This window comes from Nomascus leucogenys, chromosome 24 (genome assembly GCF_006542625.1).
Source record: "Nomascus leucogenys isolate Asia chromosome 24, Asia_NLE_v1, whole genome shotgun sequence".
Lineage (NCBI taxonomy): Eukaryota > Metazoa > Chordata > Mammalia > Primates > Hylobatidae > Nomascus > Nomascus leucogenys.
This window is the reverse complement of record NC_044404.1, coordinates 17,008,626-17,069,573: the sequence shown is the minus strand read 5'-3', so window position 1 is coordinate 17,069,573 and position 60,948 is coordinate 17,008,626. Positions and strand designations below refer to the sequence as shown.

The 60,948-nt window shown below is 42.1% G+C and overlaps 1 protein-coding gene across 1 annotated transcript; it reads right to left on the bottom strand.

Moving 5' to 3' along the window:
• Positions 1–1,823: 1,823 nt before the first annotated feature.
• SDHB (succinate dehydrogenase complex iron sulfur subunit B) lies at positions 1,824–38,924 on the bottom strand. Its single transcript, XM_004093245.3, has 8 exons — positions 38,687–38,924; positions 29,521–29,648; positions 16,934–17,019; positions 12,310–12,446; positions 11,460–11,576; positions 7,061–7,162; positions 5,680–5,802; positions 1,824–2,052 (listed from the first exon to the last, which is right to left on the bottom strand). Exons 1-8 carry the CDS (start codon positions 38,756–38,758, stop codon positions 1,975–1,977), a joined length of 843 nt encoding a protein of 280 aa, XP_004093293.2. The 5' UTR covers positions 38,759–38,924; the 3' UTR covers positions 1,824–1,974.
• Between the last annotated feature and the right edge of the window lie 22,024 nt (positions 38,925–60,948).

Genomic DNA, 60,948 nt, shown 5'->3' with positions numbered 1-60,948 from the left:
CATCCTGGCTAACATGGTGAAACCCTGTCTCTACTAAAAATACAAAAAAATTAGCCGGGCATAGTGGCGGGCGCCTGTAGGCCCAGCTACTTGGGAGGCTGAGGCAGGAGAATGGCGTGAACCCGGAAGGCGGAATGCAGCTTTTTGTTTTGGACTCTGTCTCAAAAAAAAAAAAAAAAAAAGAGGCCGGGCGCAGTGGCTCAAGATTGTAATCCCAGCACTTTGGGAGGCCGAGGCGGGCGAATCACGAGGTCAGGAGATCGAGACCACGGTGAAACCCCGTCTCCACTAAAAATACAAAAAATTAGCCGGGCGTCGTGGTGGGCGCCTGTAGTCCCAGCTACTCGGAGAGGCTGAGGCAGGAGAATGGCGTGAATCCGGGAGGCGGAGCTTGCAGTGAGCCGAGATTGCGCCACTGCACTCCAGCCTGGGTGACAGAGTGAGACTCCGTCTCAAAAAAAAAAAAAAAAAAAAGAAAGCTGCTGGCAGACTATACGGTCCCCCTTTTTTAAAAAAATCTTTTTTGGTATGTTAAAAAAAAAAGAGACAGGGTCTCACTATGTTGGCCAGGTTGATCTTGAAGTCCTGGCCTCAAGCAATCCTCCCACCTTGGCCTCCCAAAGTGCTAGAAGCCACTGTTCCAGGCTTTTTTTCTTTTTTTTAAAGCAATGGGGTCTCACTATGTTGCCCAGGTTGGAGTGCAGTAACTATTCACAGGCGCAATCATGGCAAACCATAGCCCTGACCTCTTGGGCTCACGTGATGCTCCCGCCCCAAGCTCCTGAGTAGCTGGATTAGGGGCACACGCCACAGCTCCTGGCTCTACAGTACCTTACTTTTGAAGGGAGAAAGTTTTATATATGCTGCATAACTGTAATAACGTAGAGTGTTGAAGGAAATGTCTAAGCTGTCAACAGGGGATGAGTTTGGAGGAGCTTCCACTTTTACTTTCCCCCTTTCCCCTTTTTTGCATTGCTTTTTTGTTTTGTGGAGACAGGGTCTCACTCTGTTGCTCAGACTGGAGTGCAGCAGTGTGATCTCGGTCACCGCAACCTCCATCTCCCAGGCTCAAGTGATTCTCCTGCCTCAGCCTCCCAAGTAGCTGGGATTACAGGCATGCGCTGGCTAATTTTTGTATTTTTAGTAGAGATGGGGTTTCACCACGTTGGCCAGGCTGGTCTTCAACTCCTCACCTCAAATGATCCTCCCGCCTCAGCCTCCCAAAGTGCTGGGATTACAGGCGTGAGCCACCACGCCTGGCTGTGCAGTGAGCACGCCAGCCAAGGCAGCAGTGCTGTGGAGTTGATGTTTGCAGTGAGAGGCCCCACAAGTTCATTTGTGGAACTAACTGGATTCACAACTGACCAGGGTCATTGCTCTGTGCTGGAGGAATCTCAAACCTGGCCTCACCGACGTATCCAAAGACTTACCAAGATTTGGTTTTCAGTAATTCTGGTACTGAAAGCTATAGAAACTGGGATGATACAGAACACTAACACTGAGTGTTAAGAATAAGTGCCAGGCATTCTTATACCAGATGAATGAAGTAGGCACAATTATGGATCCCATCTTACAGATGGGCGAATGGAGCAGCAAAGAGGTGAACGAACTTGTCCAAGGTTGTCTAGCTGGTGAGCGGCAAAGCTGGGAACAAGCTGCAGGCCCTGCCTGATGTCAGTTCCAGGGCTCATCACTTCCTTCCAGCTAGGGTACCTCCACCCCCGCTCAGCTCTGAAGCCCTGTCCATCTCTCCAAGGACAAGGACTCCTGGCACCTTCACATTCCCCTGCAGCAAGCAAAGGAACAGGTTCTTTTTTTTGTTGTTGTTAATAAAGTAGAATAACATTTATTTCTTAAAATTTTTATTATACATGCTGTATTCATGGAAAACCAAGATCTTTAAAGGAACTCAAATTAGATATAAATTATGTTCAGCTCTGAGCTGGTTATAAATCATGTTTAGCATGGAAACAGTTAAACTGAAGCTTTCTTCTCCTTATAGGTTGCCATCATTTTCTTGATCTCCGCAATAGCTTTCCCTGGATTCAGACCCTTGAAAAAGAGAAGAGAATCAATAACAAATGATAACTGAAACTGAAAGGGAAAACCCACGATCTTGGGTGAAACTACTTCCTCAGCTGGTTCAGCGCCCAAGCAAGGTGAATGCAAATCAAGTCCCTCAAAACCACAGGGGTTGGGCTAAGGGCTCTCTTCCGTCTACCTTTTTTAACATTTGAAGATGGTCAGCTCCCTCTGGCAAGAGCTCTGCCACGTTGAATTCCTTCTTGTGTGGTTCACTCTAACAGGTAAACAGGCCCAGGGCAGAGCTGCACTCTCTGACTGCTCAAAGACACTCAGGATAGTGTCTATTCTAGGACTACAGGCCAATGTCAAAATCAGCCAGACATCTCTACATCTTTTACATCATCATTATTAAATAGGCAGCAGCAGAAATCAGGATATACAAGCTCTCAAAAGTATGTGGAAGAAACTACCCTCTCTATTAACCCTTTATAAAACCATGATGATTTCAACTGGCCAATACCATTGGTATTAGCTGCAGTTTGCCCCTACAGCTGTTAACATCTGCTTTGCAGGAGGCACAATCATTAAACCCACTGAATGCCAGCTTCATTGAAGTAGAAAGGGAAACAAGCAAGTACTTGGTAAAATAAGACAAGGACTCATCTGACGTTAGTGAAGGTTCCCCTCATTTTAGAAGGATAAGTCTACCCCCCTAAAAAAGTGTTGTGGAAAGAAAGAAGAAAAGGAAAGAAAGAAAAGAGATCTTGAGAGAAGAAGAGAAAGAAAAGATATATATATTTTTGACAGGGTCTTGCTCTGTCATCCAGGCTGAAGTGTGATCATAGTTCATTGTGGCCTGGAACACCTGGCTCAAGTGATCCTCCAGCCTCAGCCTCCCAAGTAACTGAAACTACTAATTAGCCACCACACCTGGCTAATTAAAAAAATTTTTTTTTGTACAGATGGGATCTCACTATGTTGTCCAGGCTGGTCAAAAAGACACTCTTCATATACCAACATGGGATAATCTCCAAAATATAGTGGGTGAAAAAATACAGATAAATGTGATATAAAAAAGACAGAAGAGGACACATATGCATTTGTGTGCAGCATAAAACACCTCTGAAGTTCACACAAGAATCTGACTTCTAGGGAGGTGGCTGGGTGGAGTGGGAGGGAGACTTTTCACTGTATATCCTTCTGAATCTGGACCCACCTGTGTATTTCCGTTCCCCACAGGGTCAGTAAGGGTGTTTAGACTTAGAAGGTTGGCACATACCCAATCCGTGCAGGAAGAAAGAGCACTGGATGGGGAGGCAGACGGCCTAACTCTAGTCCTACCTTCCCACTGACCTGACAGTGATCTTGGGCGAGTCATTCCCCTCCCCACCTGGGGCTCAATTTCCCCATCTGTACAAGGGGATTAAACTTGATGGTTTTCAAGTCCTTTCCAGTTTCATGATCGGCTTATCTCTATGTCTCAGTCCCAATTTCCAGCCCTGTTTTACAGAAGGGAGGGCAAGGCACAGAGAACCTGTCCTTGGCTGTCTCAGTTGTCTGCTGCACTCATCCCCTCCATGCACAGGTTTGTGACCAGGAGTACACCTTAGAGTCACTCGCAGAGCTTCTGAAGAAACAACACAGCCAGGCCCCACCACTGAAGATGCTATCTCTGTCTCAAACAAGCCCAGTACTCATGTTATTTTAAAAAATAACATAAGGTGACATTTATTGAGTACTTACTATATGCCAGGCACTGTTCCAAGCACTTTTATAGCATAACTTGCCTCAGAGGTCAGTAGCTACTCACAGGCACAATCATGGTAAACCACAGTCCTGGGGACAGGACCCAGATGGAAGCCCAGGCAATAGGGTGCTGAAGCCTGTGGGCTCCCCCAGCGAGGCCACTGGAAACACAGAGGGTTTCCAGGCAAAAAATAAGTGAATTCTACAGCTTGGATTTCGTGTTTTCAAATACACAGTGTAATCTTTTTTTACGGCCAACTGGCCACCCTACAGTTTTCCACCTTGCCACCCACTGACTCACTGCAACTTTTAAGTGAAATCACCCATAGTCTTTGCTCAGAGGGCAGCCGTGTTCTGAACCACACAGCCCTAGCCCTTCCCTGCCCACTGGGCAAGGCTGACTGGACCAGGGCTGACACCTGCTATGGTTTGAATGTGTCCCTGAAAGCTCATGTGTTGAAAACCTAATCCCCAATCCAACAGTATTGAGAGGTGGGACCTTTAAGAAGTGTTTAGGTTATGAAGGCTCTGCCCTCACAAATGGATTGCCATTATCATAGGAGTAAGTTCCTGATAAAAGGATGAGTTTGGATTAGTCAGGTGTGGTGGTGTGTGCCTGTAGTCCCACCTACTCAGGAGGTAGGAGGATCACTTAAGGTCAGCAGTTCCAGGCTGCAGCGAGCTATGATTTCGCCACTGCACCCCAGCTTGGGCAACTGAGTGAAACGCTGTCTTTTAAAAAAAAAAAACAGATGAGAAGGGCCGGGCACAGTGGCTCACGCCTGTAATCCCGGCACTTTGGGAGGCCAAGGTGGGCGGATCACCTGAGGTCGGGAGTTCGAGACCAGCCTGACCAACATAGAGAAACCCTATCTCTACTAAAAATACAAAATTAGCCGGGTGTGAGTGGTGCATGCCTGTAACCCCAGCTACGCGGGAGGCTAAGGCAGGAGAATCGCTTGAACTCGGGAGGCGGAGGTTGTGGTGAGCTGAGATCGATCGTGCCATTGCACTCCAGCCTGGGCAACAAGAGCAAAACCCTGTCTCAAAAAAAAAAAAAAAAAGGATGAGCTTGGGCTCCCTTTCTCTTGCCCTTCTGCCTTTTGCCATGGGGTCATACAGCATGAAGGTTCTTATTAGATGCCAGCACCAGCCTCTAGAGCTGTGCGTCAAATAAACTTCTTTATAAAATTACCCAGTCTGAAATTCTGTGATAGTACCACAAAACAGACTGAGACAGAACCTGGCCAAAGGGCAGCCAGTCTGTAGCCAGCTGCGGCCTCTGATGTGCAGGCATGAGAAGGTGAGCTGGGCCAATGCGACACCCTCTCAGGAACCTGTGCTGAGAAGTGCTGGGAGGTAGGTGGGTGGCTGAAGCTGGAAGTGTGCTGGGACGCAAAATCCAGGCCAGAGTGAGCCAAAAGCAGCAGCAAATGCAGGCAGGAAGAGGAACGAAAGCCAGAGCTTTGAGTCGAAAAAACCTCCACAGAGCTGAAGGAAAGAACAGGCTGCTAGAGAGCAGAGCAGATTAGCAGCTGACATCGCGAGAAAGATGGAGAAGAAATGAAGTCCTCACAGCTGCCCACGTTCCGACGGCTTTCGGTTTCTGTTTCCTAGGAAGGTTGAACGCAGGTACCTGCTCATGGGTTCCTGTGCATCCTTAACTCCCACAATGTACCTGTGTAGCCTACAAATAAAGCCTGCTCCTGAGGTGGCCCGAGTCAGTCTACTCCTTGCAACTAAGAGCCAAACTAGCCCCTAGGCTCACACTGAAAGGACAGGCATATGCTGGTCCCTTTCCTTCTCAAATGACTAGGGTTGCTCTCTGCCAATCACCTCTTTGTGAGCACATGCTACTTCTGGCGTGTCAGCTCTGAGGCAGAGCTGAGGGTCACCAGCCCCATGTACCTTAGGACAGGTCCTTGTGCAGTTCATGATGGTGTGGCAGCGGTATAGAGAGAATGGGTCCTGCAGCTTGGCCAGGCGCTCCTCTGTGAAGTCGTCTCTGGAGTCAATCATCCAGCGATAGGCCTGGAAAACCAGGGACTGATTAGCTGAGCTGCCAATCAACAGGCCAGAGCGGCACCCTGGCTCAACTCAAAGCTCTGGGAGTGCAGAGGAAAGGGAATTCACTCAGCTTAGATGCCTCATCTCCACACTCTTTAATTCTTGTCCATCTTTCAAGGAAAGGTTCCCAACACTTGTAGCTTCACTTGATTAATGGTGCCTGCAAACCTTTGATCCATACTGCACCTGGTACCCAGGTGCTTAATTATACACACTGGGTATCATCTCCTAATTACTTCATGTTGCTCAATAGCTTCCTACCCAGCTTATAATTTGATGAAGGCAGGGACTGTATCATATAAGTCTCTTATCTGTCTTCATGGCACTACCCATGCTGGACTTGCTGTCTCTGAGTAAAGGAATGATTTAACAGGCCTGTCTACTGATAGTATTTGTCCCACTTAATGATTCTTTGAATTCACACAGCCCTCTCAGCAGCCTGAGATCAGCAGGCTGAAACGAATTAATCACATGACCATAGGCCTGCTCTAGCAGTTACTTAGAGGACCTCTACATCCCCAACTCAGAGCAGCTGGTAAAAGTGACAAGTATGAGTGTACTTCATTATTCAATCTTTACGTGGCTGGGAATCAATATTGCTCATGTGGTCACACAAACCTGCAACTTCTCTTTTTGTGGGGAAAATGAGAAACAGAAGTTGGTTTTTGAGTTGCTTAGAGTCTATGAAAAGCACATATCCAAAAAAGCACAAGCTTTCTGGGAACAAAGACAGTGACTTTCTTTGCAGTGAACACCAATACTATTTTCTTTCTAAGCAACCCCTAAATCCAGGCTTTCATTAGCTGGGAAACAGCTTCCAATCTCATAGCTAGGCAGCTGCCCTTCAAAGACATTGCTTTAAACCCTGCTTGCTCACTACAAATCTTATGTTACAAATCCTATGAGAGGGACGGCGCGGGGGGCGGGGGGGGGAGCCTCTGACCACCAGGCAAACGGAAATACATTTTAAACATCTGCAAGGCATGGTTTGCTCCCCCTTGGGGTGACCCTCATTGCAGTGAAACAAAGGCAATTTGCAGACAAGGCCCCAGATTTACCGAAAACAAGTGAATACAACGCAACCAATTACCCTGTTTGGACTGGATGGCAATGAAGGAAACCAGGCCCCTCAGAATGGCTGGCTTACAGCAGTCTATTGTCCTCTTGGACTTCTGGATGCTTGAGTTTCAATTTCTCTTAAAGCAATTAAGGAGCACCTCACCTGCATAAGAACTGCAGGCCCCAGATATTTGTCTCCGTTCCACCAGTAGCTGGGGCAGCTGGTGCTACAGCAGGCACAGAGAATGCACTCGTAGAGCCCGTCCTGTATGGGGAGAAAGGAGAGGCAGGAGCTTGTGAAAGGAGAGACTCTGCTATGTCTTCAGCTGATTAAATGTGACCTTTGGGGTCAGTGCATGAACAAAGTGCCTACTTGCATGTGAATTTTCTTAGCAAAATCCAAGGGGTGATTTGCAGATATTTAGCAGATTAATAAAGATCTTGTGATCTTTATTACAGTGAAATGTAAACATCTGCCCATGGTTCTTAAATCCACATATAGTGCACTTTCCCTTTAATAAACAAGAACCTCTCACTTGTCTAAAAAAGAAATAGAAAACAAGAGCACAAAAACAACTCCCATAAATTCCAGCTTCCTGGAATGTGGTCAAGAGGGGAGAGATTCAAAAGCCTGGGGGCTAAAGCAGCAGGAGTCTGTAGCTGCTTCTGCCCTGGGCTCAGCAGAAGGGCCCTCAGGTTTTCACTGGGAACATCAACATCGTCCCCAGTGACTGCCACTGCCAATCCTGACGGAGGCCCTGCGCCTTACACGCTTTCCTTAACTGATCATCACAGTAATCCTGTGAGGTGACTCCAGCAAGTTCCACTTACAGGTAAGGAACCAAGGCGCGGAGAGTTAGGCCACGTGCCCAGGGATGTGCCACTATAGGCAGCAGAACCAGGATGTGGCCCCGGCAGTTGGCTCTGGCTTCCTGCACTTTCACACCTGCCACACTGGTCAATCTGCCCAACAAGTCCGAAACACAAACCGGACTTTCTGAGTTTGGAAACAACAGAAATGGATTAAAAACAGCAAAACGAAAGGGGCCCACTGACACCTGAAGTGACAGTTGAGAACAGATGAGACAGAACCGATGGTTGTGACTGAACCATGAGTCTTCAACCAAATCTATGTTATGTCCAGACGGCTGGTGGGAGTGTCAACTGGCGGCACTGGTCTAGAAGGCATAAGGTCACAGGATTAAGAGCCTTAAGAATAGTCATATTCTTTAACCCACTCCTAGAAAAATCTGTAATAAGAAATTAGAATGTTTTGGGCAGAACTTGAAGGATAAAGATGTTCATCTAGCCTTATTTCTAACAGTAAAAAATTGGAAACAATTTCATTGTCCAGCAATAGTGAAATGGTTTTATGGCGCATGGTGCATACATCTGAAGCAGTAGAAAGCAAAGTGTAAGTTAATGCTTATGAAGAATTTTAAGAACATGAAGAAAATGCTCACAACAACATAAGTGAAAAAAGCAGGATATAAAAGCATATTTACATTTTGATCCCAGCTACATAAAAATATAATGTAATAGGCAAAAAACAAAGGAAACTATAAATATTAACAGAGATTATGTTTTGGTGGTGGAATTATAAATTCTTTTTTTTTTTTTTGAGACAGGGTCTTGCTGTGTGCCCCTGGCTGGAGTGCAGTGGCACAATCACAGTTCACTGCAGCCTGGAACTCTTGTGCTCAAGCAATCCTCCCATCTCAGCCTCTTGAGTAGTTGGGACTATAGGTGCACACCACCATGCCTGGCTAAGTTTTAAAGTTTTTGTAGAGACAGGGTCACCCTATGTTCCCCAGGCTGAAAATTATAGCTTATTTAAAAAATGATGGAGCCTCTCTGAACCTATTTTGGTTTGGGGGCTGCCCAGTCAAAAATAAATACATACGTAAATTTCTCCACATTTTCCAATTATGTATTAAGTTCAGCATACTAATTTAAGGCAGCCAAAAAATGTTAAATGTTTGGTATGTAAATGAGTAAATGAGTAAATTTCTATTACAGGTTGGGCATCTCAAATCTGAAAATCTGAAATCCAAAATGTTCCAAAATCTGAAACTTTTTGAGCACCAATATGCTGCCCAAAGGAAATGTTCACTGGAGCATGGATTTCAGATTTCGGATTTGGGGTGCTCAACTAGTAAGTGTAAGGCAAATATTCCAAAATCTGAAAACATCTGAAACCCCAAACACTGAAACCCAAGCATTTAGGATAAGGAATACTCAACTTGTATCTAGAAAACCAAACATGCTCGGGGGAACTCTTCAATCCCTATTAATACCACATCAAGGAGATGTTCACTAGGTACGCACCAGCCTTGCCTAGGAATGCAAGAGGACTCGTTGGGCCAGAGGACCCGGTTCAGCCTGGACTCTGGGATGCACGAGACTCTGGGAGGTAGAAACTGAGGAGCAGAGCTGCAGTCTGAGAAGAGCAGCTCTGAAGTCTCGTCCCAGGCTTACTCTGACTTGCAGGCCACTGTGCTGACCCTCACTATCTTGATGGTGACAGACTGGGCACACTTACTAGGACTCCCTTTTCTTTTTTTTTTTTTGAGACGGAGTCTTGCTCTGTTGCCCAGGCTGAAGTGCAGTGGCACAGTCTTGGCTCACTGAGGCTCACCTCCCAGGCTCAAGAGATTCTCCTGCCTTGGCCTCCTGAGTAGCTGGAATTATAGGTGTGAGCCACCATACTCAGCTAATTTTTGTATTTTCAGTAAAGATGGGGTTTTATCACGTTGGCCAGGCTGGTCTCGAACTCCTGACCTCAAGTGATCTGCCCACCTTGGTCTCCCTAAGTGCTGGGATTACAGATGAGCCACTGCACCTGGCCGGACTCCCCTTTCTTAACGTTTTATGGGCAACAGGAGAGGATGCTAAATATTTACCAAGTCTTTTTTTTTTTTTTTTTTTTTTTTTGAGACAGAGTCTCACTCTGTCGCCCAGGCTGGAATGCAGTGGCGTGATCTCTGCTCACTGCAAGCTCCGCCTCCCGGGTTCACGCCATTCTCCTGCCTCAGCCTCCCGAGTAGCTGGGACTACAGGCGCCCGCCACCGCGCCCGGCTAATTTTTTGTATTTTTAATAGAGACGGGGTTTCACTGTGCTAGCCAGGATGGTCTCGATCTCCTGACCTCGTGATCCACCCGCCTTGGCCTCCCAAAGTGCTGGGATTACAGGCGTGAGCCACCGCACCCGGCCTTACCAAGTCTTAAAAGGTAGAATTCATTTATTCATTCATACAACTGATACTTTTCTTTTCTTTTTTTTTTTTTTTTTTTTTAGACGGATTCTCCCTCTGTCACCCAGGCTGGAGTGCAGTGGCGCGATATCGGCTCACTGCAAGCTCCACCTCCCGAGTTCACGCCATTCTTCTGCCTCAGCCTCCCCAGTAGCTGGGACTACAGGCACCCGCCACCACGCCCGGCTAATTTTTTTTGTATTTTTAGTAGAGACAGGGTTTCACTGTGTTAGCCAGGATGGTCTCGATCTCCTGACCTCATGATCCGCCTGCCTCAGCCTCCCAAAGTGCTGGGATTACAGGCGTGAGCCACCGTGCCCGGCGATACTTTTCATATATTCATATATATATGTATATGTTTTAGAGACAAAGTCTCGCTATGTTGCCCAGGTTGGCCTCAAACTCTCAAACTCTCAAACTCCTGGGCTCAGGTGATCCTCCTACCTCAGCCTCCTGAGTAGCTGGGACTATCAGCATGCGCCCCTGCATCTGGCCTTTTTAAAAATCTATATATATTTTTACAGTATTTACATAACTAATATTTATTGATAAAATAATATGCGCCAGGGCCTAGGGATCCAGAAAGGAAGAAGACACAGCCATTGCCCTTAGCCCTGTGCAGGTCTGCAGGTGGGGCTCTGTCTCCATTTGGTCCCCTTTCTACCTCATGTCCACAAGTATGCAGGGAGTATGCAAATCAGAGAAGACTTCTTCGCAGAGGAGTAAAAGTAGTGTAAAAGAAAGACTGAAAACTTGATAATGATGCCTCTGCTTTAAGATTTTATAGCTTGTACACAGGAATGGCAACTCCCAGAGAGTGAGCAGGCCAGGAATAATCCCACCCCACAGATCACCAGAAGTATGGTGTCAGGAAAGAACATCGATGACTGTTTTGCCATTAACATTTCCCTCCCATTTGTAGAGCAGGATGGTGGTAGTTACAACTGGCCAGCATATGTGTTTCATTTTGCCCCCAGTGAGGGAACAGTTCTGACTTAGTGGTCACCTTTTAAAGCCCAGGCAATTTACATACTGGTTTATTTGAAAAAGATGGACTAGCAACACAGCAATCACCCGCCCCTGCAGGCGGGGCACAGGGCTCTAGCTCCTTGGTCCACTCTGGGGCATTCATGGGTTCACACTACTCCCCCGGCCCTAAGAGTATGAGTGCCCCACCCTCGTGCCAGTTCCTCTCCAGAATACACTAAATGGCTTGCATCAGCTTATGTTCCCTGCCAAGCCACACTCCTGGCAAACATCTTTGCAATAAATTCTTCAGATCGAAACAATAAATAGGGACTAATGACCAGTTTCTCACGCTCTTCTATGGACTGCAGATACTGCTGCTTGCCTTCCTGAGATTCATCCTTCTTCTTCAAATAAGGCTCAATGGATTTGTACTGTGCATAGAAGTTGCTCAAATCCTGTGGTTAAGAGGAAGAAGAAGAAGAAAAAAAGGATCAGATTCCATCATCACCTCAGCTTTATTTACCCCATTTCTTGGACACTGGCTACTCGTCCACTCTATGCCAGGCAGAAGCCAGACTCTCTTCCTTTGTCATGAATATATGCAAAGATTACAAAGGAAAAATGGTCACAATGTTAAGCATGGTTAGGAAACCTCTCCCTCACCTACCTGGGAAACCTGCCAATCCCACAGTCCTTTCTGCCCTTGAAAACACCACGTCAGCAAAGGTGGTCAAATATAAGGAGGCAGAAATTAAAGTAGAACTCATAAACAGCTGTTGCTTTCCCAACTGGTATTTTCCACATGATTTCTTTGTAGTTATGGCCAAATTATTCATTTCTGGGAATGTTCCAACTCTAAAATTCTGTGCCCCATTATTCTCAAACAAACCTCACCAAATGAGCTGCTGGAGGATTTTCTAGGCGTTTATCTTCTGCCATTCAAATTCTTTAATTAAACTCTGGCCACACTGTCTCAGATCTGGGGATTTTCCTAATCTCTCAGTGACACTGTGGTCCTCCTCTTGCCATAATAGAGGAAACAGTCCCATCTATTTACTATCTGACTAGAAGAGGAGCCTTAAATACTCAAACAAATCCTGCCCTGAAAAACTAATAGCATAACACACATAGCACCGCCCCCTATGCAAACAAAAACAAAAACAAAACCAGAGAGATCCAGAAACTCACGGGAACAAGATCCTTTATCACATACATGTGTGGAAGAGGGTAGATTTTTGAGACCTTATTGAGGTTGGTGTCAATCTTTCGGGTGCAAGCTAGAGTGTTGCCTCCATTGATGTTCATTGCACAAGAGCCACAGATGCCTGAAAGAGACACACATTTAACACATCCTCACCCATATCCGGAATCAGTCCTGCCCCAAATACTTTCTTCTGGATCCTCCTTGCTGTGCCATCAGGGGCAGCACTGACATGGAACATGCCTCTGACAGAGGTGCCTGTGGCCTTTTCTCCCTTCCCTCCTTCTTCCTGCCTCGAATGTGGTTCTAATGGCTTGAGTTCCAAAAACCACTCTATGACCATGTGGCAACCTTGAGGTTAGAAGCCACATGCCAAGGATGGCACTGGAAGAGGCCAGGGGCCTGGGCGCTGCTGGCACCATAGAGTTTCCACAGCACTTCTAGCTCCATGTGTCACGTGTTTTGAGAGAAAAATCAGCCTGTTTTTTTGTTTGTTTGTTTTTGTTTTGAAGAAACGGTCTCACTCTGTCACCCAGGCTGGAGTGCAGTGGTGCAATCACAGCTCACTGCAGCCCTCAACCCCTGAGCTCAAGTGATCCTCCCACCTCAGCCTCCCAAGTAGCTGGGACTACAGAAGTAGCCCACCACACCCAGCTAATTTTCTGGTATTTTTTGTAGAGACAGGGTTTTGTTATGTTGCCCAGGCTGGGCTTGAACTGCTGGACTCAAGCAATCTGCCTGTCTTGGCCTCCTGAAGCACTGGGATTACAGGTGTGGGCCACCACACACCCGTCAAGCCTATTTTTCTTTTTCTTTGAGATTTGAGTTTTGCTCTTGTTGCCCAGGCTGGAGTGCAATGCCCCGATCTTGGCTCACCGCAACCTCCGCCTCCCCAGTTCAAGTGATTCTCCTGCCTCAGCCTCCCGAGTAGGGGTGGGTGTGGTGGCTCACGCCTGGAAGCCTAGGTTTTTTAAAGCCACTGTTATTTGAACACAAATCTAACAGATACAATATCCAAAAGTAAAGTAAATCAACATTGTCTTGGTCATCTTAAGGTTGAGGTGACCTGGATACAGACTATCAAGAGACAGCACTTCTTTTTTTTTCTTGGCTGAGTCTTGCTCTGTCACCCAGGCTGAAGTGCAGTGGTGGAGTCACAGCTCACTGTAGCTCACTTTAGCCTCAAACTTCTGGGCTCAAGAGATCCTCCCACCACAGCCTCCTGAGTAGCTGGGACTACGGGCACATGCCGCCATGCCCGGCGAATTCAAAAAAAGTTTTTGTAGGTTGGTGAAGTGGCTCACACCTGGAATCCCAGCACTTTGGGAGGCTGAGGTGGGCAGATCACTTGAGGTCAGGAGTTCGAGACCAGCTTGGCCAACATGGTACAACCCTGTCTCCACTAAAAATATAAGTCGTGGCGGGGGCCTCTAATCCTAGCTACTCGGGAGGGTGAGGCGGGAGAATCATTCGAACTGAGGAGGAGAAGGTTGCAGTGAGCAGAGATTGTGCCACTGCACTCCAGCCTGGGTGACAGAGCAAGACTCCATCTCAAAAAAAAAGAAAAAAATAATTTTTTTTTGTAGAGCAGGGGTCTCACTATATTGCCCAGGCTGGTCTCTAACTCACAGCCTCAAGTAATCCTTCTGCCTTTGCCTCACACTGTGTTGGGATTACAGGCCTGAGCCACCACACTTGACAGAGGTAAGGCTTCTTCTATTGTCTTCAAAAAATAAGCAGCATAGTATCCTGGGGCTATGAAACCTACAAAAGCTGACTCAGCATGGACTTTCCAAAGAGGAGAAGAATGAACTAATGTGAAACTGAGGCAAAGCAAAGCAAACTAAACAAAAAACTTGCTGACCCAGGACCCTGACATGAGAATTTTCTTAGCCTGGACCTACTTCCTGTATATGGAAATTTCCTGGGTATTTTGGAATTTAAAAATGATTGGGTACTTTAAACCTCTAGTGACAATCCTCTGAAGCTGTTTTTTGAAGATCATTAGGTCAGAGAAACCTGATTGTTTGAGAAAGTTGCACTGGTTATCTTTCTTTTTTTTTTTTTTTTTTAAGATGGAGTCTCGCTCTGTCGCCCAGGCTGGAGTGCAGTGGCATGATCTCGGCTTACTGCAACCTCTGCCTCCCGGCTTCAAGTGATTCTCCTGCCTCAGCCTCCTGAGTAGCTGGGATTATAGGCACCTGCCACCACACCTGGCTCATTTTTGTATTTTTAGTAGAGACGGGGTTTTACCATGTTGGTCAGGCTGGTCTTGAACTCTAACCTTGTGATCTGCCCGCCTCGGTCTCCCAATGCCTGCCTTCACCTTGTTTTTTTTTTTTTTTTAATGGAAAGGGAGTCTATGTTTCCCAGGCTGGTCTCAAACTCCTAGCCTCAAGCTAGCCTACCACCTAGACCTCCCAAAGTACTGGGATCACAGGCGTGAGCCACTGCGCCAGTCAGTTATCACTTTCATAAGACTAGAAAAGACAGTAAGATTCTCTCCTTCTCCTGTAAATCTTAGAAAGAGTGTAAGGGAACCCAAAGATGTGTCTTAAGCAAATACTCCTAGAGTTCCCCCAAGAGACTGGATATAAATTATCAATACATTTATGTATACCTGGCATCCAACTAGAGCAGTTTGCTTTTACAAGAAATGGCATAAAAATTAAAAAAAAAAATCCAATGACCTTTCTCTCAAAAAGGCTTCCTGGGAATTCTCTTACAAGATGGGAATTAAAAAAAAATAAGAGGGGGGAGGGGGGAGGGACAGCATTAGGAGATATACCTAATGCTAAATGACGAGTTAATGGGTGCAGGAAATCAACATGGCACATGGATACATATGTAACAAACCTGCACATTGTGCACATGTACCCTAAAACCTAAAGTATAATAAAACAAACAAACAAAAAAAAAAAAAATAAGAAAAACAAGATGGGAATAAAAAGGAGTAGCAATTGATACAATTCTGCTTTATTTTTTTTAGTCCAGATGGGTCACACCTTATGTTCTTGGCTCTGAAAGAGTCCTACAGGGAAAGGTTACTGAAAAGCATCTACCTTTCCTGTGTTGCCAGGACTTAATGGGGAACGCTGCTGTTTAACTGCCGCACAATGTTCCCTGAATAGCAGGACTCAGCCGAACTATCATAATATCCATCAGCATTTGCAACGCTAAATAAGATTAGCTGAATCAAAACAGATGTCTTAAAAGACTTGAAACGCTTGAAACGTACAGCTGAACAGATAAAAAGCAATAGGCCGGTATCAATACTGCCTTTTCCTTTTTTTTTTAAGTTTTTTTTTTAGAAAAAAGCTCAGTGTCCTCACAGAACCAAGCTACTCTCTGCTTTTGTTTTATCCCAGGTGTTCCAGGCCAAGTCAGTGCCTGAGAGAGCAGATCTGGAGTCTGGAGTCTGACAGCTTTGGCTGATTCCTGGCTCTCAAGTCACTCTCTCTGTGTCCTTGTGAAAGTCCGTTACCCTCTCTGGGCCTCACCTTTAAATTGAAGGTAGATAATAAGCACAGTCATCTACCTCATGTCCAGTGCACAGAACAGAGCCGGGCACACAGTCTGGCTCCACGGACATCAGGCCAGTCGGTCTTCACTGCACCCCGTGCAATTTTTGCTACACCTGAGAACCACCTGAATCAACTTTCTTTAAAGTATCTCTTGAGTTTTCTTTAACTTGTTTTGCTTAAATTCACATTAAAAAACCACTTATATCCCTATTATACCATCATTAGTAATTATGTTTTTCTTTTTTTTGAGACTGTCTCACTCTATTGCCCAGGCTGGAGTGCAGTGGCGTGATCTTGGCTCACTGCAAACTCCACCTCCCGGGTTCCTGCCTCAGCCTCCCGACTACCCGGGATTACAGGCACCTGCTATCACGCCCGGCTAATTTTTTTATTTTTAGTAGAGACAAGGTTTCACCATGTTGGCCAGGTTGGTCTCGAACTCCTGACCCCAGGTGATCCACCCGCCTCGGCCTCCCAAAATGCTGGGATTACAGGTGTGAGCCACCGCAACCAGCAGTAATTATATTTTTCTAATACAGAAAATGAATACATTGCTATTGATGTAGAAAATGTTAGTCTGCACACTGCTTCAAATGGGCTCATGTGGCACCAGCAGCACAAGTAACCACATGCTGAGGGAGACACTGTACCAACAAATCCAGAACACAGCTACCAAGGACATGTCATACTGGGAGCTGAGGGAGACTCGCACATCTCCCCTGCTGGACAAGCACAAGTGCCAGACAGAAACTCTCCACTGCTCCCTTAATAAAAGAGCTCAGCAGCACAGAAGGTGCCAGCCAGCAGGTCCTAGCTAGGCCTTGAGGTGTGGAGCAGCTCACAGGGACCGCCAGATGCAGTAACCACAGGATAGAATGCTCCTGAAGGAAAGTAAACTCAGAAACCAGAACTTGCACCATGGTTAGAATTTTGGATGCATTTACCCAAGAAAAGGAATTAGATTGCACAGCAAGTTCACCTAGCAGAGAGCTGCAGCTGTTTTCCAGATGTCTCTATCAGCTTTGGCCAGCCCAAGCCTCTTTGGAAGACCACAAGTATCTGGAGCCCAACAGGATGAAATGCTCACCTTCTCTGCATGATCTTCGGAAGGTCAAAGTAGAGTCAACTTCATTCTTAATTTTGATTAAAGCATCCAATACCATGGGGCCACATCTAACAAAGAAAAACATCCAGTGGTATTTATGTAAAGTTCAACCTCCCTACACTTTATCATAATATAATCGGAAACACCTGGATATATTAGCTTATCCATTTGGCCTTCTCAGGTCACCTTCGGAATTTGTTCTGTAGTTTTGTTTTTGCAGATTCTTACACATTGTAAGTACTGCACAGTTCTATTTTGATGATCACAGTGTAAACACATTTCTAGGAAATGGAAAGCTACAGTAGTAGTAGACAAGTATGACACAACTTCCATACAGTGGCCAAGTTTTTGTTTTTTACTTCTGAAGCTCCGTGCAAAGTTTTTCCAAATAATTTATTTCAAATTTTAGTTTGATTTTTAGGATTTAGACAATAGCTTTAAATAGTAATTAATAATATATAACCATAACAGAAGACATAGTACAGAGAATAAAAGACACCCAATCACTCACAGTCCCCCAATCAAATCACTGTGAGCCTCCTAGAACATACAAGGGCAGTGGCATGGTACTAAGCGGAGCATCCCTGGGTGTGGGACCTGGAGTGCCGGCCTGGCAGCCAAGAGCCTGGTCTGCACCCTGGCTGAGCCACTTACCAGCTTACAGGCAAATGATTTAATTTCTGCCTAGGCATTTAATCCACTGAGTGCAGAAAGCAGCACTCGCATCCCACAGGATTGCTGGAGGTGAGTTAATACACACGAGATCTTTACAGCAGCATCTGACATATAAATTATAGTTTAACTATAATAATCATCATGCAGAAACTGTGATTCTATGGAAATTACTCTCTGAACCTCAGTTTATCTGTAGAGTTAATATTTACACCACAGGGTTATTGTGAAAATTACATAAAAATATGTAAATCCTAAATCCTAAAAATCAAATTACATAAAAATGTAATTTTTCCATAAAAATATGTAATTTTACATAAAAATATGTAATTTTCATAGTACCTGGCATACAGTAAGTGCTCCACAAATCTATTTTCTGGTTGCCACCCTGCCCCCATTCCACTCAGTAATTTTCTATGCATGAGATTAAAAATATATTTAAAAATATGCCATTTCCTTTAGTATTATCTGTATTTCATTTTTTTTTTTTTTTCTTGAGACGGGGTCTTGCTCTGTTACCCAGGCTGGAGTGCAGTGGCACGATCTCAGATCTGTAACCTCCGCATCCCAGCCTCAAGAGATCCTCCTGCCTCAGCCCCCCAGTAGCTGGGACTATAGGTGTGTGCCACCACATCCAGCTTAATTTTTGTATTTTTCTGTAGAGATGGGATTTCGCCATGTTGCCCAGGCTGGTCTCCAACTCCTGGACTCAAGTGATCCTCCTGCCTTGGATTTTCAAAGTGTTGGGATTATGGGTGTGAGACAATGGCGCGATCTCGGCTCACTGCAACCTCTGCCTTCCAGGTTCAAGTGATTCTCCTGCCTCAGCCTCCTGAGTAGCTGGGATTACAGATGCATGCCACCACACACGGCTAATTTTTGTATTTTTAGTAGAGATGGGTTTTCTCATGTTGGCCAGGCTGGTCTCGAACTCCTGACCTCAAGTGATCCACCTGCCTCAGCCTCCACAAATGCTGGGATTACAGGTGTGAGCCACTGCGTCCGGCCCATTATCTGTATTTGTATCAGCAATATATAGACATCCTTTCTGCTGGACCTCTGCTAACACTGGGAATTGGAAGCTTTAAAAACCTTTGCTATTCTGATACTGGAGAAGTGTTATTGTTTTCAGTGTTTTACACTGAGATTTCTGAATACTGCATAGACTGAATGTTTGTCATAAATTTACTGATTTTTCTTTATTTCCCAATTATTTATTGAACATTTACTCTGCCAGGTTCTGTTCTAGATGCTGGGGATGTACCAGAGAATAAAAGAGACGAATACCACCTGCCCGCACAAAGCTCTGTTCCAGAGGACTCATTCTAGAGACTCAGTCTGTCCACATTCTTTGCCTCTGTTTACCAGGGTCTTGGAAATTCTTTTTCATGATCTGAGGCTCTCATATATTATATCTGTTGCTATTTCTGCTTCCTCCCTCACTGCCAATAGTAATTTGCTATTTGACTTCTAATTTTGGTAACAGAATTTTAAACATACATGAGTTAAATGTTTACGTTAATAAAAGTGGCCATTTTCTTTTATAACATTATCTATCACTTTTAAGCCTAAACAGACCACTGCCCTTCCTGAGGTCTGATAAATACTTTACATTTTTTTCTACTTAAAAAAAATTGTAAGTTACTCCCCTAAAACTGCAAAAACTGTATCAGTTGTCCCAAATCACTGACTAAATCCTCTTTTGCTTCTAATTTGTAATACCTTTCTCCCATATTTAATACTGGGACCTTAGATAAAATTAAGTCTGTTTTATTGCTACATTTTTATTCTAATGATCTGCCTGTTCTTGTCCTAGCATATTTTAGATGACAACAACGTCTTTGTTTTTTTTTTACATTACAAAGGCTAATATTTGCAGCTTATAAAAATTTCAAATTGGCCAGGTGGGTGGCTCATGCCTGTAATCCCAGCACTTTGGGAGGCCTTGGCGGGTGGATCATGAGGTCAGGAGATTGAGACCATCCTGGCTAACGTGGTGAAATCCTGTCTCTACTAAAAATACAAAAAATTAGCCGGGCATGGTGGCATGTGCCTGTAGTCCCAATTACTTGGGAGGCTGAAGTGGGAGAATTGCTTGAACCCGGGAGGCGGAGGTTGCAGTGAGCCGAGACTGCACCACCGCACTCCAGCCTGGGAGATAGGGCGAAGACTGTCTCAAAAAAAAAAAAAAAATTCAAATTAAAGTTAAAAAGTAATCCTGCAGATCATACTGGGACAGAGAAAAATATTAAAAAGTCAAAGTCCTCTCTTTAAGCTGTTTCATGCTAAGTTTCATAATAGGTAGGGCTCATTAAAGAGTACAACATAAATTTTCTCAGATTTTACATTTCTATCAGAATTTTAGAATCAACTTGTCAACTTCTGCAGAAAAGGCAGGTGGGATTTTGATGGGGACTGCAATGAATCTGGAAATCAATCATTTGGAGACCACTGCCTCCTTAACAACATTAAGTCTTCCAACCCACAAACAGGGCATGTCTTTCCATTTATTTATGTCTTCTCAAATTTCTTTCAACAATGTTTTACAGTTTTCGGCATATAAGTCTTTTACTTATTTGTTTTTTGAGACAGGATCTCACTCTGTCGCCCAGGCTGGAGTGCAGTGTTGTGATCACAGCTCACTGCAGGTTCGACCTCCCAGGCTCAAGCGATTCTCCCACCTCAGCCTCTGAGTAGCTGGGACTATAGGCGCAGGTCATCATGCCCAGCTAACTTTTTTTGTAGAGATGGGGTTTTGTCTTGTTGCCCATATAATTTGTTCCTAAGAATTTCTTTTTTGATGCTGTTATATGGAAAATAGTTTTTAAATTTCATTTTAGGATTGTTCATTGCTAGTGTACAGAAATCCAATTTTTGTTTTTTTAACAGTACTGACAGAGGCTTTTTTTCTAGGTAAGCAGGGTTTTACATATATAAATATAAATAAATACGAATAAATATAAATATATATATAAATACGTATGTATACACACACACACACATTTTTTCTGTAGAGACTAAGTCTTGCTATTGTTGCCCAGGCTGGTCTCAAACTCCTGGCCTCAAGCAATCCTCCTGCCTTGGCCTCACAAAGAAAGTGCTGGTATTACAAGTGTGAGCCACCATGCCTAGCCTAGAAAAATACATTTATCTGCTAGTATCTGCTACACGTCAGTATTTTCAGAAAAAGAATTATGCTGTGGTGAAAATGAAAGAATACAGCTATGTTTTTTGTGTGTGTATACATAGCTACAAAGTAGGGTTTCAGAGTCGGATTAGAAGGAAATAGAACTATAATTAAAACATGGTACAATATAAAATGAGGATGGACAGACATAGGTTGAAATAAACATGGACAAATTATGTATAATAAAAAACTAAACTATGTTTGATTTCTGTATACCCGTTTTGTGTCCTGCAACCTTGCTGAATTTGTTCATTAGTTCTAATAGTTCCTGGGGGGCAATGTCTTTTATGTATACATATATAAATTTTTTTTTTTTTTTTTTTTTTTTTTTTGAGACAGGGTCTCCCTCTGTTGCCCAGGCTGGAATGTAGGGCATGGAATCATGGCTCACTGCAGCCTGGACCTCCTGGGTTCAAGTGATCCTCCCACCCCACCCTCCCAAGTAGCTCGGACTAGAGGAGTGTGCCACCACACCTCGCAAATTTTTTGAGACACAGTCTTGCTCTGTCGCCCAGGCTGGAGTGCAGTGGCGTGATCTTGGCTCACTGCAACCTGTGCCACCCAGGTTCAAGCAATTCTTGTGCCTTAGCCTTCCAAGAAGCTGGGATTACAGGTGTGTGCTACCATGCCCGGCTAATTTTTGTATTTTTAGTAGAGATAGGGTTTTGCCATGTTGTCCAGGGTGGTCTTGAACTCCTGGACTCAAGCCATCTGCCCGCTTTGGCCTCTCAAAGTGTTGGGATTACAGGCGTGAGCCATCGCACCCAGCCTGGCTAATTTTTTGTTTGCTTTTTTGTAGAGATGGGGGTCTCATTTTGTTGCCCAGGCTGGTCTCCAAATCCCGGGCTCAAGCAATTCTCCTGCTTCAGGCCAGGCACAGTGGCTCACACCTGCAATCCCAGCACTTTGGGTGGCCGAAGTGGGCAGATCACCTGAGGTCAGGATTTCGAGATCGGCCTGACCAACATGGAGAAAATCCATCTCCAACAAAAATACAAAAAAATTAGCTGGGCGTAGTGGCAGGCACCTGTAATCCCAGCTACTTGGGAAGCTGAGACAGGAGAATTGCTTGAATCTGGGAGGTGGAGGTTGCGGTGACCCGAGATTGTGCCATTGCACTCCAGCCTGGGCAACAAGAGCGAAAAGTCTGTCTCAAAAAAAAAAAATTCTCCTGCTTCAGCCTTCCAGAATGCTGGGATTACAAGCACAAGCCACTGCGCCTGCCCAAGGTTTTGTGTAAAAGATTATGTTATCTATGAGAGACAGTTTTACTTCTTCTTTTCCAATTTCCTTTTCTTTCTTTTTCTTGCCCAATTTCCCTGGCTAAGCCTCCAGTAAAATTTTGAATGGCTGATGTTAGTATAAATAGAATTATCTGTAGCCACTGAAATACACACACACAAAAGTAGTATTTTGCATACTGACCTTACATCTTGCAGCCTTGCTAAATTTACTTATTCTTTTAGTTTTGTAGACTCCCTGAAATTTTCTATATAAAAAATCATGTTGCCTGTGACTAGAGTTAGTTTAATTTCTTCCTTTCCAAGCTTACATATGCCTTCTACTTCTTTTACTTGCCTTTGATAGACTGGCTAGAACCTTCAGTACAACATTGAACTCAAATACAGAGTCAACCTTCCTTGTTCCTGATCTTATGGGGAAAGTGTTCAGTATCTCACAATAGAGTATGCTATTAGCTGTGATTTTCACAGTCTTCATCTGGCTGAGGAAGTTCCCTTCTCTTCCTATTAGTAGTTATTATTATTTAAGTAAAATTAGGACTATTCCTTTTAATTCAAATTCCTTATAAATTTTATTTATTCTGTTAAAATATAGACGCTGTGAAAATTATTTAACCCATTATCATTTTTAAAAATCATGAATGAGTGTTGAATCTTGCCAAATGTTTTTCTGCATATATTAAAGCAATCAAATGGGTTTTCCCGCTTTATTCTGTTAATATGGTGAATCACATTGATTTTCAAACGTATTTCTTTATTTTTTCTTGCGCTTTTTCTTCCACTTAAAACAGCATATGGCTAGGTTTTGCTTTTTTAAAAAAAATCTATTCTGACACTGTTGGCTTTTTAACTGGGAGTATTTAATGGTTTTTACATTTAATATAGTTACTGATGTGGCTGGATTTAGGTCTATCATTTTACTATTTGTTCCATCATTTTGCTGCTGTTCTCTTCTTCTTTTCTTATTCTAAGTAATATTTTTAGACTAAGTAAGTATTTTTAGAAATCAGTTTTAATTTATATATTGGCTTTTTAGCTATATCTCTTTGCATTTAAAAAAATAATTACTCTTGGCTGGGCATGGTGGCTCACACCTGTAATCCTAGCACTTTGGGAAGTTGACGCAGGAGGACTGCTTGAGCCCAGGAGACCAGTGTGGGCAACATAGTGAAACCCTGTCTCTACAAAAAAAAAAAAAAAAAATTGGCCAGGCATAGTGGTACATGCCTGTAGTCCCAGGTACACGGGAGGCTGAGGTGGGAGGATTGCTTGAGCCTAGGAGGTCTCAGGGAGGGAGGATTGCTTGGTTGAGCCTGGGAGGGTGTAGTGAGCCATGATCGTGCAACTGCCTTCCAGCCTGGATGACAGAGTGAGGCCCTGTCTCAGAAGAAAAAAAAAAGTTACTCTAGAATTATACTTTACATAATTTACATCTTTAACTTTTTATACCTATTTAGAGTTACTATTGTGCAACTTTATGTAATGCAAGAATCCTGCTACATTATTATAGGTCTATTTACCTGCTGTTCCCAGCCCCTACGCTATAGTTATCATATGCATTACATCTATGTGAATTATATATTATAGAATACAATATAATAACTTTGCTTTAAACAGTCATATTAATTTTAACAAAATTAAGAGGAAAAATCCTTTCATATCTACCATGTCCAATGCTCTTCGTTCCTTTTCTAAGAGCCAAGTTTCCACCTGGTATTATTTTTCCTCAGCCTAACTTCCTATAGCATTTCATGTAGTACTGGTCTTCTGGCCATGAATTCTTTTCTTTTCTGTTTATCTGAAAATGTTTTTATTTCATAATAATCTTGAAGAATCTTTTTTTCTGAACGTGGAATTCCAGGCTGACAATTTTTCTTTTAGTACTTTAAAGACAGTATTTCACTGTCTCTTGGCCTTTAGTTTCTGATGAGAAGTCAGCAATGTTTCACATGGTTTCCTTGTATGTAACATGTTGTTTTTCTCCAGCTGCTTTCAAGATTTTCTCCTATTTTTGGTCGTCAGCAACTTGACTTCATGGAACAGGGCATAGTTTTATTTTTATTTACCTAGTTGGGGTTCACTAAGCTTCTTGGATACGTAAATTATGTCTTTCATGGGCTCAGGAAATTCTTGGCTATGAGTTCTTCAAATAGATATTTACTTTGCCTTTTCTTTCTCTCCGTTTTTTCTGGAAGTCCAATTACATGTGTGTTAGATCCATCCATCCACTCACCCATCCACGGTCTTACTCTATTGCCCAGGTTGGAGTACAGTGGCACAATTATAGCTCATAGCAGCCTCAACTACCTAAGCTCAAGCTATCTTCCTGCTTCAGCATCCCAAGTAGCTAGGACTACAGGTATGTGCCACCACGCCTGGCTAATTTTTCAAAGAAAAAATTTTTTTGGTAGAGACAAGGTCTCACAGGTTGCCCAAGTTGGTCTTGGACTCCTGGCCTCAAGTGATCCTTCTGCCTCAGCTTCCCAAAGTGCTGGGATTACAGACATGAGCCACCATGCCTGCCCTAGACCTTTTGATGCTGTTCCATAGATCACAGGAGCGCTTTCCCTTTTCAAAAATCTTTCTCTTAAGAACAGATGATTTCAGCCAGGCATGGTGGCTCACATCTGGAATCCCAGCACTTTGGGAGGCCGAGGCGGGCGGATCACTTGAGGTCAGGAGTTCAAGACCAGCCTGCCAACATGGCAAAACCTTGTCTTTACTAAAAATACAACAAATTAGCTGGGCGTGGTGGTGCACGTCTATAATCCCAGCTACTCAGGAGGCTGAGGTGGGAGAATCGCTTGAGCCTGGAAGGCAGAGGTTGCAGTGAGCCAAGATTGCGCCACTGCACTCCAGCCTGGGTGACAGAGCAAGACTCCGTCTCAAGAAACAAACAAACAACAACAAAAAACCAGATAACTTCTATTAATATTTTTAAGTTTGCTGATTCTTATTGCCATTTCCAATCTGCTGTTAAGGCCATCCGGTAAATTTTCCTTTTCAAATATTGTATTTTTCAGTACTAGATTTTCCATTTGGCTTTTCAATAGTTTCTACTTCTCTACTGAAATTTCCTATTTCATTATGAGCATAATTTCCTTCATCTATGAGGAAATTTAAAAATTCTTTAAATTCCACTGGGCGCGGTGGCTCATGCCTGTAATCACAGCACTTTGGGAGGCTGAGGTGGGTGGATCACCTGAGGCCAGGAGATCAAGACCAGCCTGGCCAACATGGCGAAACCCCAACTCCACTACAAAAATTAGACAGGTGTGTGACGCACGCCTGTAGTCCCAGCTACTCAAGAGGCTGAGGCAAGGGAATCGCTTGAACCCGGGAGGCGGAGGTTGCAATGAGCCAAGATCGCATCACTGTACTCCAGTCCAGGTGACAGAGTGAAACTCAGACTCAAAATAAAAAAATAAAAAATAAGAAAAAAGAAAAATTAATATGCTGTAGAGAATCTGGATTGCATTATGTTTTTCTGAAAAGTGTGGATTTTAAAATTTTACACAGGCAATTAATATGGCTGAATGCAAGATTTGGGCAGAGTTCATGAACAGCATTTAGTGCTCCTCCTCTGCGTTTCTCTTCTTTCCAGGCTTTCCCCCTCATTTCCTAGTGGTTGTGGAAGGCCCAAAATGTATCTTCTGGTTATTCAAGCTAAGATTTTTTTTCTTTTTTTTTTTTTTTGAGACAGAGTCTCACTCTGTTGCCCAGGCTGGAGTGCAGTGGTGCGATCTTGGCTCATTGCAACCTCCGCCTCCCGGGTTCAAGCGATTCCCTTGCCTCAGCCTCGAGTAGCTGGGACTACAGGCGCGCGTCACACACCTGTCTAATTGGCTCACTGCAACCTCCGCCTCCCACATTCAAGTGATTCTCCCCCATTAGCCTCCCAAGTGGCTGGGATTACAGGCATGTGCCACCATGCTTGGCTAATTTTCGTATTTTTAGTAGAGATGGGATTTCACCACGTTGGCCTGCTTTGGCCTCCCAAAGTGCTGGGATTACAAGCATGAGCCAACGCACCCAGCCAGATTGTGGTTTTCCATCCAACTGTTAGTCCCATTACTTCCCATACCAACTTAGACTTGTCCTCAGCAAAATCATGTAAGAGTAAAATGGTAATTTGTCCAACGACATTTCCTTCTTCCAAGTATCAACTCCCCTCCAATGTCTGCCCACTCGTGGTCCTTCTCTACTGTTCAGGCAGTTCTTTCTTATATTTTTGTCCAGAGTTGATAATTGTTATTTGTAGGAGGGTTAGTCTGATGAGAGCTACTGTGCCAAAACTGGAAGTGAACCCAAAGATTCTTTGAATTTTTTATCACTAAAAAATAGTTATGGGCTGGGTGCTATGGCTCATGCCTGTAATCCTAGGACTTTGGGAAGCTAAAACGAGTGGATTGCTTGAGCCCAGGAGTTTGAGACCAGGCTGGGCAACATAGTGAAACTCAATTTCTACAAAAAATACAAAACTTAGCTGGGTGTGGTGGCATGTGCCTATAGTCCCAGTTACTCAGGAGGATGAGGCAGGTGGATTGCTTGAGCCCGGGAGACTGAGGCTGCAGTGAACCGTGAGCATGCCATTGCACTGTAACCTGGGTGACAGCGAGACCCTGACTCAAAAAAAAAGTTAGGAATTTAACTCTTCCAGTTTTAGCCACATAGTCTAAGTTTTGATTTGCAACGTCTTTATTTTATAAGTATCTGGCAATATTTTTTACGTGTTCCTGATCAAATAGGTAGTTAGAAATGTACTTTTTTTTAGTTTCTAAGCAGTATGGTTTTATTATTATTATTATTATTTTTTTTTTTTTTTTTTTTTTTGAGACGAGTCTTGCTCTGTCGCCCAGGCTGGAGTGCAGTGGCGTGATCTCGCTCACTGCAACTCCACCTCCTGGTCACCCATTCCCTGCCTCAGCCTCCGAGTAGCTGGACTCAGCGCCCGCCACCCCCCGCTTTTTTTTTTTTTAGAGACGGGTTTCACCATGTCCGTCTCCTGACCTGTGATCCCCCGCCCGCCTCCCAAAGCTGGATACACGTGAGCCACCGCCCGGCCATTTTTTTTTTTTTGAGACAGAGTCTTGCTCTGTCACCCAGGCTGGAGTGCAGTGGCGCGATCTCGGCTCACTGCAACCTCCGTCTCCCAGGTTCAAGTGATTCTCATGCCTCAGCCTCCCAAATAGCTGGGATTACAGGCACCTGCCACAACGCCCAGCTTATTTTTATATTTTAGTAGAGACGGGGTTTCACCATGTTGGCCAGGCTAGTCTTGAATGCCTGACCTCGAGCAATCCAGCTGCCTCGGCTTCCCAAAGTGCTGGGATTACAGTCGTGAGCCACCGCGCCCGGCCTGTTTATATTTTTAATATGAGTTTAGTTTTATTGTATTTTGGTCCAAAAATGTGGTCTGTGCAATTTCTATTCCTTTGAATTTTGCTAGGGACTTTTGGTTGCTGAGTATTTGAAAATTTTGTTTAAGAAGGTTATATATCAATTAATGCTACCTCATTAACAGCACTTATGTGTCATCACAGAAAGTCAAAATAAGCATTTAGAGTATTCGTGGTACTCAAACTGTTTTTTTGGTGCCACAGAAGCTTTTGTTCGAAACAAATAAAACACTTATTCACTTACACATAAAATAGATCAGAGAACAGTTCTGGTTGTATGGGGGCGTGGAGTGGAGGAGCAGGAGGCTAGAGACTAACTTGCTAGATTCTTTCTTTTCTTTGGCTAACTGTAGAGTTCCTTAAAAGTGAAAGATGTTGGAAGAAGAGTGATTTTGAGAGATGCGATGTGAAGAAGGACCCAACCTGCTGCTGCTGCTGCTGCTTTTGACGATGGAAGAAGAGGCCAAGAGCCAAGGAATGCAGCAGCCTCTAGAAGCTTGGAACAGCCCTCAGCTTACAGTCAGCAGAATGACAGGGACCTCGGGCTCACAACCACAAGGAACTGCATTCCACCAATAGCGCAAATGAGCAAAAAATATTTTCCTCTAGGCTCCAGAAAGGAATGCAGCCTGCTGACACCTTGATTTTAGTCTGATGAGACTATACCAGTCTTTTGACCTACAGAACTGTAAGATAATACATTTAGGTTGTTTTAAGTCACTAAGTTTGTGGTAATTTGCTCTGACAGAAATAGAAAACTAACACACAAGTCCAATTTTTAACTTTTTTTTTTTTTTTTTTTTGAGACAGAGTCTCGCTCTGTCGCCCAGGCTGGAGTGCAGTGGCGCAATCTCGGCTCACTGCAAGCTCCGCCTCCCGGGTTCATGCCATTCTCCTGCCTCAGCCTCTCCGAGTAGCTGGGACTACAGGCGCCCGCCACCACGCCCGGCTAATTTTTTGTATTTTTAGTAGAGACGGGGTTTCACCGTGGTCTCAATCTTCTGACCTCGTGATCCGCCCGCCTCGGCCTCCCAAAGTGCTGGGATTGCAAGTGTGAGCCACCGCGCCCGGCCCAATTTTTAACATTTTAACCACATCTCTACCTTGTCCATTCGAGGCAAGTTTCTGGCGGTTCTGTTATTATTATAGAAAACACAGGTCCAGATATATAAGATATAATCAATACATTCAGCATTAAAAAAAATGGTAATATAACTAAATGACTTTAAATACTGTGCTTAAAGTTAATTATACCAGTATTTCTAGAAATTTGTCATACTTTCATTTGGAAATTATTTTGGTATTATTTTTCTGAATCAGGTACCAACCTCATTCTTTTTTTTTTTTGGAGATAGAGTCTCACTCTGTTGCCCAGGCTGGAGTGCAATGGCATGATCTCAGCTCACTGCAACCTCTGCCTCCTGGTTTCAAGCAATTCTTGTGCCCCCGCCTCCTGAGTGGCTGGGATTACAGGCATGAGCCACTACACCCAGCTAATTTTTGTATTTTTTTTTCTGAGAAGGAGTCTCGCTCTTTCACCCAGGCTGGAGTGCAGTGGCACGATCTTGGCTCACTGCAGGCTCCGTCCCCCAGGGTTCACGCCATTCTCCTGCCTCAGCCTCCCGCGTAGCTGGGACTACAGGCGCCCGCCGCCTCGCCCGGCTAATTTTTTTGTATTTTTTAGTAGAGACGGGGTTTCACCGTGTTAGCCAGGATGGTCTTGATCTCCTGACCTCGTGATCCGCCTGCCTCGGCCTCCCAGAGTGCTGGGATTACAGGCGTGAGCCACCGCGCCCGGCCAATTTTTGTATTTTTAGTAGAGATGGGGTTTCACCACGTTGGCCAGGTTGGTCTCGAACTCCCAACCTCAGATGATCTGCCCGCCTGAGCCTCCCAAAGTGCTGGGATTATAGGCGTGAGCCACCGTGCCAGGCCCAACCTCATTCTTGTTTTAAAAACAGAGCTACCAGATGATCTCGGATTTTTAAGCCTTCCAAGGATGTGAAAAGCACATCCCTAAATCAAATCAAGAACTCTCCTTCAATACCTGGCTTTCACAGAGATACTCACTTATTAAGGTCAACTTCATAAGTCTGCATATGAGGTTTGTCTCCAGCCTTGTCTGGGTCCCATCGATAGATGGCAAATTTCTTGATACGGGGAGCTGCAGCTGCAGCTGTCTGGGCTCCTCGGGAGGCCTGAAATTTTTAAAAGTTCATAAAAAGGAAAAAAAAAAAAGAAATGCAAGATAATTCCATTTTGCTGGCACAAGAGATGTAACGCTGGATATAAACTCACACATTACTGATACATAATCTTCTTGGAAAAGGCAGTCATTCAATATCCAACAAGTATTAAGCACCTATCGTATGCTAATATATCAGACATGGTATTAGGGGCTAGTGATATAGCACTTAATAAAATACACAAAAACCTTCATCTTCACAGAACTTACTTTGTAGTGAACAAGAGTTAAATTAAACATTCACAATGAATATAAAGAGTGATACTGATGGGAAAGTACAGGGAGCTCTGGATGAATACAGCAGAGCCTACAATGAGTGAAGAGTCAGAGAAGGCTCCTCAAATGACATCTAAGTGGAGGCTTGACAAACCAGAATTAAGGGGAAGGAGTGTGGGGTATGGTCTGAGGGTGGTGGCTCATGCCTGCAATCTCAGCACTTTGGGAGGCAGAAGTGAGAGAATTGCTTGAGCTCATGAGTTTGAGACCAGCCTGGGAAACATGGCAAAACCCCATCTCTACAAAAAATAAAAAAATTAGCTGGGTGTGGAAGTGTGCGTCTCAGGAGGCAGAGGTGGGAGGACTGCTTGGGCCTGAGAGGTTGAGGCTGCAGTGAGCCAAGATCATGCCACTGCACTCTAGCCTGGGCAACAGAGTGAGACTCTTTTTCAAAAATACAAAATAAAAAAGAAAAAAGAAAGAAAGAAAAGACTATATTCCAGGACTGCTAATTTTTAAAATAAAGTGATATAGAAAAGTAAAAACTCGGAAGGTTAATTGACTAATTACAAAAAGATGCAGTGGTGTTTATTACTGAGGCAGGAGAATAGGGTTTGGAGACAGGGAGCCTTCACTACAGCCTCTGATTCGTCTCGCGCCAAGTCTTCACTTGCATAGGATGTAACCAATAGGAAACCTGCATAGGGTACTTTAATCCCAGAAGATTGTGCAGCTGGGGCTCTTGAACCACTTTGCTCGATCCCACTCCTACTCTGTGGAGTGTACTTTCATTTCAATAAATCTATGCTTTCGTCTTCTGTTGCTTTGTTTGCATGTTTTGTCCAATTTTTTGTTCAACATGCCAAAAACCTGGACGACTTGTGGTCAAGACCCTCTACCAGTAACATTATTTCTTGGTAAAGTGTCCAGTATTAACTGAAGCTGAAAATACAAACATCAGCTAACAGTAGAAAAGAAGAAAATATATGAAGAAAATGAAAGTTAAGATGAAAGCTATGTTTTACCTTATCACCAAGCTGGCTAAAATCATCAACAAAAGGAAAGCCATTTCTACAAATGTTTTTCACCGGGAACCCCATTTTGTAAACCGACATGAACATCTAATGCCACCTTGTGGTATTTGGGAGGAAGTGAGAGGAAAGATTCCTGAAGGTATCAGCTCCAGTGGACTGCTTGCTTAATGTCCCATTTTTTTTTGGTCTTTTTTCTGTGAGATTTAATAAGGTATAATTCATTATAATAAAATTCACTAATTTTAAGGTATAATGTGATGAGTTTTGACAAAGCAATGTAATGCTACCACAATTACAACAGAATATTTCCATCCAAAAAGGTCTTTTGTGCCCTTGATGGCAAACATAAGTCCCTTTTCCCTACCCTTAGCAACTGATCAGCTATCATCACGAGTCTGCCTTTTACAGAATTCATATAAATGGCATCATACAGTACATAGTCTCGTGTCTAGCTTCTTTCACTCAACATAATGCTTCTGAGATTCATATGTTACTGCATACAACCATAGTTCAATGCTTTTTTTTTTTTAAATAACCTATTTATTGATTGATTTATTTTTGAGACTGAGTTTCGCTCTTGTTGCCCAGGCTGGAGTGCAATGGTGCGATCTTGGCTCACCACAACCTCCGCCTCCCCGGTTCAAGCGATTCTCCTGCCTCAGCCTCCCAAGTAGCTGAGATTACAGGCATGCGCTACCAGGCCCAGCTAATTTTGTATTTTTAGTAGAGATGTGGTTTGTCTATGTTGGTCAGGGTGGTCTCAAACTCCCAACCTCAGGTGATCTGCCTGCCTTGGCCTCCCAAAGTGCTGAGATTACAGGCGTGAGCCACCGTGCCTGGCCAACCTTTTCATTTTTAAATAATTATAGATTCATATGCATTTATAGAAAATAATACTGAGGCCAGGTGCAGTGTCTCACACCTGTATCCCAGTACTTTGGGAGGCCAAACAGACGAATCACTTGAGGTCAGGAGTTCAAGACCAGCCTGGCCAACATGGTGAAACTCCGTCTCTACTAAAGATACAAAAATTAGCCCGGTGTGGTGGCACATGTCTGTAATCCCAGCTACTTGGGAGGCGGAGGCAGGAGAATCGCTTGACCCTGGGAGGCGGAGGTTTCAGTGAGCCAAGATTGCGCCACTGCACTCCAGCCTGTGCGACAGAGTGAGACCCTGTTTCAAAGAAACAAAACAAAACAAAACAAAGAAAATAATACTGAGACTCCACATACTCTTCTTACCTGTAATCCCAGCACTTTGGGAGGCTGAGGTTGGGAAATCACCTGAGGTCAGGAATTCAAGACCAGCCCAGACAACATGGTGAAACCCTGTCCCTACTAAAAATACAAAAAACGAATTAGCTGGGTGTGGTGGCGTGCACCTGTAATCCCAGCTACTTGGGAGGCTGAGGCAGGAGAATCGCTTGAACTTGGGAGGTAAAAGTTTGCAGTGAGCTAAGACTGCGCCACTGTATACCACCCTGGGTGATAAAGTGAGACTCAAACTAAAAAAAAAAAAAAAAAAAAAAAGAGTTTTGCTCTGTCACTGATTGTGCAGTGGCATGATCACAGCTCACTGCAGCCTCAACCTTCTGGACTCAAGCAATCCTCCCATCTCAGCTTCCTCAGTAGCTAGGACTACAGGCATGTGCCACCATGCCCAGTTAGTTTTTTTACATTTATTTTTGTAGAGATGGGGGTCTCACTATGTTGCCTAGGCTGGTCTTGAACTCCTGGCCCCAACTGATCCTCTGCCTGGCCCTCCCGAAGAGTTGGGATATAGGCATGAGCCACCATGCCAGGGCCCACATACTCTTTACCCAGTCTCCCCAACAGGAACATCTTGCAAACTGTAGCACACCACCACAACCAGAATACTGACAGTGCTAGTCAAGATACGGGACATTCCTATAAGCACAGGATCACTAATATTGCCCTTTTATAGCCCTGTCCACTTCCTCCCACCCTCCCTCCCCTGTACTCCTTAAGCCCTAGCAATCACTAATCTGTTCTCTGCTTCTCAAATTCAGTCATTTCAAGAATGTTTTATCAATATAATCATCTGGTATGTAGCCTTTTGGAATTGGCTTTTTTCATTCAGCCGAATTCTCCAGAGATTCATCCAAGTTGCTGTGTACAGCAATAGCTTTTTTCTTGTCATAGCTGAGTAGCACTCCAAGGTATGATGTACCATGGTTTGCTTAACCATGTAACTACTGAGGGACATTGGGGGTGTTTCTAATTTTTGGTGACATGAATAAAGCTGAGATGAACATTTGTGGACAAATTTCTGTGTGAACGTTAAGTCTTCATTTCTGAGGATAAACACCCAGGTGTGTTAATTGTTGGGCTGTATGGTAGCTACAAGTTTAGTTTTTTTTAAGCAACTGACAAAACTATTTTCCAGAGTGGGTGGCTGCTGTGCCTGAGGCAGGTAGTAGAGTAAGTGGGACAATATGCCTTTTAAAAAATGGGGCTACTTCAAGTTTTTACCTTCTAATTTGGACATTTTTATTTTTCATTTATTTTTAAAAATATTTATTTATTTATTTTGAGATGGGGTCTCGCTCTTGTCACCCAGGCTGGAGTGCAACAGCGCGATCTCGGCTCACTGCAACCTCCATCTCCCAGCTTCAAACGATTCTCCCGCCTCAGCCTCCTGAGTAGCTGGGACTACAGGTGCCTGCCACCACGCTGAGCTAATTTTTATATTTTTAGTAGAGACGGGGTTTCACCATGTTGGCCAGGCTGGTCTTGAACTCTTGACCTCAGGTGATCTGCCTGCCTTGGCCTCCCAAAGTGCTGGGATTATAGCTGCGAGCCTCCATGCCCGACCTTTATTTTTTATTTTTATAGACACATGGTCTAGCTCTATTGCCCAGGCTGGAGAACATGGCTCACTGCAGCCTCGAACTCCTGGGCTCGGGCAATCATCCTGACTCAGCCTCCCAAGTAGCTGGGACTATAGGTGCACACCATCATGTCCAGCTAATTTTTGTAGAGACAGGGTCTTGCCATGTTGGCTAAGCTGGTATGGAATTCCTGGGCTTAAGCAATCCTCCCATCTCAGCCTCCCAAAGTGTTGGGATTACAGGTGTGAGCCACTGTGCCTGGCCCTAACTTGGACTTTTTTTTTCTTTTTTGGAGAGTCTCATTCTGTTGCTCAGGCTGGAGTGCAGTGGCACGATCTTGGATCGCTGCAACCTCCACCCCCCTGGGCTCATGCAATTCTCCTGTCTCAGCCACCCGGGTAGCTGGGATTACAGGCATGTGCCATCAAGTCCGGCTAATTTTTGTATTTTTAGTACAGACAGGGTTTTGCCATTTGGCCAGGCTGGTCTCAAACTCCTGGCCTCAAGTGATGCACCTGCCTCGGCGTTCCAAAGTATTGGGATTACAGGTGTGAGCAATGGTGCCCGGCCCCTAATCTGGCTTTAAACAGAATCTGAGACTGGAGTATAATCCCCTAGTTCTTTTTTTTTTTTTTTTTTTTTTGTGAGACAGTCTCACTCTGTCACCCAGGCTGGAGTGGAGTGGCGAGATCTCTCTGCCTCCTGGGTTCAAGCAATTCTCCTGCCTCAGCCTCCCGAGTAGCTGGGATTACAGGTGTGTGTCACCACGTCCGGCTAATTTTTTTGTATTTTTAGTAGAGATGGGGTTTCACTGTTTTAGCCAGGATGGTCTTGAACTCCTGACGTCGTGATCCCTCAGCCTCCCAAAGTGCTGGATAACAGGTGTGAGCCACCACACCAGGCATAACCCCTTAGTTCTAAAGCCTGATTTAGTATTATCAGTGGGCAACAGGCATTAGGCTCTATCAAGCTGGGTATCAGAACCACAAGGCCTGTGGGATGACTGTGGTTACCTGCAATGAGGTTTTCCCTTCAACATTTCTTTATAATATTTAAATATCTGTTTCATGTCCACTCTACATGGCTAATTGATCATGTATTATCTTTCCAAAAGGATTAAGTTTGTATTAGAGCTAATTTAAATTTTTAAAAAGTCTTATCATATGAATGATGTGAAATAAGAGCAATGCCAGGATGTACTACACTGAATATCTAAGTCAATATATCCCAACATCAGTTTTGGAGTGCCCCAAAATGTCATCATTTTTTTTTCAGTACAACTAATTTAAATTTGTTTTGTGTCAAAAATGTATTTTATAGGCCAGGCATGGTGGCTCATGCCTGTAATCCCAGTACTTTGGGAGGCCGAGGTGGGTGGATTACCTGAGGTCAGGAGTTCAAGATCAGCCTGGCCAACACGGTGAAACCCCGTCTCTATTAAAAATACAAAAAAATTAGACAGACGTGGTGGCGGGCACCTGTAATCTCAGCTACTTGGGAGGCCAAGACAGGAGAATTGCTTGAATCCAGGAGGCGGAGGTTATGCTGAGCCGAGATTGCACCACTGTACTCCATCCTGGGCAACAAGGTGAGCGCGACTCTGTCTCAAAAAAAAAAAAAATGTATTTCATACAATATTTGATGGGGAAAAGGGGGTTTACCAGAATGAAGGAAGATTCTGAAATCACAATCACCAGAGGTGGTCATGGTTCTGAAAGTGATGGAGCTTTGCTCATCTTGAGGTCCGTACAAAGAGTTAATTCTCAGGATTATGTTATCTGTGATCCACCAAAAAATTCGCTGAATACATATATCTAAAAATTTGCCAGATTTCATTCATTCAACCTTTATGTGTCAGACACTGTGCCAAATAATCTCTAATCTTTATAACATCTCTATGAAAAATGTTTTGTTGTTCCCAGTTAAAAGATGAGGATAGGATCATATAGCAACACAGGTCACTTGATTCAAAAATCCAACCTTTTAGCCATTATAACCAGTAGTGAAAATGCAAACATAAAATGGAACAGTGCAAAAAGATAATTCCATTTCACAATGAGATCCAAGGAACAAGAGAAGTTGTTACTCTAATCATACAATGAGACTATATGATTGTTTCCCCTTGTTACCTGTCCAGCAATTTATACTACAAATCCAAAATGAAAGAAGGCCCCTTGAAAGCATTTTCACGTTAATCTACAAGACTAATGAGTATTCAAGGCAGAAAGTATATTCCTAGGAAATCTGGGATAATATGAACTTCATAGTTTATAATTTAAGCAAGGTAAGCAACAACTGAACTGAGAAGGGTGAATTCTGAATGGTGCTGAAGGCTGGTTGTTGTTCCTCTAGTAAAGTGTCCTTAGGGTGCAGGCTTGGAGTTGGATGGAGTGGATAAAGATTTGGAGGCCAGAGAAGAAGGTGGGGAAATAGAGAGGAAGAAGGCAAAAAGGACTGTATGAAGATAAGCCTGAGTAAAATACAAGGTGCAGGCTTGCTGAAAAGTGTGATTGGTGATGCTTGAAATCCAAGCTCTATCACTCACTAGCTGTGTATTCTTCTGCAAATTATTAGCTTTTCGGATTCTATTTCTTCCTTTGTAAAGGGTGGGTAGTATTAATATCTGCCTCATGACGGAGGCGGGGGGGTGGTCAAGCTTCTAGCATAGCCCAGAAAATAATTTTTGCTCTACAAGATTGGCAACCTTATCAGTCTTTGTATTATTCTGATTTGTAAATAGGTATCCTAGCCCTGCCAGCCTAAGGAACAAGATGCACATTTTTAAAATTTTTTTTTTTTTTTTTTTTGAGACTGAGTTTTGCTCTTGTCGCCTAGGGTGGAGTGCAATGGCGCGATGTCAGCTCACTGCACCCTCCACCTTCCAGGTTCAAGCGATTCTCCTGCCTCAGCCTCCTGTGTAGCTAGGATTATAGGTGCCCACCACCACGCCCAGCTAATTTTTGTATTTTTTTTTTTTTTAGTAGAGACGGGGTTTCACCATGTTGGCCGGGCTGGTCTCGAACTGCTGACCTTAGGTGATCCACCCACCTTGGCCTCCCAAAGTGCTGGGATTACAGGCATGAGCCACTGCACCTGGCAAGATATACACTTTTAAGTAGGTGGTTCTCGTCCTAAAGGAGTTCATAGTCCAGATGAAGAAATAAGGCAACACAAACAATAGTTAATATATTACAAATACTTAGAGGCAGAATTGTGGTTCAGTGGTCAGACTATATGCATAAAAAGAATTCAGAACCTGAACCTGAATGTTACCCACAGGTAACACACCAAGCTCATTACTGAATTCTTTTGAGGTGGCTTTTGTGGGTATAAATGTATATTCCCACAAGGAAGGGGAGGCCTTGGGGCTCTTCTATTTTCTGCTGCCCTCAGGAGGCCCTGCAAAGGCCTTGCCTGGAATTACAACAATGACCTATGAAACTAGCCTTTTCTACAATGCATTCCTAGAAAAGGGGCTTGGAACTCTCTCTCTCATTAGTGGGGCTCTCACAATTTAATTGTTTGCTCAGCAACTATAAAAGGAACAGGTAAACAAGCTCATTATCAATCATCAATTTAATACTCAGAGGATGTCCGCTTGAGGCTCTGGTAGGCTGTCTTCTTCCTCTCTCTCCCCTTTTCAGAAAGGCTGATGCAGAGTGGATACAAGTTCACACACAGCATGCTGGATAGAACTAGGATTGGAACATGGGCAATATGTACTGTGTTATGCAGCCATAGCAGGTACTTAAGATGAAAGATGTCCTCATTTAGGTGCAAGAGAGGAAGAGGAACTAAAATTTCTTGGACATCAACCATGTCCCAAGATCTATGCTAAGGAGTTTTTCCGGTACCATGTTAAAAACCTGCCTCAGGTCTGCTTCTTGGGAATATGATATTTTGAGCAAGCCAAAAATTTTCTTTCTGGGGGCCTCGAGTTTTCAAAGCTCCAAAAAGGAGGGTAAGAATTCTTGCTTGCCCACCTTAAAGGGGTTGTTGAGAAGCCCAGAAGAGGAACAGACTTAGAAAGGATTTGCAAATCCTTAGTCCCTTATGTATACAAAAGCAATTTCCCTTCCCCTTCTAAATGTTCCCACTTAGAAGGCAGGTCAGAAATGTGTTGTTTCTTGATCATACAAGGGGCGTGGGAAAATCTGTTACTGCACATGGCATAGTAATAAACAAGAACAGCGCCAAGCTCTCTACCTGTCATTCCATGTCAACTCTATAAGGTCCGTATTATTATATGACCTTTAGAGTCAGAAACACTGAGCGGATACTAGTGAAACTGTGGTGACACTACTTTAAGGAACCCAGTCTTTCCTGCAACCCCCACGACCTACCGCCGGGGTCCTTCCAGGTAGGGGGCTGGGTGCATTTCCCTCCATCTCTCCCTTCCCCTGCCCTGTCCCCAACAATTCACATGTCCTTTCCTCACCAATCCCGGTCCTCAACCTCGCACCCTTGAGGAGTTACCTCGCTTCCCAGTTCCCATCCTTCACACCCCGCAGGTCTCTGTCTTCTACAGAGGCGATAGTTTGGTGGCAGAAAAAGGGCTTGGAACTCCAATGTCTGGATTCAGATTCTGGTTCCAGGAGTCATTCGCTTGCCATGTGACCTTGAGCAATTCAAGTCCCTTCTGAACTTCCCCCCCCGCCCCCTTAGCTGTAAAAAATTGCCCGTGCCCTAACTCACAAGCTGCTGCGAGGCGCAGAAAGATAACTGACAAGAATGCTCCAAGCCACACCAAAGCACTGCACCAGGGGGAGGAGGTCCTCCATTTCCCTGAGGCCTTGCCCTATGCTTCCTTAGTCTCTCCGCAGCCCCATCAGCTCCAGGCAGTCTCTGTGGCTTTCCTGACTTTTCCCTCTCTGAGGCTCCAGGACTCACCTGCAGGCAGGCTCCGCCAAGGGTTGTGGCTGGTAACCGGCGCCTCAAGGAGAGCGCGACCACCGCCGCCATCTTGGCTCCTGATGTCAGCCCCACCCCTTAACCCCGAGGTCGCTCTCCGCCGGTGTCCCGTCGAACATCGCGGCGCCCAGCCTGCTTCCACTGAGGACCCGCTAGCCGCGTAGGAGCAACCAAGTGGGAGGCGGCTTCCGGTTTCCCGGGTGGGCGGGGGGAAGGCGGGGCAAGCATAGCGAGCGTGCGCAGTAGCGTAGTAGCGGCGCATGCCCATTTGGCTTCCCCCGTGACCTTCTCAGAAAGGGGAGGAGTCTGAGAGGCAGGGCTACTTTTAGGGGGTGGGGCTAAGACTTAGATGGGGCGGAGCCATCCTATCCGGGTCCCTGCCCCGATTTTAACCCCTTTCTTCCTGGAATTTTTGTTTGTTTGAGATGGAGTCTCGCACTGTCTCCCCGGGCTGGAGTGCAATGCCGCGATCTTGGCTCACTGCAACCTCCGCCTCCCGGGTTCACGCTATTTTCCTGCCTCAGCCTCCCGAGTAGCTGGGATTACAGGCGCACACCACCACATCCGGCTAATTTTTTGTATTTTTAGTAGAGACGGGGCTTCACCATCTTGGCCAGACTGGTCTTGAACTCCTGACCTCGTGATCCGCCCACCTCGGCCTCCCAAAGTGCTGGGATTACAGGCATGAGCCACTGCGTCCGGCCAATTTTTTTTTTTTTTTTTCCAGACAAGGTCTCACTCTGTTACCCAGGCCGGTGTGCAGTCTTGGCTCACTGCAGCCTCGACTTCTCAGGCTGAAGCGATCCTCCCACCTCAGTCTCCCGAGTAGCTGGGACTACAGGCGTGTGAGCAACCATACCCGGGTAGTTTTTTTTTTTTTTTTTTTTTTTTTTTTCAGATGGAGTCTCGCTCTGTCTCCCAGGCTGGAGTGCAGTGGCGATCTCGGCTCACTGCAACCTCCGCCTCCCGGGTTCAAGCAATTCCCTGCCTCAGCCTCCCGAGTAGCTGGGATTATAAGCGTCCGCCATCATGCTCGGCTAATTTTTTTGTGGTTTTAGTAGAAATGGGGTTTCACCATCTTGGCCAGGCTGGTCTTCAACTCCTGACCTCGTGAGCCACCCACTTCGGCCTCCCAAAGTACTGGGATTACAGGCATGAGCCACAGTGCCCGGCCACCCGGATAATTTTTTAAAAAAATTATTTGTAGAGATGGAGTCTGGCTATGTTACCCAGGCTGGTCTCGAACTCCTGGGCTCAAGCAGTCATCCTGCTCCGACTTCCCAAAGTGCTGGGATTACAGGCGTGAGCCACCACGCCTGGCCTTCCTAAGAATTTGTCATTATTACTCATCTCTGACGCTTACTGGCTTGAGTCAGGCGTTTCTGTCGCATACCGTGCAGCTTGCCTGAGGCTGCCCAGGTTTCTGCACTGAGAGTCCCAGACAAACTGGGCAGTTGGTGAATGAGCTGAGGTGATTTCAAGGGTGGCTGGCAAAGGTGCCATTCTTTTGTTCGTTCATTCATTCATTCATAAATACGAATGGAGTGGCTACTATGCGGCAGGCACCAAGCGCTGGGATGCTACAGGGAATGAGCAAACCAGGTGGTCACTGCTCATTGAATTTACTCTCTAGTGGTGGAGACGGCAAGTGAGCAGACAGCTAGACACTGTGAACTCTGTTCTGTAAGAAAAGGTGTGCCCAGAGAAGGACACCCAGTCCTTGGTGGCTTTGTTAGCCATTTAATATAAGAAACAATTTCTACTCTGCGCCACACATTATGGTCCATTATCCCACTTAATCCCCGCAGCAGTTCTGTGAAGAAGGCTTTTTGGTTTTGTTTTTTTCTGAGTTTCCATTTTAGTCATCTCAGCTTCCTTTTCCAGCCCCCTCCATGGATCTGCTCAGAGCTGGCCTCACTCTTGGGACTTACCTTGGGCAGGAGTGGCCTGGGGCCTCCAAGGCACCTGCCTCTTCAGTCACCCCAGGCGTTTGTGTAGATTGTTAACCCTGCAGGTCCCGGGGTTTCGTAGGAGTGATTTTTTCCCCCTTTCTGCCTGCTTGTTTTTGACATGTGAAGGGCGCCTTTCTATAGTCTTTGGTTTCCACTCTCACAGCTCATGTGGATGCTACTGGAGACATTGAGATGGCCAGGTGAATTGGCTGGATGGCTAAGTTTCTGGAGTCCTTGACTGGAACCCCGCTACACTGCCAGTTGTGGCCTCATTAAAGGGGGTGTGTAGTGAGCGCCACTGCGCTCCAGCCTGGAGACGGAGCAAGACTTCGCACCAAAAAAGAAAAACAAGACAAAACAAAACAAAAAAAAAAAACAAAAGAAAAAACACTTTAGATTTAAAGGAAAATTGACCAGAAAGTACTAAAGATTTCCATATACTCCCACATGGCTTCCTGTTTCTGCTAATACTAACATCTCTCACTAGTATAGTGCATTTATTACAACAGATGACTCACTGAATTATAATTAATTAAAGCCCATAATCTACATTAAAGTTCATTCTTTGTGTTGTACACCCTACAGATTTTGACGTCATATATAATATCATGTGTCCACCATTACAGTATCATACAGAATAGTTTTACTGCCCTAAAAGTCTCCCATAATCTACCTGCTCACCCACCCACCCCCTTAACCTTGATCGTTATACTGTCTCCAGAGCTTTGCTTCCTCAAGAATGTCATGTAGTTGAATTCATACAGTGTTCTTATGGTTTGACAATTCTTTTTTTTTTTTTTTTTTTGACAATCTTGCTCCAGGCTGCCGTGCAGTGGCATGATGTCCACTCACTGCAACCACCACCTTCCAGGTTCAAGAAATTCTCCTGCCTCAGCCTCCCAAGTAGCTGGCGTTACAAGCGCCCACCACTACACTCAGCTAATTTTTGTATTTTTAGTAGAGACAGGGTTTCGCCATGTTGGCCAGGCTGGTCTCAACCTCCTGACCTCAGGTGATCTGCCCACCTCGGCCTCCCAGAGTGCTGGAATTACAGGCATGAGCCACTGTGCCGGCCTGATCGTTCATTTTTATTGCTAAATCATACTCTGTTGTATGGATGCTCTACAGTTTGTGTACTCACCTATTTGGTCATTTCCAAATTTTGTATTATAAAGAAAGATGCTGTAAATATTCATGTGCAAGTTGTTTTGCGGACATGTTTTTAAGTCATTTTAGCAAATGCCTTGGAGCATGACTGCAGGATAGTATGGTGAGAAGAGTACATTTATTTTTATAGGAAACTACCACATTGTCCTCCAAACTGGCTGTACCATTTTGCATTCCCCCAGCAATGAATGAGAGTTCCTGTTATTCTACATCCTCACCAGTCATTTTAATAAAAGTGTGGTGGTAACTTATTGCTGCTGTAATTTGCAATTTCCTAACGACATAGGCTGTTGAACATTTTTATATGCATATTTTCCCCCTGTATATCTTATTTGGTGAGGTGTCTGGTCAGATGTTTTTGCCAATTTTTCAAATGAGTGGTTTTCCTGACACTGAATTTTAAATATTCTGTGTATATTTTGGATACCAATCCTCTACCAGATATGTGTTTTGTAAATATTTTATTTCAGTCTGTGGCTCGTCCTTTTATTTTCTTAACAGTGTCTGTTGTAGAGAAGAAAGTGCATACACTTTGGCACTCCTTTTATGGAAAGATAATCAGTTTCCTTTCCCTTTGAATTTGCATGGGCTCTGTGGCTTTTTTGATCAATAGAATACAGGAAAGTGAAGCTGGGCTTTTTCACAAGAAGCTTTTGGTCCTAGACATTGAGACAGGCAGCATTCACTTCCAGTCCCTTAAGACACTCTATCTGAGGGTCCTGAATTGTCATATAAGACCTCTGATGATGCTATGATGTGACCACCGTGCTATAGAGGTCATGTGTAGGTATGCGGGCCAACAGTGCCAGCTGATTCAGCCTTCCAGTCATCCCTACGAATGTAACATGGGAATGAAGCCATGTTAACTTTCCCAGAATGGCCCTTCTTCCTCCCAGCTGGGTGTTTCATACTGACCTCAGATGGCAGTGCATGCCTGGAGCAGAATAATTGCCCAGCTGGTCCCATTCTAAATTCCTGACCCACAAAATCTTGAGATAAAGTGGTTGTTGCTTTAGCAAGCTTGTCCAACCACCTTGTTTTGTTGTTGTTTTGTTTTGTTTTAGGCTTTTAGCAGCCTGAAGCCATGGTTTTTGGCTTCTGTCTCTAGCGATAAGCGGAAAAGAGGCATGAGGAAGGGGCTTTATTGGCCCAACCAGAAACACAAACTGAGAGCCCATGACTGTATTCTTTCCCTTGGACACCCTTGCAAGGTAGTCAGTTTTGTACTGGTTACTTATGCAGCGATGGATAACCAGAGAAATGGATATTGGGGTCATTTCCAGTTAGAGAGGAGCTTGTATACAATGTGTGTTTGTGTGTGTGTGTGTGTACATCACACAGTCATTTAGTTTGGGTATATTATGCCAAATATTCGTCCCAAGTGGTATTGAGGTATAAGACAGGACTGGACTTGAGAGGTGGGGCTCAGACACTGGACCAGATGGAGAACTAGCTAAAACAGGGTAAGGATAGAAGCAGCTTTCCATCAGACACACCCACCAGTGTGCCATGTCAATTTTACTGTTGCCATGGCAACTTCGGAGAGTTACTGCCCCTTTGCATGGCAATGACCCAACGACCCAAAAGTTACTGCCCCTTCCCTAGAAATTTCTGCATAAACTGTCCCTTAGTCTGCATGCAATTGAAAGTGGGTATAAATAACAGCAAAACTGCCCTAAACTGCTACTCTCAACCTACAGGGTAGCCCTCCTCTGCGGGAGGAGTCACAGAGCTGTAACACTGCCGCTTCAATAAAAGTGTTTACTTCTACCTCTGGCTTGCTCTTGAATTCTTACCTGGGCAAAATCAAGAACCATTACAGGCTAAGCTCCATTTGGGGGCTCACCTGCCCTGCATCAGTTTTTAACATTTTCCTTGCTACCAGCAATATACTTAATATGAAAGATCCAGTTGATTTACATCCTTGTCAAGAGTTGGTATATATATATATATAAAATATACACGCACACACACACACACACACACATATATATATATACTTACAGCATGGTGGTCACATTATAGTATCATAAGAGGTCATATATATATATAAAATATATATATACACTTTTTTAAATATTAGCCATTATGTAGTGAATGAGTAGCGATGTCATTTCATGGTGATTTTGTTTTTCATTTCCTTATTTCTGACTGGGTGGAACACTTTCCACGGGGAATTTGGATATGTTTCTTATGAAGTCCATGTGAACGTCTTCTTACTTATTTTTGATACGAAGTCTTTGGCCTGAAATGGCACACTAGACAATTTGGAAAAAATCTGAGATATGGATCTTTGAAACATATATATTTGAAGACATAATGCTGACATGGCAGTGAAGAACTACAAATCCCAGGTCACAAGGAAAAGAATCACAAAGAGAAGAGGTCAGAATTCAGGACTAAATGTTTCCTGGGATCATTTTCACATGTTTGCTTTGAGATGGCAGACACCCTGAGAAGAGCTTTAAACAGAAGTCTAAATAGGGAGAGGGATGGGCAGGGGAGGACAGGATTAAAAGCCCTGCCAAAGAGGAGGAAGCATTGGTAATTACCCCAAGCCTTACATTGTACTAATTAGCTAGTCTGTTATGAGGGTAAGCAGCAAGTAGCCCACCTTTTATAGGGGCTAAAAAATTCGCTTTGAATCATCTCAATCCTTGATTCCTTGGAGACGAACAACGAACCGAAGCTTTGGTCTGGTAAAAAGCAAACAGGAGGGAAATCACATCAATCTAAGCCTCAAATTACACCTGAAACTATTCGTAATAGATAGATGGCATACCATTGGAAAATATCCAGGCAAAAGAAGAGATAACACAATATGACTAGAAGTAAACAAAAGGGATAAACATTAGTTATAAATGGACATAACTTTGCATGAATAGCAAATTTGTTAAAACTGACTTTAATAACTCTATTACAGTCAAATAAAAGTGAGAACTTCAGCAAATACATTTTTAAGTATTACATGTGAAAAAGGAGAAGAATTCAATTTTTAGAACTGGAAAATACAAAAGTGAAAATTTAGATAATATTTGATCTACTTTGAAGGCATACTAGAAAATGAAGTGTGAAATATAACAAGTCAGAATAAAGCATTCAGTTTGGTGCACAGAAGGACAAAAGAAATGGAAATTTAGAAATATTACAGTAGAGAGATAAAAAGTAGAGAAAGTGGATCAAATTCACACATAACAATATTAACTTCAAATGTAAATGGACTAAATGCTCCAATTAAAAGACAGAGAATGGCAAATTGGATAAGGAGTCAAGACTCATCAGTGTGCTGTATTCAGGAAACGCATCTCATGTGCAGAGACACACATAGACTCAAAATAAAGGGATGGAGGAAGATCTGTCAAGCAAATGGAAAACAAAAAAAGGCAGGGGTTGCAATCCTAGTCTCTGATAAAATAGACTTTAAACCAACAAAGATCAAAAGAGACAAAGAAGACCATTACATAATGGTAAAGGGATCAATTCAAAAAGAAGACCTAACTATCCTAAATATATACACACCCAATACAGGAGCACCCAGATTCATAAAGCAAGTCCTCAGAGACCTACAAAGAGACTTAGACTCCCACACAATAATAATGGGAGATTTTAACACCCCACTGTCAACATTAAACAGATCAACGAGACAGAAAGTTAACAAGGACACGCAGGAATTGAACTCAGCTCTGCAGCAAGCGGACCTAATAGACATCTACAGAACTCAGCAACTCAAATCCACAGAATATACATTTTTTCAGCACCACACCACACCCATTCCAAAATTGACCACATAGTTGGAAGTAAAGCTCTCCTCAGCAAATGTAAAACAACAGAAATTATAACAAACTGTCTCTCAGACCACAGCGCAATCAAACTAGAACTCAGGATTAAGAAACTCACTCAAAACCGCTCAACTACATGGAAACTGAACAACCTGCTCTGGAATGACTACTGGGTACATAATGAAATGAAGGCAGAAATAAAGATGTTCTTTGAAACCAACGAGAACAAAGACACAACATACCAGAATCTCTGGGACACTTTCAAAGCAGTGCGTAGAGGAAAATTTATAGCACTAAATGCCCACAAGAGAAAGCAGGAAAGATCCAAAATTGACGCCCTAACATCACAATTAAAAGAACTAGAAAAGCAAGAGCAGGCCGGGCGCGGTGGCTCACGCCTGTAATCCCAGCACTTTGGGAGGCTGAGGCGGGCGGATCACAAGGTCAGGAGATCGAGACCATCTGGCTAACACGGTGAAACCCCGTCTCTACTAAAAATACAAAAAATTAGCCGGGCGAGGTTGCAGGCGCCTGTAGTCCCAGCTACGCGGGAGGCTGAGGCAGGAGAATGGCCTGAACCCCGGGGGGCGGAGCCTGCAGTGAGCCGAGATCGTGCCACTGCACTCCAGCCTGGGTGAAAGAGCGAGACTCCATCTCAAAAAAAAAAAAAAAAAAAAAAAAAGAAAAGCAAGAGCAAACATATTCAAAAGCTAGCAGAAGGCAAGAAATAACTAAAATCAGAGCAGAACTGAAGGAAATAGAGACACAAAAAACCCTTCAAAAAATTAATGAATCCAGGACCTGGTTTTTGGAAAAGATCAACAAAATTGATAGACCGCTAGCAAGACTAATAAAGAAGAAAAGAGAAAAGAATCAAATAGACGCAATAAAAAATGATAAAGGGGATATCACCAGGGATCCCACAGAAATACAGTCTACCATATGAGAATACTACAAACACCTCTACGCAAATAAACTAGAAAATCTAGAAGAAATGGATAAATTCCTCGACACATACACTCTCCCAAGACTAAACCAGGAAGAAGTTGAATCTCTGAATAGACCAATAACAGGTTCTGAAGTTGTGGCAATAATCAATAGCTTACCAACCAAAAAGAGTCCAGGAGCAGATGGATTCACAGCCGAATTCTACCAGAGTACAAGGAGGAACTGGTACCATTCCTTCTGACACTATTCCAATCAGTAGAAAAAGAGGGAATCCTCCCTAACTCATTTTATGAGGCCAGCATCATCCTGATACCAAAGCCTGGCAGAGACATAACCAAAAAAGAGAATTTTAGACCAATATCCTTGATGAACATTGATACAAAAATCCTCAATAAAATACTGGCAAACCGAATCCAGCAGCACATCAAAAAGCTTATCCACCATGATCAAGTGGGCTTCATCCCTGGGATGCAAGGCTGGTTCAACACACTCAAATCAATAAATGTATTATAGCATATAAACAGAACCAAAGACAAAAACCACATGATTATCTCAATAGATGCAGAAAAGGCTTTAGACAAAATTCAACAACCCTTCATGCTAAAAACTCTCAATAAATTAGGTATCGATGGGACGTATCTCAAAATAATAAGAGCTATCTAGGACAAACACACAGCCAATATCATACTGAATGGGCAAAAACTGGAAGCATTCCCTTTGAAAACTGGCACAAGACAGGGATGCCCTCTCTCACCACTCCTATTCGACATAGCGTTGGAAGTTCTGGCCAGGGCAATCAGGCAGGAGAAGGAAATAAAGGTTATTCGATTAGGAAAAGAGGAAGTCAAATTGTCCCTGTTTGCAGATGACATGACTGTATATCTAGAAAACCCCATTGTCTCAGCCCAAAATCTCCTTAAGCTGATAAGCAACTTCAGCAAAGTCTCAGGGTACAAAATCAATGTACAAAAATCACAAGCATTCTTGTACACCAATAACAGAGAAACAGAGTGCCAAATCACGAGTGAACTCCCATTCACAGTTGCTTCAAAGAGAATAAAATACCTAGGAATCCAACTTACAAGGGACGTGAAGGACCTCTTCAAGGAGAACTACAAAGCACTGCTCAATGAAATAAAAGAGGATAAAAACAAATGGAAGAACATTCCATGCTCATGGGTTGGAAGAGTCAATATCGTGAAAATGGCCATACTGCCCAAGGTAATTTATAGATTCAATGCCATCCCCATCAAGCTACCAATGACTTTCTTCACAGAATTGGAAAAATCTACTTTAAGGTTCATATGGAACCAAAAAAGAGCCCGCATCACCAAGTCAATCCTAAGCCAAAAGAACAAAGCTGGAGGCATCACGCTACCTGACTTCAAACTATAGTACAAGGCTACCGTAACCAAAACAGCATGGTACTGGTACCGAAACAGACACATAGATCAACGGAACATAACAGAGCCCTCAGAAATAATGCCACATAACTACAACTATCTGATCTTTGACAAACCTGACAAAAACAAGCAAAGGAGAAAGGATTCCCTATTTAATAAATGGTGCTGGGAATACAGGCTAGCCATATGTAGAAAGCTGAAACTGGATCCCTTCCTTACACCTTATACAAAAATTAATTCAAGATGGATTAAAGACTTAAATGTTAGACCTAAAACCATTAAAATCCTACAAGAAAACCTAGGCAATACCATTCAGGACATAGGCGTGGGCAAGGACTTCATGTCTAAAACACCAAAAGCAATGGCAACAAAACCCAAAATTGACAAATGGGATCTAATTAAACTAAAGAGCTTCTGCACAGCAAAAGAAACTACCATCAGAGTGAACAGGCAACCTACAGAATGGGAGAAAATTTTTGCAACCTACTCATCTGACAAAGGGCTAATATCCAGAATCTACAATGAACTCAAACAAATTTACAAGAAAAAAACAAACAACCCCATCAAAAAGTGGGCAAAGGACATGAACAGACACTTCTCAAAAGAAGACATTTATGCAGCCAAAAAACACATGAAGAAATGCTCATCATCACTGGCCATCAGAGAAATGCAAATCAAAACCACAGTGAGATACCATCTCACACCAGTTAGAATGGTCGTCATTAAAAAGTCAGGAAACAACAGGTGCTGGAGAGGATGTGGAGAAATAGGAACACTTTTACACTGTTGGTGGGACTGTAAACTAGTTCAACCATTGTGGAAGTCAGTGTGGTGATTCCTCAGGGATCTAGAACTAGAAATCCCATTTGACCCAGCCATCCCATTACTGGGTATATACCCAAAGGACTATAAATCATGCTGCTATAAAGACACATGCACACGTATGTTTATTGTGGCACTATTCACAATAGCAAAGACTTGGAACCAACCCAAATGTCCAACAATGATAGACAGGATTAAGAAAATGTGGCACATATACCCCCATGGAATACTATGCAGCCATAAAAAATGATGAGTTCATGTCCTTTGTAGGGACATGGATGAAACTGGAAACCGTCGTTCTCAGTAAACTATCGCAAGGACAAAAAACCAAACACCCCATGTTCTCACTCATAGGTGGGAATTGAACAATGAGAACACACGGACACAGGAAGGGGAACATCACTCTCCGGTGACTGTTGTGGGGTTGGGGGATGAGGGAGGGACAGCATTAGGAGATATACCTAATGCTAAATGACAAGTTAATGGGTGTAGCACACCAACATGGCACATGGATACATATGTAACAAACCTGCACATTGTGCACATGTACCCTAAAACTTAAAGTATAATAATAATTAAAGAAAAGAAAGTCATTGAGCAGTTGTGTTTTATTTCCTAATCAAATAGATAAATTTTCAAAAATGAGGCAGAGCCCAGTGGGAAAAGTACACATTGACTTGCATTTCTTAGCCCTGGAGGAACTTCATTTGACATTCAATTTTCTCATGACCGCCTAAGAATTAATTTCCTTGTTTTGATTAAGAAGCATTTCAGCCGACCTTCCTATAGGGCTGTTGACAAGAACATATTCCTGAATGCTGGCATGTGAAACAACTAAAAAGCATTTAGATGCAGCTGGCACATCGGAGAGGTAAGTGATAAGAAACTGGCAGTCCTTAATCATTCATTTACTCAACATGTGTTTATTGGTTCCCTGTCCTTCAGTATTTAGGCAAACAAGTTTTATCTGTGCTACCTGGAGTTGAATCTTTCCTATCTGGAAGGACGGGTTGTCCTTTACTTAAAAGAGGAAATTCTCGACAGATTTCCCCATCCTCTTGATCTCGCGCCAACCGTCGTTGAACAGGTACATAAAACTGTTTTCCAGAATTCGTATTATGCAATTGTATCTATAATAACAATAATATTACTTTCAACAATGTAGGAATGCTTTATCAAAGTGTCAAATAAGTTTTTGTTCAAGACTGCCACGTAGCTCAGAGAATTATTTTTAATATGAGAAACGTTGATAATTTGACAGTGCTAATTTCTTCTTTTACTGCCATCTCAAGTACAATGGCATTTCTTTCCTCTATCTAAAAATCTTCCTATTTCTTTTTATTTATTTATTTATTTGAGACAAAGTCTTGCTATGTTGCCCAGGCTGGTTGCCAACTCCTAGGCTGAAGTGATCCTCCCACCTCAACCTCCTGAGTAGCTGGGACTACAGACACGTGCCACTGCACCCAGATAAATTTTCTATTTCTAGTGTTTCTATTTTGAAATATTTATGTCAAACATGGCAATTTCTTCCCAAATCTTATGTCATTAATATTTTCCTGTTAAGAAAGAGATGTTTACATTTTTAGAAATATATTATTTCCCTGTTTCAACTTCTTAGAAATTAACTTTTGGTTTAAAGTGATTTTATAAATATTAGCATAAGGTCAGATTTCATACACTACAGATTCAAACCGATATGGATCCCCTCTTGGATCCTTAGCAACGAACAAAATTCAAGCACTAATTATTTATATGATCACCTATTATACCTAATCCATTTATCCTGGAGTTAAACAAGAATGTTAATAATTTCTGGTAGGAACTGAAAAATATGAAAATCATCCAAAAGTAAAAATTATATTTTCTGATACTAAAATCTAGTCTTTTCTGAATAGAGTACTATTATTCTTTTACAGTATCTCTTGGAGTTCCAGTAATTGATGTCACAAAATAGTGAATAAGCATGCCAGTGTGCAAGGGTAATGTAAGGATTGTTAGCCTACCTAAATATTCAAAATTACTTTAAAACTTCAGTATGTTTTCTGATGTTTAAGAATTCAGAAGTGTTCTGTAATGGATTCAGATGTTTCATTTGTAATATAATGAAATGTTTACAGAAAGATAACTTTTTCATTAAAATATTTTTAGAAATAAAGCTTCAGTGAGGTGTTATTTTAACTATTAAATTAATCTTACTCTTTTGAGAATGCCTTAAATCAGACATTTTCAACTTTAATGATTTTAAAATCACCTTGTTAAAAAGGCAGATTTTCACCCAGGCACAGTGGCTCACACCTGTAATCCCAGCACTTTGCGGGCCCAAGGTGGGTAGATTGCTTGAGCCCAGGAGTTTGAGACCAACCAGGGCAACATGGCAAGACCCCGTCTCTACAAAAAATAAAAAATTAGCCAGGTGTGGTGGTGCATGCCTATAGTCCAAGCTACTTGGGAGGCTGAGGTGGGAGGATCACTTGAGCCGGGGAAGTCAAGGCTGCAGCGAGCCATGATCGTGCCACTGGTCTCCAGCCTGGGCAATAGACAGAGACCCTGTCTCAAAAAGGAAAACAAGGCAGATTTTCAGTACCTGATCCTACTAAGGTCTGTGAGTCTTAGACAGGCTCAGGAATTCACATTTATAAATGCACATTAAGTGTGATTCTGATACAATGTAATGTCACTTTTAGAAAGGCTTCCTGAGAACCCGTGAGAAAAACTATTGTTTGCAAGGTTATTACTGCCAAGACCGTCTGATTTGATTATTTTAATTAAGGCCCAAAGCTGATCATTTGGGAAGCAGAAAATAACCTAACATTTTGAACTTTTTATTTTGTAATCTTCCCTAACTAAACTTGAAAAAACTCAAGATTAAGTTTCTAAAGCAATGTGGTTATCTTATGGAAATGTATTATTTTTGCTATCACGGAATCAGTGATTCTGTTCAAATCCTCATACAAGTTGGCTTACTTAAAATTTCAAATTTCAAACTTCTAAACTGTATTATAAGAATTTAACAGAAAATTTTCAACCCATTATCTAATTTGGCAAAATGGATAAACTGGATAAGGGCTTTTGTACATTCAGAAGGAAACTTTGAATCAAGAACGTGTCTCTTCTTCACAGGTACTCAACAAGAGCCAAAGTAAACCTTAGGCAAAGTTCCCTTGCAGTGAGAGAATACTTGCCAAAGAGAGAAAGACAATAGAAATTTTCAGCCTGATTTTTATATCATTCCTCTGTAATGCAAAATTTTTTGTCTCAGCATCCCAAGTTCATAATGAATGTAATCTTGCTTATTGGCTATCAGATGAAATAGCAGGAGGATTAATGATAATTTTCATATGTTAGTTTACCTTACTGAGAGGGAAGGAAAAAGATATTGTCATATATGATCACTTAAGAATCAATTTGAATATCATACTTCAAAAGCTCTATATAGCATAAAAGAGAGTATTTCACATAGAAGCCAGGTAGTAATTTTGAATTTTAAAATATAACCTCAACATTCTGTATTTTCATAAGGTAAGTTTTATTTTTTCATTCTGCTTTCAGAATCGTTTGTAACTTTAACATAAAGAAGATGGTATTAACAACTATATATTTCTGCTAATGGAATTTTTAATGTTTTTAAGGAATTACTCATCTTCTATGAATTTTTCATTAATTCTTCCACATGTTAAAACTCAAGAAGAGTAAGTTTGCCGAAAATATCAGGAATATGACTAGATTTTCTTCACATTTCAAGAACTTGTTTAGTTAAAGAGCATTTATTTTGAAATGACAGAAGATGTAAATACACCATATACAAAAATGGATGACAAGCTCTATTATTTCCAGTGTTGGAGATCTGCATTAACTGACAATCATGCTAATAAGTAGGATGTTTCAGGCTGAACAATGTAGAAAATTTAAGCCTTTTTTTAATCTTAAAAATACTCAAGGGGCATTTTCCTGCTTAGCATGTATAGACTAAATTTCAAAGCTGGCATTCAATTCTAGTAGACTATTATTTCATCAACACAGTGGTCTATCTTTACAACATTTCTGAAGCAAATAACATACAGCTAGTCATCTTTTTATCAGTAGTGCAACTATATCAAGAAGCTATATGAGTTTATCCAGAATCCCAGGCATTTTTTTCTTTGCAAAGAGGTGAAAGAATTGCTTGGTTAAGGTGCCTCCCTCAATCAATTAAGAATTAATTAATTATTAAGGGCATATGATACTTCTGCCTTGAAGAAAGCACTGGCTAAAAAGGTACAGGACTCTATCAACTAATTATAGCATGATGAGTTGACTCCTGAGAGGAATATGCAGAGGATTTTGCAAAGAATGGGAAAGTGTTGATATATCCTTACCTCCTTGCAGTGCCAGGAAGGGGAGGGTCCAGAGTTGGTATGACCAATACGAATCTTAAAGAGTGCTCCAATGTCTCCAACTGTTATCTATGAAGAGCCAAGGGAACAACTTTCAATGTAATTTCACAAAATCCACTTAAAAACAGCTCAGATTAGGACATGATATGTCGATAAAGGGGTCAATTCATTAAGAAGAGGTAAGAATTATAAACATGTGCACACCTAACAAGAGAGTACTAAAATATAATAAGCAAAATTTAACAGAACTGAATGGAGAAACAGACACGCTATGATAATAGTTGGAGACTTCAATACCCGACTTGAATGATGGGTAGAACAAGTAGAGAAAAGAATAAGAAAATAGAGGACTTGGACATTACACACCACCTAGACCTAACATCTATAGAACACTCCACCCAACAACAGAAAACAGTCTTCCCAAGTACACATGTAACGTTCTCCAGGATAGAACATGTTATGCAACAAAACAAGTCTTGAAAATTTAAAAAGACAAATCATACAGAGTATCTTGTCCAAATGCAATGGAATGAATCCAGAAATCAGTATTATAAGGCAAACTGAAAAGTTCAAAATATGTGTAAATTCCAAGGCAGGTGGATCATGAGGTCAGGAGTTCGAGACCAGCCTGGCCAAAACAGCGAAACCCTGTCTCTACCAAAAATACAAAAATTAGCTGGGCGTGGTGGCAGGCACCTGTAATCCCAGCTACTTGGGAAGCTAAGGCAGGAGAATTGCTTGAACTTGGGAGGCATATGTTGCACTGAGCTGAGATCATGCCACTGCACTCCAGCCTGGGCGAGAGAGCTAGACTCCATCTCAGAAAAAAAAAAAAAGTGTAAATTAAAGAACATACTCGTAAGCAACAAATAGGTCAAAGAACAAACTGCAGGAAAATTAAAAAATACTTTGAGATAAGTGAAAACAAAAATATAACACAAAAATATGGAAAAAGCAGAGCTCTGAGGGAAATTTATAGCTATATACACCTACATTAAAAAAGAAGAAAAATCTCAAATAAATAACCTAACTTTACATCTTAAGGAACTAGAAAAAGAAAGGCAAACTAAATCCTAAGCTAGTAGAAGAAAGAGATAGACTGATAAACAAAAGGGAGAATATAAAAACAACAAAATAAATTAAATTAATATTTGGTTATTAAAAACATCAATAAAACTGATAGACTTTAGCCTATCTAGATTTTAGCAAAGAGAATTGCTAAAATCAAAAATAAAAGTAGGGACATTACTATTGACTTTACAGAAATAAGAAGGATTATAAAAGAATGCTACGAGCAACAGTATGCCAAAAAATTAGATAACCTACATGAAATGCACAAATCTATAGAAACATACAGACCACCAAAACTGACTCGAAGAGATAAAAAATATGAATAGAGCTATAAAGGGTAAAGAGATTGAATCAGTAATCAAAAACCTCCCAAGAAAAAGAAACCTAGGACAGAAGGCTTCATTGGTGAATTCTATCAAATATTTAAAGAAGAATTAATTCCAAACACTTCCAAAAAAGAGGTGGAAATACTTTTTAACTCATTCTGCAAGGTCAGCATTATGCCGATAACAAACCCAAAGATATAACAAGAAAACTATAAACCACTGTGCCTTATAAAGATGCAAACATCTTCAACAAAACTAGCTAATGAATCCAGAAGCATATTAAAAAGTTTATATGTTATAACAAACTAGGATTTATCCCAGGAATGGAAATTGGTTCTACATACAAATATCAATCTAATATACCACGTAAATAAAACAGAGGGGAAAAACACAATCATCTCAACTGATGCCAAACTGCCCCCCTGACACACACACATACACATTTGATAAAATCAAATGCCCTTTCATGATTAAAAAAAAAAATCAACAAACTAGAAATTGAAAAGAACTTCCTGAACATGATAAAGGGCACTTATCGTGAGAAAAACCCACAGATAACGTCATACTCCATGGCAAAAGATGGAGAGCTTTTCCCCCAAATCAGGAACAAGACAAGGATAATAATTTTTGCTACTTCTATTCAACACTGTACTGAAAGTTCTAGCTAGAGCAATTCAGCAATAAGAAAAAATTTAAAACATCCAAATAGGAAAGGAAAGGGAAGGGGAGGGAAGGAAAAGGAAGAGGAGGGGAGGGGAGGGGAGAAAGGAGGAGGGAGGTAGATCGGGGAGGGGAAGGGAAAGGGAAGCGAAGGGAAGACAAGACGGGTTGCTAGGGGTTGGTAGAAAGGCAACAGGGAGTGACTGCATAACAAGGTTTTCTTTTGGAGTGAATAAAATGTTATGAAAGTAGATAGTGATTGTTGAATAACACTGTGAATGTACTATATGCCACTAAATTTTACAATTTAAAAATTTTTAATGGTAACTTTTGTGTATTTTACCATAATAAAAAAGAAAAGAAAAGGTCTATACAAAGAAAGTACAGGGAAAAAGGAAAGGAAGATGTAAAACAGTCTGCCTAAGAATGCTTACAAGAAAACAATTAATTAGAACAAACGAAACTGTGATCAAAATTGGCATGAAATTACTGCATTTAATGAAGCCATTGCCTCTACAACAAGAGACTAATGTAGCCATCCCAGAACTCAAGCAAGAGCGACAACAGAAAGAGCTGAAATTTAGTAGCAGCATTAAGAAAAAAGAAGCATCAAACTATGAAAATGAGGGGTTAAGGGTGTTCCTTTCTTATTACAGAATTGAAAATTATTTAGCCCTATAAACTATGTGAATATATAATTCAATTTAAAAGAAAACATGAAACATTAAAATAGCAAAACAACAACAGCTCAGATTATTTTTATTTCTTACGGAAAATAATAACAAAATCTTCTACTTTTAGTGACTATAAACACAAGAGTGTCTTTAAACATTGACTCATATAGGATGGAAAAGTTAGATCAAACTAATCTAATGGTAACAGTGTTTCCAAATGGTTCAGCCTCTCCTGTGGTTGTAGTACACCAAACACCCAGGATCACATGGAGGTGGCTTTCCTATGAAGACTTACAATACTTAAGGACACTCTTTTTTCATGGTGATTTTACTCTGTCTCCACCTGGTTCCAATCAATCCTTCTGTGCATCCATTAATTTATTCAATAGACTTTACTAAACATCTATAAGTGCCAGGTGCTTGACCCACTTCAAGTCTTGCCTTTGTTTGCTAATGTATCTGACTTCAGTTTAACAGCATGGCACTGGTCTACCTGCTTCATCTTTGTTACCTCTGTTTCCCTCTAGATCCTGATCTCCATGTGTCTAGCCATGGTCTAATAACTTGATAACTAATAACTAATAAAAACCAATAATTAACAACTTGATGATAACTTTTTGCCTTCCTTGTTTGACAATTTTATTTTTCCCTTTTTGAGCTTGACTTTGAGCCTTATCTGGAGAGCCAGAAAGTCATAAGCCCTTGCTCCTGATGTCTGTCCGCATAAAAATAAATGTTTACCATCTAGTATTTCTCTCTAGCTACTGTCTCTTCCCATATTGCAGATTTACTTGTGTTAAATCTGCTTGAGCAAAAACTTCCATAAATTACTTTTGAATGATCTTCTACAGGGCACATGGTGTTATTAAAGGGATAGACTACGTTCATTCCAAAGTACCTACTAGCTGTATCACTTACATTAACAGTTTATACTCAGTTTTATTACTTACAGTAAATATGTCTTCATGGCCAACCTGAAATCGAGCCCCATCTGTTCCATAAAGATATATGGGGGCTGAACTTCTATGTTGTCCATACAGAATCATATAAATCTGTGAGCTGGTCCCTGCATCTGGCAAGTCACTGGTGATTATAAAAACTTTCCAGTTACTACCTATAAAAGAAAAAATAACATACAGCATTATGGCAACTGATAGAAATGGAAGACTCAGAACAGCAGGTCATCATAAAACTAGGAGAGTTCAGGATAGACAAAACTTATTCTTCATCGCCTCTGAAAAAGTGCCATAACAGAAGATTTATATTTGAAATTTAAAATACTCAATAAAATTACTATCTTCTACAATGTGACAGTGAGAATATTTCCAAAAAGATCTTTAGTGAGGTGGCTAGGGTGGTATCATTACCATATTATTGTTGGTCATACCTGGACTCCAAGAGAGTCACTAAACAACTTCTTTGAAGCTCCCAGTATTTTGACAAAAAATCTCCAATATTCTCAGCTGTGGCATGTAACATGTGCATTGAGAATTAATGCCTTTTAGGATATTTTTTGAGTTTAGACATTTATTTTCCAAAATAAAAATTAATATAATAATTAAGAATTTAAACAGGAATTGGCTGAGTAGAATTTGGGAAGTTATCTGCTATAATTTATCCATTTATTATTTTAAGTATCCCCAATTAATAAAGTAACTAAATCCTACAAACAGAAGTATATTTTGTATCACCTAGAAACAAATGAAAACAATGCTAGAAAACATATGGCTCATTGTGAACATAACTGATACTGACTAAACATTTTAGTACATTAATAGTGGTATGATATAATGTCCTAGGATTTCGATTTAATTTTGTCAGGTTTCTTTGGGGTAAACATCAGTGTATTATTGCATTTTCACATTGCTATAAAGCTACTATGACTAGGTAATTCATAAATGCGACTAGGTAATTTATAAATGCGACTAGGTAATTCATAAATAAAAAATGAGACTAGGTAATACATAAATGCGACTAGGTAATTCATAAATAAAAGAGGTTTAATTGACTCACAGTTCCACATGGCTTAGAAGGCCTCAGGAAACTTGCAATCATGGCAGAAGTCAAAGGAGAAGCAAGGACCTTCTTCACAAGGCAGGAGAGAGAGCGCGCGCGAAGGGGGAACTGCCAAACACTTTTAAAACCATCAGCTCTCATGAGACCTCACTATCATGAGAACAGCATGGGGGAAACCATCCCCATGATCCAACCACCTCTCACCTGATCCTCCCTCAACACCTGGGAATTACAATTCAAGATGAGATTTGGGTAAGGACACAGAGCCAAACCATGTCAATCAGGAAGTTGATCTTTAAGAAAAATGAAAGCCAGATGTGGTGGCGCATGCCTGTAGTCCTACCTACTTGGAAGGCTGAGGTGGAAGAATCGCTTGAGCCCAAGAATTTGAGGTCACAGCAAGCTATGATCTTGCCACAGTACACTCTAGCCTGGGCAACAGAGCAAGAACCTATCTCAAAAAAAAAAAAAAAAGGAATAAAACAAAAGTGAAGTAATGAGAAATTAGGGAACACACTCAAGATTATATAAAATAAGTAGGAATACAAGGCAATAAAATTAAGAACTACTGACTTAAATGGCATTCCACTCATTAGACTGTTTTCCTCTCTTCCAACTTTGAACTAAAATGTATTTTCCATCTTTATCATTAAAATAAATAAGCAAAGGCGAGATTTAAATTTATATGGTACAATAAATACACAGGAAATTAATGTATGTTTGTATTTGTATTTTTTATTTTTATTTATTTTTTTGAGAGGGAGTCTCACTGGTGTCACCCAAGCTGGAGTGCAGTGGTACGATCTTGGCTCATGGCAACCTCTGTCTCCTAGGTTCAAGTGATTCTCCTGCCTCAGCCTCTCAAATAGCTGAGATTACAGGGGCCCGCCACCACACCCAGCTAATTTTTGTATTTTAGTAGAGATGAGGTTTCACCATGTTGGTCAGGCTGGTCTCGAACTCCTGAGCTCAAATGATCCACCCACCTTGGCCCCCCAAAGTGCTAGGATTACAGGCATGAGCCACTGCACCTGGCCTGTTTGTAAAAAATCTACTTTAAAATATAAAACTATATTTTGTTTGCCCTACACATAGTGGAAAGCCACGTTAGGCTACCAAATCATCTTGGTAGACAATCAGTAAATAAAAACATAATTTTAAAAAACTAGTCAAGGATGGTCTGTCTTTAACAGTGACAGAAAATGTTAAATTGCAATTACAAACTACAGAGCTAGAAAAATTCTAGCTACGTTCTGTAGGATAACTGGTATGTTAGTTCTTGTTTGAATAAATTGAAATACCACACTTCTGTCTTAGAAATGCAGCAAAAGAGTTCAGGGGAGAATCAATACTTGCTAAAAGTGCACAGAACAAATCAATCAAGAAAGAAATTGCATTTTCAAACAACTAGGATGGAAAGGCTGAAAAGTGAGAGAATGAAAATAATGAAATATGATGTCCATTTACTATAGGTTCTTGCACCTCCCTAAATCATTAAATGATTCAAACCTTAACCCTGCAACGGAGTACCATAAAAACTGGAGTAGAATCTAAAGATCATGAACAAAGATTCATCTTTCAGTTTATAACTTACATTTCAATCGACAGAAAGCCAACAAGTCATTGGGTCATTACTAGTTGACCACTGTCTAGGGAGGAGTAGATGAAAAACATAAGATGATGTCATTGTCTTCCATTAGCTTGTAATCTATATGAGATAATAGGCCAACGCACCAAAAGAGAAAAACATCAGAATATTCTTAATGTCATATTTTAGTGAGGTGAGGTCAGATCACAGAAAAACTAACATAATGAATAAGAAAAATTAGAAAGAGACAGAAAAGAAGGGGAGGGGGAGGAGAAGGAGAGAGTAGGGAGGAGGAAGAGAACAAGAAGCCAAAAAAAGAAAAAGAAACATCAGCAGAAAGAAAGTACAAAACTTTATGCCATAATATTTTAAAGTAGAAGTCAAAAAGCAAGTAAGACCGAAGATTTCAGGAGTTTGTACAGCATTTAACCCAGTTTTCTCAGAAATGCTATGGGAGAAAAAATGTGAATAGATAAAATTCTAAGTCTTTGTAATATACATATACCACTAGGCCTCAATTTGAAAAAGAGTGAGTTGAAGGGGTGAGTAAATAAACTGGAGAAAAAAAGAATGCGGGTGGTGGACAAACAGCTCCTTTTTTCTTTTTCTTTTTAGTCATTTAATGAGCAAACAGGTTGGGGAAAGACTCAATTTACCAGAGCAGACACAAAACAAATAGAAAATTTGAATAGTCCTATATCCTCTAAAAAAAATTATAAATTTATACTGTAAATATTTTTCACAAAGAACTTCAGGCCCAGATGGCTTCAATGGTGAATTTTCTATCAAACCATTCTAAAAAATAGTATCAATCCTATATAAACCATTTGGAATAGTTCCCAACTCATTGTATGGGAAGAATATTACTCTGGTACCCAAATCAGAAAAGACATTATAAGAAAACTACAGAGCAATAACCCCCAAAAACATCAATGAAAATATTCTCAACAAAATATTAGAAAACCACATCAACTATAATCTTCAAGTTTATTCGAGAAATGCAAGTTGTTTAACATTAAGCAGCCAATCAATGTAATTCACCATATTAACAGAACACAGGAGAAAATGAAATGATACTCAGGATCATTCCTCGTTAGAGAAATGTAAATAAGCTAAAACCACAATGAGATAGAGCACTACATATAATAACTAAAATTAAAAACAGTGAAAATACCAAGGTAAGGATATAGAACAACTAGAACTCTCATGCATAACCAGAAGAAATGTGAAATGGCATACTTTGGAAACAGTTTGGCAGTTTCTTGTAAAGTTCAACAAACTTACCATATATCCCTGAAATTCCATTCTAGTAATCTACCCAAAGAAATAAAAACATACAAAAACTTGTACATGAATTTTCATTGTAGTTTTACTCACAATAGCCAGAAACTGGAGTAACCCAAATGTCCATCAACAGGTTCATCATGGGTTAAATTATGTCTTCAAAAAAGATATGTTG

Bases quoted from the DNA above. Each gene is read 5' to 3' on its own strand.
- SDHB (XM_004093245.3), bottom strand. From the start codon at position 38,758: ATGGCGGCGGTGGTCGCGCTCTCCTTGAGGCGCCGGTTACCAGCCACA. The intron at 7,163-11,459 runs GTCATTAGTCCC...CTCCCCATACAG, and splicing joins TAGAAGAGCGTGAGAAACTG to GACGGGCTCTACGAGTGCAT. The intron at 2,053-5,679 runs GTACATGGGGCT...CTCTTTTTCAAG, and splicing joins GCACAAGGACCTGTCCTAAG to GGTCTGAATCCAGGGAAAGC.